The sequence below is a fragment of the Antechinus flavipes genome, chromosome 2 (genome assembly GCF_016432865.1).
Source record: "Antechinus flavipes isolate AdamAnt ecotype Samford, QLD, Australia chromosome 2, AdamAnt_v2, whole genome shotgun sequence".
NCBI classification, from domain to species: Eukaryota; Metazoa; Chordata; class Mammalia; order Dasyuromorphia; family Dasyuridae; genus Antechinus; species Antechinus flavipes.
Genome location: NC_067399.1, coordinates 536,103,054 through 536,164,001, shown reverse-complemented (window position 1 = coordinate 536,164,001; position 60,948 = coordinate 536,103,054). Strand labels below are relative to the sequence as shown.

The following is a 60,948-nucleotide window of genomic DNA, read 5'->3' as shown; positions in this document are numbered from 1 at the left end:
AGTGGCTAGGGGTTTTTTTAGGACTTTAGGGCGTGACTCCTGGGTTCGCTGTTTTCCTTCCTAGGAAAGTTTTCCCCCAGCTGTCAGTTTCTATAGAAACGAGTCTAATTTCCGGCCTCGAGGCGTCGCTCCCGCTCCTCTTAAGCCCCGCCTCCTCATAGCCCCAGAGCACGCGAAGGTTACCTTGGGCGCTGATTGGTCCGTTTGAAATGCGCCGGGGCGCGCACCCGCCTTGACCCTGTTCGCCTTGCCGGCTGGGGGAAGTGAGCAGCCGTTCGGATTGTGTGCTGGGAAGTTCTCGGGGACCCGAGCGCGGCGTCCACGGCCCCGCAGTGTTCCCGCCAGCTCGCCCCGAACTCTCCTTGCTGTCTGCCGCCGATAGAGCGCCCACTCTGTGGCCATGAAGCCAGCGTGAGTGTCCAGGTCGGGGTAGCGGGACTTGGGAGCTGGGCTGGGAATGGGGGAGGGGATGCTGAGGGGGAGGGCTGGTGCGGGACCCCTGGGCGAGGCGAGGCTAGCCACGCTGTCCCTTATTCTCGTCCCGGAACGGCGATCCCCACGAGCGCCACTGTCTAGGCTCCCGCCAGCATCACGACCTGGAAAGGGGCAGGGAAGCCTTCAAGTGCTTGGAGCAGTGGCTTCTCCTCTGCCCTCAGGGCTAAGAATAGGGAACGTTTCCCCTCCCCCATCATCTCCGGACCAGCCCTGGACCTCCTTGAGTCCGAAGCCTTTCTCCTTGGTTTGCCCCGCCTCTTCCCCCCATCCCAAACTTTGCGGCTAACATACCTGAGAGATGATAAAGACCCACGCCCTGCTCCCCCTCCACGGCCTGCACCGCGCCCTTATAAGAAGGCACCGACCGATTGCTTTCCCATTTAATATTCCATTTTTATTCACATCTTTTGTTTTTACCTTACTTTGGGTTTATGAACTTATCTCTCCCCTATGAGTCATGTATCCCTTTTTAAAAACGGGAAAGGGGGGGGGGGCAGTTCAACCAACCAACCTTTGATGATGGCATTTGCAATGCAGTGTTAAACTACTGAGGTTCGTGGAACACCCTGTTATTTCTCACTGGTGGTTCCCTCCACCTGATCCTTTCCACCCGTCCTCCAGGCAAAGAGGCTCCAGTACTTGTGTTGTTTGTAGCTCTTGTCTTTAAAGGATAATCCTGATATTGCTTTGAGATGTAGTTTGGTGCGATGTAGAAAGAATTGAACCTGGGTTTTAAGACCCGTTTTTGCCACATATTGTATAATGTATCCTCAGTACGCCTTCTTAAGTTTCCCCTTCTGAAAAACAGGTATTACTTTTACTGCTCCTCAGCAACACTCCTCAAAATGTTGCTTTGAGACAGGCCTTTAAAGTGCTAGATGTGAGTCGTTATTGAATACTGTTAAATGGTATATTGTCCATTTATTGTCTGAAAATGAGTATCCAAGTCCAGGGAAGCTCATTTATAGGGTGACTTTTTCTTTAACTGAGACAACTTTGAAAATTCTTTATTAAGAGGTAAAAGGTTTGTGAATCTTCATGCAATGGATGAACACCCACACCATTAAAATTACAGATCCTTGAAGTTAAAAAGGTCAAGCCCTACTGATGACACTTATGTGAGCAGAGTGACACTATGCTGAACACTTTGCAAATATTATCTATATTTTTCAACATATTATTCGTAACATTTCAAATATAGTCTCTATTTCTATATAGAGAAATAGCTATATGGGACTTTTTATAATTATATTTTATATAAGCTGCTCATGAAAGTGAATGGCCTTTTTCCACATTAGTAGATTTCTAATGATGAACTCACAGTTCCAGACCAAGTGATAGAAACTATAGACATAATTAAATACATTGGGATAGAAGTAAAAAAGAGCTAAGTCATTAAGTAAGAAGTGTATAATCTCAGATCATAGTTATTTGAATAAGAACCATATTTTTAACTATGTTTCTATTGGCTTCTCATGTTCATAATTCTTTCTCAAGGGTCTGTACTTGACTCCTTTGAATCAAAAAAAAATTATTAAAAGCCTACTATTTCCATACATTAGAGGTACTGGTACAAAAAATGAAATGATCCTTACTCACATGGTGCTTGTAATCTTAACATGAAACAAGTATAGATAGAATCAAGATGAAGAACACATACAATTTGTTCAGTATAAGTGTTTTGGAAAAGAAGATCAATTGGGATCAGGAAAGTAAAAGAATTCTGTGATGTGGAGATGAGGAGTGAGAACACTCCATGTGTGAGGGGCAGAATATAAAAGCATAAAGATAAAATATGAATTGTCATTTGAGGAACAAAAAGATGGCCAGTTCAGTTGGATTCTGAAGTGCAGGAAAGGAAGTAGTCTATTGAGACTGAAAAAAATAGCTTGAAAACAGTTTTCTATATAAAGACTTTAAAAGCTAAACAAGAGTTTATGTGTGATCCTAGAAGAAATTAATTGACGATTGATTGTCCTTCATATTCGAAGGGGATCAAAATGACAGCACTGTTTCAAAGTCAAGGTCAAAAACTCTGGCTGATCAGCCAGTTAGTTTCCTGGAAGAAATAGAGAGGTACTGCAGATGGAGTAAGAATCCTGGGTATCCTGGATTGGGGAGGGACTAAAGGCAGGAAAACCAAAAAGTGATCTTTAAGGTAATAGGCAAGAGGTGATAAAGGCCAGAACTAAGTAGCTGTGTGAGTAGAGAGAAGGAGTCAGATGCCAAGAGTTAAGGATTGAATATGAGGAGAGGGAAAGTAAGGAATCAATAATTCCTTCTACCCAGTTTCCTATATTTGGAATCTTATTTTTTAATTTTCTCCCTTACTTTTCATATGTAATCCTCTGTTCTACCTCTTATAATTCTCCCCCCCCCCCCCCCCCCCCCAATTAATAGAGACTCTTAACCTATCAGTTTGTCAGCTAGGTGTTCCTAGATTTAGATTCATCTTTCTGAGTTCAAATCTTACTAGCTATGTGGTCCTGAGCAAGTCATTTAACCTTGTTTGCCTTAGTTTCCTCATTTGTAAAATGATCTGAAGAGGGAAGTGGCAGACTACTCCAGGATCTTTGCCAAAAAAACTCCAAATAGGGTTATGAGGAGTTGGACATAACTGAAATTTGACTGAACAAAAAATCCTATCATTTACCCACACTATTGCAATAATAGCCTTCTTAAATGATTTTCTGACTTCACTTTCCTTCTTCCAACCAACCCATGGTATCATAACCAAAGTAATTTTTCCAATAACCTTTACTTGTTCTTTTTGCTCAGTAAATAAAGATGTTTCAAGGGCTGCCACAGCTCAGGGCCACCTTAGTTTTTCAGCCTTTTCTCATATTGCTTCTGTGTGCTTAGTTCTCTGATTCCTGGGTACTACCTACATTCTCCTGTTGTATTCATTCTGTTTCTTCAAGAATGACCTCCTACACCCTCTTTAACTGTGGGATTTCTACCCATCTTTTAAAAATACAACTCGGATCGCAATTCCTTCATGACCATCTTTGAAAACTCTTTTCTCTTTCTTTTAATAACAATTATTTTGGATCTCTCATAATACTTTGCTTCATAAGTCTTGTGTACTTGAGTATAACATTGTGTGTGATGATTTGCTGTTTTGATGTTTTATCCCTAAGACTATATGCTTCATGAGGGCAGGGACCTTGTTTTGTATGAACTGTGTATCTTAGTGATAACAAACAGATTTACATATAGGAGGAACTTAAATACTTGTTAAATTTTGTGAGCACCTTTGCACTATGGCATTGTGATAGTTATTTTGAGGGACATAAAGATGAATTAATTGAATTTTTTCCTTTCAAGGAAAGAAAATTTAGGAGAAACAGGATATATATTATTTCACATATATACACATATACACACACATACACAACTATGAAATATGCATAAAAGAGAAATAAAGATAGAATTTGGAGGAAGGAGACCTTGATTTTTCATTAAAGAAGTTGCCAGGAATGATTTCATGACAGGTTAACAAAGGTTTTGAAGGATGAATCTGATTTTAACAGACAATAATGAAAAAAATCATTTTTTTCCTTGAAATACTAAACAGCATTTCTTTAGTCAAAAACATTATCCTATTTCTTTGGGGATATTTTGTTTGAACATTGACTTGGATTGATAACATTGAACATATTTTCCTGTTATTTGAGGTTCTTTGCAGATGATAGTAAAGATGAAGGTAAAACCTTCAATTCTTACTTACAATGTATATTTTCAGTTTTGAGTATTCTCTGCAAATTTTATGTCTGCCTCAAGCAAGCTGATTTTAATATTAAGTTGTAAATTTTTAAAAACTTCTTTTGGACTGAGTAGTGATAATTAACATACATTCCGTTCATTAAGCATTTACTATGTACAAGACATTTTGTTAAGCATTAGGAACACAATTATTTAAGAAAAAGAAATACAGTCGCCATTCTCAAGGAATTTATGATTAAGAAAAACCACACAGACAAGGAAACTTAAAGGTATGTTCGGAAGTATTACATTTTTCCTTTTTAAAAATTTTTTATTCATTTTGAACTTAAATACAAAAAGACCAAAATGGAGAACATGTCTGTACACAGTACAACATACTGAGAAAATTCAACATAAAATGATAAATTTTCATTTTATACTGTTTAAAAAAAAAGCAACTTTGTAATAAATACTCAGAAGATATTATGTTTTATGGAGTTGAAACCCAGCAGAGCCACTGATGAAAAATGTTTACCTGGAAAATTCTGAGCCTTTGTTAAAAGTTCCAGTTCTCCAATCAAAGGGGTTAAGAAACTGAGGGAGTTAAAAAGATATTGAGTATCAAAAAGTGAGTCAGTATGTATGCAGTTGTAAGGTTTCTGGTGATCAGATTATCCTGAAAGAGGCAAGAGGTGCCATAGAATCGAAATCACATAGCTAATAACAGCTTCTTGACAGTCATAATATCTTATTTTCCATTATGTATGGATTGAAAAATGAAATTTATTATCGCTGCATATTTTCTTAAAAATTACTAATAAGAAAGAACTGCATAAAAATAGGAAAATTAAAAGGAAGAATTTGGTTTTGTACGTTAACTTTGCACTAAGATTTTAATTTCTTCTATGACCAGGAAAAGTAAAACACCTAGGAAGCCATTTCTAAAGAAAGGAACCCAAGCGAGCCTAAAAGATCCAGTTGGGGTAAGACTGCCCTGTTTAATTACTTTTAGCTTTGTTGTTTTATGCTGTATTTTATTACTTAAGGGATTATGGAAAAAAAAAATAAAAGTAATAAGAGCTTCTGTTGCCAAAGAATTCATCATTTTGTAGCCAAACCTGTTGGTAGTGAGATTTAACTAGACCAGCTCTTAAGATAGTAGGTACAGTTTGTTTCCAGGTTCTTGGAGCCCTTTAGTTTGGTAAATTATGCCAAAGCGTGTGTTCCATTGGTATGACCTGGTGTAACCTAGGTTATAACCAAGCCATGATCATGTAGTATAGTGAAAAGGACTTTATTTGGAGTCAGAAAAGATCTGGGTTTGAACACTCCTCAATAACTTAATAAAAGTGTAACATTGAAGAAATAATTTTATTTTTTCTATGACTCAAATTTCTCTATCTGTAAAATGAGACTATTGTTACTTGTAGAACCTACATCATAGAAGGTGATCATGATAAATGTAGTTCTCTAAATAAAGACATCAGATGGAAATCTTGTTCTATTTGTAGACAAGAAAAAGGAATGAATGGGAAAGGATATAAGAATTACCTGTAAAATCCTAATTAATTGAAGCATGGTTCCATTGCTATCTTCATTGTAAAATTTGCAAGGTGATGTTTTTCTATTCAAAGTAGTGCTTCATTGAAAAGATATTTTTTTTTTTTTTTTTTTAAATTACAGCTTTTTGTTGACAAAACATATGCATGGATAATTTTTCAACATTGACCCTTGCAAAAGCTTCTGTTCCAACTTTTCCCCTCCTTCACTCCATTCCCTCCCCTAGATGGCAGGTAGTCTCATATATGTTAAAATATGTTAAATACAATATATGTATACATATTTATACAGTTGTCTTGCTACACAAGAAAAATCAGATTTAGAAAAAAAGTAAAAATAACCTGGGAAGAAAAACAAAAATGCAAACAAACAATAACAGAAAGAGTGTAAATGCTATGTTGTGATCCACACTCATTTCCCAGTATTCTTTTGCTGGGTGTAGCTGGTTCTGTTCATTACTGATCAGTTGGAACTGATTTGGATCCTCTCATTGTTGAAGATAGGCACTTCCATTAGAATTGATCCTCATATAGTTTTGTTGTTGAAGTGTATAATGATCTTCTGGTTCTACTCATTTCACTTAGCATCAGTTCATGTGAGATTCTCCAAGCTTCTCTGTATTCATCCTGCTTGTCATTTCTAAAAGATATTCTTTATCTCAGGTTCATCATAAATCTAAACTATCAGAGAATAAGAGGAACCTCTTTGCATTTCAAAGTCAGTCCATCCCACTTTCTGAATATAGTACAATGATTAATTTAAAAGAAAAGTTTTGACTTTATGCTTATTAAAAAAAAAATACCAGAGTCTGTATCCAAAGGAAATTAGAAAGGAGGGAGAAAGAACCTACATGTGCAAAAATGTTGGTAGCAGCTCTTTTTGTGGTGGCAACGAATTGGAAAATCAGTAGATGCTCATCAATTGGGGAATGGCTGAATAAGTTATGGTATATGAAAGTAATGGAGTATTATTGTCCTATAAAAATGATGAACAAGATGATTTTAGAAAGACCTGGAAAATTTTACATTGACTGATGCTGAGTGAAACGAGCATAGTACACGTTAATGGCAAGATTATATGATGATCAACTAAGAAAGATTTGCTTCTTCTCAGTGTTTCAGTGATACAAGACAATTGCAATAAACTTTGTATAGAAAATGCCATCTGCATTCAGATAGAGAACTATGGAGACTGAAATCAACGCATGCTTTGTTCACTGTTTTTTTTCTTTTCTGTTTTTTTCTTTCATGTTTTTTCTTTTTGTTCTGATTTTTTTGTTCCCAACATGATTCATAAAGAAATGTATATTTAAAAAAATTTTAATGTACATGTACAACCAGAAAAAAATAAAACAATTTTTAAAAATACCAGAATTGGAAAATCTGAATGAGAAGAAACCTCAGAGACCATCTATTTCTATCACATTTGAAGACTAATAATAAGCTTTATCCTTCAGTAACCCATTCCGCTTTTGGATAATTAAAATTGTTAGAAGGTTTTTCTTGCTTGGTTTCTTAGTCTGCTTCTCTACAATTTCTTATTGCCTTCAGTTCTATTCCCTGGAGCCAAGAACAACTCTCACAGGCTTCAGTGCCTTCCATCTCATATTTACACTGCAGATCTGAGGTGTCAAACTACTTATAACACAACCCAATTAAAATGTAATTGGGAAATGTTTAACAAAATAAATAAAAGTACAGTAAAATAGAGGTAATTATATCTTAAATTATAAAACAATTATATTTTTTAAGTTGTCAGTATTTAGTCTACAGGGATCCTTATGCTTGGTTCAGTGGCCTCTGTTTTTGTTTGAATTTGACACAACTGTTGCATGTATCTTACGTGAGCATAGTTGTGTGTGTTTTGTTTTTGTTTTTGCATGTTCTACCCTCCAGTAGAATAAGAAATTCTTGAGATCAGAAACTTTGTTTTTGTCTTTCTTTATATCTCAGCACTTAGTGCAGTGTCTGACACATAATAAATGCTTAATATTTATTGACTGACAAAAAGTCTTAATTCTTAAATTCTAATTGAAATTCATCAGGGGATATATTTAGTGATTCCTTTCATAGCAGTACTTGCCTAAACCTCAAATGCTTTTCTAGTTACAAATATAAGCTTATGAGTTTAAAGTTGATTTCTGCATATAGTGATCAGTTGATGGAAGTTTATATCGTACAGGCTGTTGTACTTCAGAGTTATATTCATGAGTTGAAGGATGCTTTGAATAATAACTTTTACCAGTATTTGAAACTAAATATTAAGCCTTACTTTAATAATTATTGTTTGAAAATTTAATTGAAAAAGTACATTCCAGGTTTGATTACTATTTGTCATTTTGTTATTATTATTAGTATTATTATGTCACATTAAGCTTTTATTTTGTTTTGATTTAACTTTAGACATGTGAACGTTTGAAAAGTATTTTAAGTTGTTCTATTTTTGCCATTCTGAGTGATGATGTTTGCATTGTCATTTCACAATTTTAAAAATTAAAAAAATTGATGAGTCTAAAAGCGAAAAATTATCAGCTCATAAAAAATTAACACTTCATTCTTTAAGGTGCTTTTGATTAGTTTTGAATAAATAACAATTTGGGTATCCTTTTTTTTTTAATTTTCAGGTATACTGCAGGGTTCGTCCACTAAGTTTTACAGATCAGGAGTGTTGCATTGAAGTGATCAGTGACACTACAGTTCAACTTCATACTCCTGAAGGGTATAGAATAAATAGAAATGGAGACTATAAGGAGGTATGGGTTTGTATTTATGAAAAGGAAACCTGAAGGAACTTTTAGATAGTTGGCTTTTTCTTTAAAGTTTTATGAACTATTTTTGATTCCTCTCTACCCTATCCTCCTTTTTTGGTTACAGCCAGCAACCAATCCTTTCATCCTTGATATTATTATTAAAACTCACTTAGCCTTATGTGTAAGTTTATAGAAGTTTTTGGAATATATATATTATATATAAATACATAAATTATCGTGGAATCATATAGATACAGTGAGGTACAGTGGAATGGAAGAAGTACTTCATTTGAAGTCAGAGGAGATGGTTTTAAACTCTGGTTCTCCTAAATACTAATTGTATGATCATGGACATTTCATTCCAATCATAATATGAATGAAATGTCATTTAGGTGAATTTTAATTAAGATAAAACTCTATGTGTTTTGGAAATCATTTTAGGATTTGCCTAAAACTTGGATTGTAGTTGATTTAATAGATGTAGTTCTGCAAATTTTTCATAAAAAGAAAATTGTAGTGCCCTTATGTGTTTCTGTAATTCCCAAAATTAAGCTTAGGGGAATAGTTATTAGACTTTAGCTATGAGAGAGAAAAGGATTGTTAATAGATCTATAAAATTAGTAAAATATTGGTTTAGCTTTGCTTTATTAGTATAGCTGTTGTTTTGAAAAATTTCATTTTTATAAATATTTTTAATTGAGCCTACAAGTGAGTATAACTTGTTGAAAAGCACCATGAGAGAGAGAAACAAAAGACAGGATGTACCAAGCAACTCAAATTACTATCACTATATTGACGAATATGTCTCCTCAAATCTTTATGAAGAAAGCCTTGAATTCTGAACCCAGATGTGTTGGGAATTAAAAGTATTTCTCAAACTACCAGACTTGTTTCTAATAGCTTAGGCTTTCCATCATTGAAAGAAGAAATTATGGAGCAGGGGCCCAGCCCTTCTTTAGCATTATGTGCAACAATTGCTGACTACTTGCTGCCAAATAATAGGTTGATATGCACAGGAACTATTTGAGTCTGTATTTACTGGTTTTGCTTCCAGCCCAAGCCTCACAGTCATCTTCCAGGGAAACAATTTTTATGTAGAAGGCATTAGTTTTCTCCATTAGTTGCCAATCAATTGCCACTCACATGGTAGGCAAACCAGCCTACCTAAAAGCAATTGGAAGGATAGACCACTATCTCCTCCCACACCTTGATGGAAGTAACCTAGAACCCTGAACCCAAAAGTCTTTAGAATATGCTTCTAATCTAGTGTCCACAAATGTCCTTTTGGGAAGGAAACTCCTATGAAGATAGAGCCTGGTAACTACTTTTACAGATCCTGTGGGCACATCTTTTGAAGAGTTTTTGTCACCTAAGTCTTGGCATTGTCAAATAAGTCTACATCAGAAACTGGTATGATTTTATTGGTGGAAATAGCATTAAAGAAGCGATATATAACCATCTGTTTTGCTGCTATACTCAAAGAATCATGGAATCTTTGTTCTTGCTGCTAAAAACTTCAATATGTATTTTTTCTTCTGTAGAATGTCAACTCTTTGAGATCAGAATCTGTCTTGTTTTATTCATTCATTCATCCACGTCTCTGTCCTTGAAATGAATCAAAGCATTGGGGTTGTGTCATGTTATCATTAATGAGTTCTTTTGAGCTCTAAATAGAATGAAAGAAAAGCTGAAGACAACACATTAAAGGTTTCTTTTGTTGAAAACTATGCAAATCTGATTCTGTGAAATGTTTTATACTTTCTCATTTTATTATGAAAATATGAGCCTGTTTCCAGTAGAGATTTATTTTTATTAAAAATATTTTTCAGGTTTTTGTTACTTTGATGAAAATATTCACCTTTTATTATATTGTTATAGTGTGATTCTGCCTTTTATTTTAAGTGAATTAACAATTTTTTTTTCTAAAATTGAAGGATTTGAGTTTTTCTTTGGCTCTATAGAAGTTAAGTGAAAAAATGTTTCAGACTTTATTGAAATTTATTGGTCTACTCACGTGGTAACTTGGTTATTCTTAAGTATATGCAATTTTTTCTCTTTTATAGACACAGTATTCCTTTAAACAAGTCTTTGGCACTCTCACCACTCAGAAGGAACTCTTTGATGTTGTTGCTAACCCTTTGGTAGATGACCTCATTCATGGCAAAAATGGTATGGTATTTGGAATTTTCCCTGGTTAAATTTGCATGGAAACTTCAAATTCATTATGTTACATTATATATATTAGCTTTTGTTTTTTCAATTGAAGCTCGTTTTTCTTTTTGTTTCCCTCCTCCCTCCCCTTCTACCCCCCCAAAACCTATGGTTTTATTGATGTAGGAAATTCCAGTGTATAACTTATCCTGCTAGTGTAAACTGAGTATCTTTGCAGCTTCTAGTCTTAATGATTTTCATAGGAACACCAAGAGGTTAAGTTAATTGCTTAGAATCTTGGAGGTAGTATGTAGTAAACAGAATTTGAAACCAGATGTTGCTGACTTTCTTTTCTTATGCTGCTTCTTTGTTTTTATTATTTTCTATGAATTTATAAAACAATCAATTCTGCACAGGGAATTACATTTTACATGCTTAAGATTGTTCTATAATTGTTACTTTTCATATTATAGGACTCCTTTTCACGTATGGTGTTACAGGAAGTGGAAAAACCCACACGATGACTGGTTCTCCTGGTGATGGGGGTCTTCTTCCTCGTTGTTTGGACATGATATTTAATAGTATAGGATCATTTCAAGCCAAGCGATATGTAAGTGATTTTTTTTCCTTGTTGTGGCTATAACATATTTGAATCAATTGATAAAATGGTTGCAACATTATTCACACACAACACTTTGCACCCAGTAGACCCCTAATGGTTAGTTAATGGATGATTTATTTATAAAAGCTAAATTACTTGACCTTTTTTTTTTAAAACCTTAAGTTTTAAGTCTGCTTAGAGATGTGTGTCCTGTTGTTTAGCTCAAGTTTAACCCTAATGTGTCATTTTCAGGTTTTTAAGTCCAATGATAGGAATAGTATGGATATCCAGTGTGAAGTTGATGCCTTATTAGAACGGCAGAAAAGAGAAGCTCTGCCAGCTCCAAAGACTCCTTCTAGCAAGTAAGTAAATTTCTGCATAAAATTTGCAGTCAGATCAAATTCCTATCTCAGACATTAAACACAGCTTATTCCATCCTGGATGTGAAAATTAGTATGTGTTTGTTCTAGTGGGACTAAAGTAGAAAATTTCTTATTCATATATTTGGCCAAATGTGCCCTATCCTCTAATCCAGGAAAAACTTACCTGTTTCTGACTTAAAGATTTGGACTTATTGTGTTTTCTTTATTTTTATAGAAGACAGATTGATCCAGAATTTGCAGATATGATAAATGTTCAAGAATTTTGCAAAGCGGAAGAAATTGATGAAGACAGTGTCTATGGTGTCTTTGTCTCTTATATTGAAATTTATAATAACTACATATATGATTTATTAGAGGAGATACCATTTGATCCTATAAAGCCAAAGTAAGTAACTTTCTTAGTTTTATACCTAGATATGTAGTTGTGTAATTGTATTAGTGTATTTCATAGTATAATGTGCTAACAATATAGAGGTGGAATATTTCATTCAAGAAACACACAATTGTTAAACTATTTAACTTCAGTATTATTCTTGAAGAAACAGCATAGTGTTTCTAGAGAGCCATCTTTGAATCCAGGAAGACCTAGGCAAGATACTCAACTTATTGCTCTTGGAAACACTTAAAAGTTTCCTAGTTAGAGAGAAGATACTACCTTGTTCTATCAGGCCAAGTTTCTACACTTGAAAATTCCTTATATCAATGAAATCACAGTTCCAGTTCCCATCCGTATTACTCTTGAAAACACAAATTTGACTCCAGGCTATATTTCTCAGCAAACATTGTCTTGAACAATTTTCAGCAGAAGTTATACATGAACTCTGGCTATACTTTGGAAGAATCTGATCTTGTTATTATCATTTTTACAGCTGCTTGTATTTTTGTTCAACTTGGTTAAAATTTATTTTAAGGATCTCTACACTTATAATACCTCCAAGATATGTAGGTTTATGCTTAGTGTTTTCTTTTTGTCTTTACAACTACCCTGTGAGATATAAGCAGGATTAATATGTACTCACTTACAAAATGAGGGAACAGAAACTACTTAAAAAGTAGTCCACCTAGGAAGTAGAAGAGAATTAGTCCTAATCCATATTATTTTCAGGTAGTAAACTTAATAACATATACAAGACAGTTGGATTTGAGTAGTGCAATGCGAATATATTTCTATATACTTTATATGTATATGAAACAAATTGATCATTTGGGTACTTCAATTATAATACCAGCCTAATATCTACCAATTGGTAGTACTTAGTCGATAAATCAACTTATTGTTTTTCATTAACGGCTGTCTTCATTAGGACTACTTAGAATATTAAAAAATATAAATTATGCTTATATTTAATCTTTTCTCAGTTTTTAAAAAATTGATCTTTTTAAAAAATCCTTTTTGTTTTCAAATATATTTCTTAAAATGGGAAAGAAAGCATTTCAGCAAAACTACGCATCATATTATTTGAATCTGACTGTATGCAGCGTTTTATACTTTAAATCCCTCACCTTAAAAAAGAAGGAAAGAAGGTGAATTTTCTCACCTTTTCTGCCAAGGTCCAGTTTTGATTTTTTTTTCCCTAATTTTCCATTTGTATTGTTGTAGTCTTTATTATTTATTTTTAAATATCGTTTTGATACCAGAAAACCTTTATTGAGGGTACCAGTTACTAGTTGGATAAATCTGATAAATCATTAGGTTTAGAACAATAATATCACTATAATCCATTATGCTAAGTATTTCATCTTTTTATAATTAAGTGGTTTATAGAATTTAACTGTGACATATCCTTAGAAAACAAACTTTCTCTGTGCTTGCCACATATGTTTTAAAGCTTAAAATATGTTAGCTCATTTCTTTAAATATTAATAATATACCCAAATGTTTCCCTTTTGAGGGTTGGGAAATAATTGCTTTAAGGATATCTTTTTTCTTTTGCTCTTACTGTATTTGATTTTTAATATAGTTTTTCAGACAAGAATTCTTACATATGAATTTATTTTTTAATAGTTTTTTATTTTTCCAAATACATATAAAGACAGTTTTTAACATTCATTTTCATAAAACTTTGTTTTACCTCCCTCCTCCTCAAGATAGAAAGCAGTCTAATTTGATTAAATATGTGCTATCTTTTTAAACATATTTCCATATGTATCATGTTGTGCAAGAAAAATCAGACCAAAAGGGAAAAAAAAAACACCATGAGGAAAAAAAAAGCAAATAAACAAAAATGTGAAAATACTTTGCTTCAATCCACATTTAATCTCCATAGTTTTCTCTCTGGATGTGATTGGCATTTCTATTCTAACTTACATAATTTTGTTACTATGTACAATGTTCTGTGATTGTGCTCAATTCACTCTGAATTGTTTTCTGTCATGTCACTATTTTTCTTTGAATTGAGAAAAATAAGTACTTGTAAAGAAAAATAAGTGAAAGATTTAAAATGTTATAAAATCCAACTTTCTTTAGATGCCAAATATCCATCATTTTCCCAGTTCTACTTGTTTTAAGGAATACTTGAATACTAAACTTTTCTTTTGAGTTCTGTTTTTCAAGGTGAAATTCAGAAAAATCTTATTTGTGACTTTAGTTTTAAGTATAAGTTTTGAAACTTGTTTTTTTTTTTTTTTAGTAATAGCTTTTTATTTCCAAAATATATGCAAAAATAGTTTTCATCATTTACCCTTGCAAAACAAGTTTTGTTTTTTAATGAAAGTAGTTATGTTCAGCTTTTCTAGGTCTGGTGAAAAATTGCACGCGAATATTTTTATGATCCAAAATCTTTGTAAATGATGTCATAAATTTGCTTCAAAGAATTCAGTATCCCATCATACATATTAGAATGCTGAAAAATATTAGTGTGGGATGGCTTCTATAGAAACAGTAATTTATACCTTATTCCTTTGGTAGGTGGAACAGTTGCAACACTCCTGTGCGGAACACAGATTTTATGTACGTGACTGTGCCGTCCCTATTCTTAAGGAAATGGTGCAATTTATACTTTAGGGATCAATAATTTGCTGCATGTATGCCAAAGATGTAATACCTGGGCCAATTTTCATAAATATGAAGGCCAGTTGGTACTGTTTTCCCTTTTCTCTGCCATCTGATTGGGAGAGTGTCCTTATCTTTGTCACAATCTGGCCTTCCATACCTTTGGCATGCCTGTAAAGGAGTCTTATATTTGGATATTACTTTTGTAAGATTGCCTATTTCTGGTGTATTATATATAGATTCCTTTGCTGAATTTCTTTTGCTAGTGCTGCAAAGTTCAAAGCTTATCTCTAACTGCTTAGTGCTAATAAAATTAGAGAAATACTAGATAATGATGCTTAGCTTTTGCATGTGACATAGCTGTGTTTGCTTACTTACATATAAAATGTAGATTATGGGTTAGAACAAATTTTTTTTCTGTGATATTTCAGATATCATATCTAATGTAGTTAATTTTTTTTCTTATTCATGTTCTATATAAGAAATTTTTACCATTAGAGGTTTTGAAGTCTTATGAGTTAGTCTCATAACTTTCCTTATTGTAGACCTCCACAATCTAAAATGCTGCGTGAGGATAAGAATCACAACATGTATGTTGCAGGATGCACAGAAGTAGAAGTAAAATCAACTGAAGAAGCTTTTGAAGTTTTCTGGAGAGGTAATAATCATATTCAGAATTTAATGTAATATACCATACTAAAAGTGCTGTTAAGTTTTTAACATCAAATAATTCTTAATTTAGCAGAAATACTATGAAATGAAGACCTAAAGACCTCCATTACAGAATTAGTGATTGACTTTCCTGTTACAGGTCAGAAAAAGAGACGCATAGCCAATACTCAATTGAATCGTGAATCGAGTAGGTCGCATAGTGTGTTCATCATTAAACTAGCTCAAGCTCCATTGGATGCAGATGGAGATAATGTATTACAGGTGAAACTACTTTTTTGTTGTCACTGCTTATATGAGTCCAGGCCCTTGTTCTTTGGGGTCCACCAAATGTAGAATTTATAAGGTGGTGATTTTTTGAGAGTTGATTCATTTTAAATTTCAGCATTTTAACTTGGAAATTTTTTACAGATCTTTTAGTACATTTAATATTGGAAAAAGTTAGTGTTCATCATAGATATTTTGGAGTGCATCTAGCTATTCATATGATACAATGATGATAAGATATGAATACTCATACCTATGATCTAGTCAGTATAAACTATTTTGGGTCTATTATTAGATTAGGCATAGTATAATATGACAGTGTGATTCTCTCAGATGCCAACTTATAAATTAAGAAATGTTTTACATATTGATTGTAGGCTTTTAGCATGAATTTTCATACATTTTTAACCTTCTGCCTCTTATGCATTATATTAGTCACTAGGCTTTGTGGCTTGCTTATTGATCTGTTGTCTTTGTTTAAAACAGAGGTCATCATAAACCAATGATAAAATAATTTGATAAATTTGAATCCATACTTTTTTCTTTCAGGAAAAAGAACAAATCACTTTAAGCCAATTGTCATTAGTTGATCTTGCTGGAAGTGAAAGAACCAATAGGACAAAAGCAGAAGGGAATAGATTACGGGAAGCTGGTAAGCCAAGTTTACTTGCTCTGCCATTTTTGAGAAGTACATATTTAGAAAAGTCTCTGTTAAAATGTTTTTAACTTAAGTATAATTGTTTTCAAATTGCTCAAATCATATCAAGAAACTGAAAAATGAATATTGATAATACATTATTTCTTTGCCTCTATCCATTATAGAGACATTAATTTCTTTCAGAATCAGTTAATTTGAGTATAATAATATGTAATTTTTGGAACCCATACAGAATGAGGACTACCAAAAGTCTATTGTAGTATTTGTTGGGTTGGAAATTATTGGGCTTGAATTGTTTAAATTGTGATTATAATAAAAATAAGATAAGATGGGAGAGTTTTAATCATAATGGTTGTTTTAAATGGAAATATGCTTTTATAAATAATTTAATTTGTCATTACTTAAAAAATTTATGTAGGCTTTGTTTGAAAATTTATTTCATAAACTCAAAGAATTTGTAGTCAAAAAGGATCTTAATGATCATCTAAACTAACCTCTTATTCAGGAAGGAATATTTTCTGCATCATTCTTTACAGATGGTCTTGCACCAGCTAGGTAGTATAATAGAGGATTTATACTACAGTTGAATACCTCTTTTTATTAATCATTTCATTTTATTGAACAAAATCTGCTTTGTAACTTTCACTTAATGTTTTTATTTAAGTGAGTTAGAGGTCTTATATTGTTATAATATGCTTGAGCTATGAAATTTATGTATTCTCCTAGGTAACATTAATCAATCACTAATGACACTAAGAACATGCATGGAAGTCCTTCGAGAAAATCAAATGTATGGGACTAATAAGGTGAATAAAAGATTTTTTCAAGAAGTTGTGTAGTTTTACTTGTGTGATTTATTTTGATTTGTTAGATAAATCAGTTTGGCATTTAATGTATTTATAGATGGTTCCGTATCGAGACTCAAAGTTAACCCATCTATTCAAGAATTATTTTGATGGAGAAGGCAAAGTGCGTATGATCGTATGTGTGAATCCAAAGGCTGAAGATTATGAGGAAAGCTTGGTAATTTTAATTGATATATTCTTTTTTTTTTTTAATTGATATATTCTTAAGTTTCTGGATTTCTATAGAAAAACATAAATTAAAATTCTTATTTGATTAAAAAAATCTCATGTGAAATGCTACTTTATTGAATAATTTCTAAGGCAGCAAATATTTCATTTCTTATTTGTTTTATATCATAGCAAGTGATGCGATTTGCAGAAGTGACCCAGGAAGTGGAAGTAGCAAGACCAGTAGACAAGGCAATATGTGGTTTAACTCCAGGCCGACGTTATAGAAATCAGGCCTTTCGGGAAGAACTTACGCGCCGCCTTGAACTTCGAGGAGGTCCAATTGGTAACGGTATGATAAGTAATTACACCTCTTATCCTTATCTTTAAAATTTATACTAAATCCATGTAATACCATATCTTTCTAACTTAAAATAAAGAATAAGGAATTCAAATTAGATATCAGTCAAAATTTTGCTTAATTTAGTGATTAAGTAAACAAAAATTTGAACTAAAAATAAATTTAGTTGTTTCCCTTATCCTAGGAGCTCTTTACATTTTCTAGAAGATGTGTTTCCTTTGGAAATTAGCTGGTTGTATTCTAAAGCTTTGAAATGTGATTATGAAATTTGAATAAGTAGCTATCTTTTTTATATAACTTTTTGTGTTTTATTTAAATTGTTTCAGAACAATCAGTTACAGAGATACTTCTGCAGAGTTTCCCACCTTTACCATCATGTGAAATTCTAGATGTCAATGATGAACAGACACTTCCAAGGTTGATTGAAGTCTTAGAAAAACGCCATCATGTTCGACAAATGATGACAGAAGAATTTAATAAACAAGGTAATTTCAACTGAATTGTTTAATTGATATGAGATTAATAGTAGAATATAATCTTTAGCTGAAATGGATTTCATTATCCACTTTGTAATAGTCAAGGAATAGTATTTTTCCTAGGTGGTGTTCATCATTCACTTATTAATATTAGAAATATGTTCTGTCAAGAAAAAGGAAATTCAGTTTGATACAATATTTAATCACACTAATATTTTAATAGAACCCCCCAAGGAAACCATGTCCATATTCTTTACAGTATTGATTCTTTTCTTTATTCTGTTCCTCTTGTATCTTAAATATGGCTCTGAATGCTGTTCTAGAGCTATGGAATTACTCAAAATGAAGAAGGCTTAGAGAAATTAGCTCTAGAAATAATTTTTGTATTGAAAATCTATGATAATTTTAGGTATCATACTTTCCAAAGGTCCGTTTTTGAAGCATTTTAGAATTAAAAATTTCAAGCCTTCAGCATGAATTTCTGCCTGAAATTTTAATAATAGTATTTGTCAGCTATTGTTTGAGGTAATATTTGTGTAACAGCACTTATATTCACGGTTTTGATTGAACAAACTTTAAATATTTGGGCTTTGGTATAAAAATCACTCACAAAACTTTTCTGTTAACAGTGATTGCTTTTAGAGCTATGCTGCAAGACTTTGATAATGCTGTTTTAAATAAGGAAAACTATATTCAAGGAAAACTAAATGAGAAGGAAAAAGTGATCTCAGGGCAGAAAGCTGAAATAGATCGACTGGAAAAGAAAACTAAAACTTTGGAATATAAGGTTTGCTGTTGAATTACTTTATTGGTATAAGGTTTTGGGCAGGGGTGAGAGGGGCATGTGTGATAGAGCTGTTATTTTTTTCTTCGGTGTAGGAAATTTTGGTGAGGGATCTCAATCATTGCAACTTAGCAACTGTGCTGCAAGTTTTGTTTTATAGAGAATTTCTTGGAGGGTGCCAGCCCCCAATTACATAGCTATTATGTATGTGTTAGAGATAGGTCTTAATGATTCCCAGGCTAGGTCTGTAAGGTGGTGAAATTACAGACATATCAGAAACGGTGGTTAACATAGGGATGAAACTGATTCCTAAATAAGGAACTCTTTTCTAGTTCTAAATCCTATGATCCTATGGATATTATTTTCTCATATCTCTTTGTATAAAAAGGAAGGGAAATAGAGAAAACTTAAAATAAAGAAATAAATTGAAACAAGACCAGAAGCATCTTGATTGAAATGAAAAATCATTATTCTGGAATCCCAAGACCTGGGTTCAGCTAATAACTGGTACTTAGCAACAGTCTGAGGATGGATGAAGGTCTTCAGGCATTAGTTTCCTTATCTCTAAAATGAGGCTAATAAATACTTGTCTTAGGCCACGATTTTGAGCAAAACTCTTCAAACCTATGGGTTTCATAAATGAGCTGCTATTATTTTTTATATATTTTTGAATTATCAACAGGACTCCCATTAGCTGCTATATAATGCATCTTGTAAAACATACTATTCCTCTCATTCTATTGTTTATGCACCATTCTCAAAGGTGTGTTTTCTTCCTCAAGTCTTATGCAAGTTCATAGATCTACATCATGCCTCAGGGAGAAAAGCTCTATCTTACTAATGTACTTCTCTACCATTCCTAGAATAGCTTCCAGAGTTATCCCTGTAGTCTTTTGTCTTAGGGGAAGAGCAGTTCTCTCCTAAAAGCAAGCAGCTTGACCTAAGGAGAAGGATTTGATTGGTTTTCTCATTTCCAGATCTGGATAAATATAATGAGTATATTAAATGTTTTAAAGGAAAAGTAACTTTTCTTTAAGTTTTCCCTGGCGCACATTGGGGAAGAAGAATTTATCTCTCAGTTACATAAATTTTTTATATTCCAAACATATTGAAGAATAATAATTTGCCTTTACAGATTGAGATTTTAGAGAAAACTACTACAATCTATGAGGAAGACAAACGCAATTTACAGCAGGAACTTGAAAACCAGAGCCAAAAACTTCAGCGCCAGTTTTCTGACAAACGCAGATTGGAGGCTAGGTTGCAAGGCATGGTGACAGAGACTACCATGAAGTGGGAGAAAGAATGTGTACGTAATAGGCTACATTTTCAGAGTTTGATAAATTGAGTTTTGTGTTACATTTGGGTAGAGTAAGGTTCTGACTAGAGTTAAATAAGTCTTTTTCTTATTTTCCCACTACAACAAAACACAAAGTTAATTAAGAAATTGACAAGATGTCAGCTAGGTAAGTTTAATTGCATAGGGTGAACAGGGAAAAGTCACTTAGTAAATTGACTGAATAACAGTTTAATTTTTATTATTTTTGAATCTAAATATAAATTTGTATTGCCAATCTTTAGGAACGCCGTGTGGCTGCCAAACAACTAGAGATGCAGAATAAACTCTGGGTCAAAGATGAGAAACTGAAGCAACTCAAGGCTATTGTTACTGAACCAAAGAGTGATAAACCAGAAAGACCATCACGGGAACGAGATCGAGAAAAAGTTTTTCAAAGATCGGTTTCTCCATCTCCAATACCTGTAGGTTATGGGTAGTTTGATGGTAACAAATACTAAAGAATATAATATGTAATTCCATTGTTTGATCTAATTTTCTATTAGAACATTATCACTTATTTTTCTGCTTCCCTCTCTTAAGAAATGATCTAACTTTCTCAAATTATTTGCTTTTTTTTTTTTGGATCTCTTGACACTCTGGGGGAGCTCCCAGTGTGAAAAAAATTTCTATTTATATAGATTGATGATTTCTCTTTAACTTATGGGGACACTGGAATGTTTATTGACTTATTTGTGATCATGTTGCTAGTATGCATCAAAGCCAGTTGTACTCTATTCCAAGGCTGGATTTTAAAAAATGATAAGTAAATTAGTGCACTTATTTACTAAGAAATTAGTAAATTTAGAACATATATAGAATAATATTACATAATTGTTAGTTCATTGCATTTCTATCTATTGTGTTGTTCATTAATTTTTCTTCAATTTTTTTAGCTTTCTACTAACTATATTGCTCAGATTTCCAACGGCCAACAACTCATGAGCCAGCCACAGCTTCATAGGCGTTCTAATTCTTGCAGCAGTATTTCTGTAGCTTCCTGTGTTTCGGAATGGGAGCAGAAAATTCCTCCGTACAACACACCTCTCAATGTCACATCTCTCGCAAGGCGTAGGCAACAGGAGCCAGGACACAGTAAAAATTGTATCGTATCAGACAGAAGGCGAGGGATATACTGGCCTGGAGGCAGGGAGGTGGTTCCTTCATATAAAAATGAGATAGCAATAGAAGAGGAGCAGTGCTGCAGGGTTAGTGCCAATATATTAAAGTATTGTAGCTGTAGTTTTTTTTTTAAACTTGATTTAGAACAGGGGTTCTTAACCTTTTTTGTGTTTCATGGACCCCTTTGGAAGTCTGGTGAAGCCAATGGACAAGGGATCTCAGAATAATGTTTACAAATGCACAAAGTAAATTCCATAAGATTACAAAAGGAATAAATTATATTTAAATAAAAATGTAATTTTTTTCTCCCTCATCCAAGTTCATGGACTCTAGGTTAAGAACCCCTGATATAGAAGTTCATTGGTTAAGCATAGAATTTTAACAGTGTAAAAAAAGCCAAATTGCTGCTTTTAATTTCAATACCACTTAATTATATTACGTTAAAATTATGATATTCCATCAAATGTAAAATATATTTTCCTCACTTTGGATCTCCTAGGCACCAAGTATCTATAACCATCATTCATATTTTTGAACCAGACTTTTTTGAACTATCATGTTAAAGTATTTAAGGAGCACCACACAAACTATGACTATGAATGTTGAGAACAAAGTTGGAATTTTAGTTTTCATCTTCATGTACAGTGTTCTCTATTTGCTTCTTCAGTTTCTCCACTTCTCCCCCTCAAAGACAAAAACCATTTTTGCCAGAGATTACAGGATTGTATTGGTTGGCTTTATAATTTTGACTGCTAATTCAATATTTTATCATGTTTTGTCCAAAAAAATTTTCCAAAACATTGTGTGCATGAGAGTGGTGCAAGTTTTTTCATACTTTTTGCTCATAAGAAGGATTAAGGTAAATAATTTTCTTTTTAATTGAAATGAATTCTATATTTACTTGTTATTTATTTAAAATTAGTAAAATTTAGCTTATTCAGTAATTCTGAATTCCCCAGCATTAACAAAGGATAGACATTTTAGCTTTTTGTTCTTTTAAAAATAAATCTCATACATTTAAAATAATTGATTTCTTAGTGTTGAGACCATTTGCTTTTAAAAATTTTATCTTAATCCTTTTTTGTAGCAAAGTTTGGTGTATAGTCTCTTTCTAATCAACTGTTAAAATCCTAAAGCTATTTGCAAGGCCTTAATTATGGCTTTTCAATATTTATAAATAATTTATAATCTATTGAAATTCTACTTGACTGAGAGACATTTAAGAGGATGTGAAGAATTTTTATATTTTCCTTACTAAAACCAGAATTTTAAAGACTTAGAAGTGCAGCAGAATAGTTAAAAACAGTTAATAAAAAGTCGTTTTGTGGCTTGGGGCTTTTTAGACAGGTTTTACATGAATTTATATTTGAATTGTGAAGAGAAAGCACATTCATTTTGTAGCTACTTAATATAAATAAAGTAGATTGTAAAGGCTATTTAGGAATATATTCATTTGCTGAATTTCTGGATACTTTTTGCCTCTTTCCCAGATAATCAGAACATTCATTACATTACTACATAATACATCCTTTTATACTAAATATTGGGTGCTTGTCTCCCAGTAACTTTCCTCAAGCTCAGAGAAAGGGAAAGTGAAGCCAGAAGTTTTAGCTTGCCTGTCGATTATAGTTTACTCAGGACTTGATTTTTTTCTTTCTGTTATAGCTGGAAATATAAAGGGACAATTTTTAAAATTCTCCAGGTTAATTTGTTGAGAAGCATGTAACTTTTTAAAGTGGTTTCTGGTGACTCATCTAAGAAATAGACATTCAGAAACAAGTTTGTCTTTGTCACTCAGTAGATGATAAATCATTTTCTTGCTGCTAGAAATGACCTTTACCTTTAGGTTTAGCTTTTGTTGTGGCATTTTTCTGAATTTATAGAAGTAAAATCCTGCAAATATAACAAAACTTTTTTCTAATTTGGGAACCATGTTAAGGTGAATTATTGTTGTTCCAGTCATTTCTGATTCTTTTGAACCCCATTTAGTGTTTTCTTCACAAAGATATTGAAATGATTTGCCATTTTTTTCTTCAGCTCATCTTACAGAAGAAATTGAGACAAAAAGGGTTAAGTGATTTGCTAGGAAGTGTCTGAGGTCATATTTGAACTCAAAAAGAAGAGTCTTCCTGACTCCAGGCCTGACACTCTAATCAATGGCACCACCTACTGCCCATCAGAGTGAATTGTATTGAATTAGATGACATTAGGATGTATTATCTAGAAATTTTCAGATCTATATAATATTGTGGAGTGAATTGAACACAAGCGAACTTAAATGAAAACATTTAAACTCCTAAAACATAAATTACATTCTTTCTTTAAGGAATATACTTAAAAAGTCCTTGCTAGATAGAATAACTTCAGAGTTCAGAGATGAGATCATAGAAGTATGCAAGTTGAATATATGTGTGTGTGTGTGCGATCGCGCGTGTGTGTGCTATTTTCATATTTAGTTTGTGGAATAAATGGATCGTTGTACAAACAAAAGTTATTTAGTTTGTCTAGTCACAACATTTTATCTTATTTTTTTGTTTAGAAACGTGATTTTTGACTAAAACTATTCAAACTTGTTACATTCAGTTTGAGTAAAGGAGTTTTATTATATCAATTCTTTTTTTTACAATTCTTGAATTTTAAGGCTTTTGTATAATTTCTCTGCCCTTTTTGCTTTGAGGACAGTCTTTTATAAATTAGTGTCTTTTGTGTGTGATTGAAGTATGCTAGTATGTGGGATAAAAGCTAATATCAAAATAGAAAATAAGTCCTTTGAAATGAAGAAAACCCTAGTAATATTATTGAGAATTCTTTCTCTTGTCTGGTTGTGAAATTGAAGTTCACTGGTAGAAAAGGCTTATAATAATTTGTGTAGTTATTTTATTTAAATGCAAAGAAAACATTTAAAATTAGTTGAATATCACTTGTGGCTTTCAAATAATTTTGATTGAATTTTAATTTTCATATGTATCTTCAGTTACTATAACCTAGACTGCTGCACTTCTAATAATACCCTTAATGAAATTAATTCTGGGTTATGCTTGTTTCTTGATTCCTCTTTCAATCTGATCAGAATGTACCACCAATTCGTCTCCGACATAGACGATCACGCTCTGCAGGGGACAGATGGGTAGATCATAAGCCTGCCTCTAATGTGCTAACTGAAACAGTCATGCAGCCACATGTCCCCCATGCCATCACAGTAGCTGTTGCAAATGAAAAAGCACTAGCTAAGTGTGAGAAGTACATGCTGACCCACCAGGAACTAGCCTCCGATGGGGAGATTGAAACTAAACTAATTAAGGTAAAGAATGAATTTACACGGAAAAAATGATTAAAAAATGTCTGTAACACTCCTTCCCCCCCCCACACATACTTTTTTCCTACTGTTGCTTTGACACATATAAGACAGTGTAATCTAAACACAAGGTGTCAAACTAAAAATACTGATCTAGCTGTGTAGATTGCAAGTAAGGACTAAGGTCTGCTGTTTTCCATTAGGTTTTCCACTTAGTCAATCAAATCTTACTCAGATCTGGAATGTTGTTTTAATTTTTACTTTAATTGCTGCTTTTAGTTTCTACTTTTAAGGGGCGAAAAATCACAATAGAAAAAACTTGCCTGTTTCCTTCTATGCAAATTTAAGTTAAAAGACACAGTAAAAAATTTAAAATATTTGAGATTTCTTTTGGTTGCTGTTTTGGGTTTTTTTGAGTCTTAAGGTCCAAAATGTTTCTGTAATTTTGAAAGAGTTTTTCTTTCATTGTTGAAGAAAGATAAGTAATCAATGAAGAAAGAAAATAGGGTTAACTAGTAGGATGATTCATATTAGTTGCAACTGTAAACGTAGGTATGATATAATATAATATGGTGATCACATATAAAGAATAAAGTAAGCTGTATTTTAGATCTGAAACCCTAAAAAGTTTTGCTGATCCTTAGCACTGCTTAGTTGCTGAATTAATTGCAGGTTAAGCAAACTTCAGCATCAGAGTACAACAGGGTTTGAGGGGAAAATTGTGAGGAATAAGTTCAGCATCTTAGTTTGAAGTACCTTAAATAGTTTTTCAAATAGCTTCAAATCTTTGGATTCATGGGTACTCTGGATATGATTTTTGTTTTGTGAATATGAATTTGGACATGAAAAATAGGTGATTGGAAATGAGCAAATGTGAATTTTCCGATTCCATTGATCAGTTTGAGTAATAGTCATGTTTTTTTTCCTTTGTTTTAGGGTGATGTATTTAAAACAAGAGGTGGTGGGCAATCTGTACAGTTCACAGATATTGAGACTTTAAAGCAAGAATCACCAACTGGGTGAGTGAATGATCACCAGAGATGCTATTTAGAAGAAGTGTTCTTTTTGTAGCATTACTCTATAAAGATGGAGCACAGTGTCAAATAATTTATGAAATTTTGGTGACTTTTATACTCTATCATGTTATTTTGATATATTTACAGTGATTCTTGTGATACATTTTTATTCTACATTTTTCCTTTGCAGTCGGAAACGAAGATCTTCCACCAGTGTCCCAACACAAGAAGTTGCTACAGAGTCTGAGTGGACAGATGTGGAAACTCGGGTAAGCTTTAAGAAATAACCAATAATGAAATATTTTAATAATAATTTGGGCATTGTAAATAAAAAGAAAGCAGTAAAAAGTTACTTAATAAGAAAAGAACAAATAAATGTAATTAGAAACTTCTGATCTTTACTTTCTTGATGTTCTAATTATATGTAGACCTGCTCTCTGTTATATGTTGATATATGTTCTAATTAATTTGAAATGTGATAATCTCATGCCCTACCTGTGTAGTTTATGTGAAATAGATGTTATATTCAAACTTGAAAAGAATATTTTATATTGCCACCTTCTAATCTTGATGTGTTCCATCAGACCTTGTATAGATCTTGTATTCTATGCACAGGATGCTGGGATGAGCTTCCAGAATTGGGAATATAAAAAGGTCATTCTGAAATGAGGGGAATCTAAAGAGAAATGATAGTTTTCCCCAATATAACCCAAGAGGATTTGTAAATGAGCTTTTGGCAGCATGTGATAGAAGTGCTAGACCTTGTGGTGAGGAACCTATGTTTTAGTTCTACTTCTATTTGCCTTAGGCAAACTGTTTAACTTCTTTAGGTCTCAGGTTTTTTTTTTTTTTGGTAAAATGAGAATCTTGATCTTTAAGAATTGTTCTTTCCTCTTGTTAAATTTTATGACTTGTATCAGAAGTAAATTGCAAATATTTCTTTTGTGACTGCCTCTTGACTAAATGTCATATTATTGCTTGGAAGGGACCAAGAAGCAACATGCCTGATTCTGCTATTTACATAAAAGTATATTGCATACTTATTTGTGATATCTGTGACTAGTGGAAACTTTTGAGTTTTTTGAATGCTTATTTTTATTTTTCATATTAGTGTTCTGTAGCTGTGGAAATGAGAGCAGGGTCTCAACTTGGACCTGGATATCAGCATCATGCACAACCTAAGTAAGTTATTTTACAATTTAATTGACAAACTCCCTGACTTGATTATTTAGTTTTTCAAAAGCACAGTTTTAGGTAAAATTATGTTTTAGGGTTGTTTGGTTCTATAGGGAGGTTCTATACGTTGTATAGTAATTGGAGTGCCAGTCTTGGAGTCAGGAAAATTTATCTGAGTTCAAATCTGGCCTCAAATACCTACTAGCTGTATGGCCCCAGGCAAGTCACTTGACCCTGTTTGCCTCAGTTTCCTCTCTTGTCAAATATACTGGAAAAGGAAATGGCCAATCATTCCAGAGTGTCTTTGTCAAGAAAATGCCAAATGAGGTCACAAAGCTGAACAATATTGTAGCAAGATTTTACAATATTATAATGAGATTTTGTCCAAAAATGTTAATGTTATCTCTGTAATACTATGTTAGGGAAACTTAATAATTGTTAAAATGTAGGGTGTCCTATATAAATGAAATCACATGAAATAAATAATATACATATACATATTTTTTATTTCAGGATTTATTGAAAGAATAGAAATATTCAAGAATAAAAATGCTTTCGTTTATATGGGACACCCTGCATAGTATGTAATTGTGAGTGAAATAAGCTAAATATTGTTTAATGTAATGAAGGTTAAGACTATTATGATACTTATTTCTTTGGCTTAGAAGTGAATTTGTGAATGTTATGCTAAAATTCCCTCATAATTATGAGCTGGTGGAAAGAGTACTATGCTAGGAGTTTCAGGCTCTGAGTTCTAGTTTTGGATGTGGAACTGTGAACAGAGGTCACAAAAAAAGACCAGAAATAATGATTTCTGGTGTAATGATAATAATTGAAGTTACTGGAACGAATTTGGTCATGAAGAGAGAATTGAAAAAGAGGGAAGGACAAAATGTTCTTTAGTGATGCTCATGTGAAGAGGGCCCCAAGAGCATGAAATGTCAAAAAGAGTCTGAGTAATGGCAGGGAAGTCAGCAGAGAATTGAATATGGTGTCAGGAAAGCTCAGAAGAGTATATATCAAGGAAGGATGATATAGGAATGATCAATGTTGAATTTGGCAAGTAATTTTCACAATAATCTGTCAGCTAGATGAATTAGGAATCATTATTCCTATTTTACCTTGAAGGAAACAGACTCAAATTAAGTGACATGGCTAAAGTCAGTAGTCATTTCTTTGGATTAGAAGCTAGGTTTCTTCAACATTTCTAGTTCAGTGGTCTTTCCACTTCATCGGCTTCCACTATATAATTTAATTGCAGCATTAAAAATTTTATCCTAATAAGCTTTAATCCTAAGATTTGGACTTAATATTTTAGTATGCCAAAATTTAGTATTATTTGTGGATGGATATATGATGTGTATTTATATACATTTCTCCTTTATCTAGATTGAGATAAGGCTATATAGTTATATCTAAATTGAGACTGTATATTTTTATATATTGAATGCTCTCTTCTCTTTCCTCTCCCTTCTCTCTTTTCATCTGTTTCATTCTTTTTGTCCATCTGTGTCTGTCCCTCTCTCTGTCTCTGTCTCTTTCTCTGTCTGTCTCTCTTCTGAAATAGTAACTTTCCCCTACATGCGATGCTAATGCAATGATAGCATATTATTTAGGCCATATTAGACAAAAAAAGTTATAATTGCTTTTTCTTTTTTTTTTCCCCTGTCTTCTAATTCTTGATATAGATAAGTACTTTGTTACAGTGTTTCTCAACCAACATGTTGAGAAATAGCAGTGCTCAAAATATATATTAGTAATGTGTTACAAGTTGGAGTTGGCCAGTTATTCAAATACACAGAGAGTGCTCTGTCCTAAGTATATTCCTCTCCAGGTATTTTTACCCTTATTAACTCATGAAATTTCAGATATTATACATCTAATCTGAGATTCTCCTCCTACTAGAGTTTCCTTTTTATGCTTCTTTTTCTATTATTGTAATTGAACAATACTTAAAAATTTCATCTTCAATTCCCTTCCTTCTCTGACAGTCTGTTGTGGCCAGTTTTGAAACTTTTAAGTACCTTAGAATAAACATTGGGGAAGCATTTCTTCCTTAGTACAGTAATGGAGTTGGCATATTTATAAATGTCATGTACTTCAACATGTTTAAAAGTTCTGGTATGATATGATAGAGATATTAAAATTCCCTTTTATCTAAATATATTGATATGAGTATATCAGTGAATTTTTTTTTTATTTTACAAAAAACTTAATCATGCATATTGTATAATTACATTCAAACTAATGTTGCTCTTATTTTTCAGGCGCAGAAAGCCATGAATTGAGCTTCTCTTGTGATAAAGGATTTTTTTTTTTTTTTGGTTATTGATTTCTTTTGAATCAAATGGCAGTGCTATTTTGTAAAAACAAAAAACAAAAACTTGCTTTATTTAACATTGCATACCTCATAGCATTAGCTATGCTATACACTGGCAAAAAGAACAGCACTTCCCCCCCTTATCTCCAAAGACATCTATTCAAATTCTCCATAAATCTTGCTATACTTATTATGAATTTCAGAAAGAGAACTCTTTCCTTATTTGTATATTAACTTTTGATTATGCTATTTTGTGTATATTTTGTGTATACTCATAGATAATCATGCAAGGCTTTGCCTTGGGGAAAGAGGGTGGCGTGTTTGGCTCATGTGTTCACTTAGAGGGTAACTTTTTCCACCTTAAGTCTCATGATTTTTAGGTTGAAAATAAAACACATGCTGCTATTTATTTAGCTACAAAAATGCACTTTAGACACATTCTGCTGACAATACAAACTTTCCTAACACGGTGAATTCAGCCATTGTCTTAATCAGAATTCATGTTGGAAAGTGAATTGTGTATGTTGAATTTCATGTTCTATATATGTATCAATTTTCTGGCATCTTGACTATGACAAATGACCTAGAATAAAAAGCACTAAAAATATGAAGTGTATAATATGAAAACACATTTTTTTTGTTTTATATTGCAACTGTATTTTGCAAATTAGAAAAAATTGTAGGGAATTTTATTAAGTGGAACTACCGGTTAATAAACATATATAGATATATATGATGTATCTTTGTGAACAATTTAAAAAATATAACTAGCAAACATTTGTAGTATATTTGTATCACTTTGTCTTTCCAAATCTACAACAATAGACCCTATTTACTTTCCATAAATTTAATTTCTTTTAAAAATGATTTTTAGCATATATATATATATATATAAGTACATGGGAATACATTTCTTGGTCTCAAGTGAGATAATATTTGCAGTGTTTTTAGTACAGTGCATGGCACGTAGGAAGCTATGTAAATATAAAACCATATAAAATCTTATTTATTTCCCCCCAACCTCAGAATTGAGTTTATAATTTTACCTAATTTTGTCTGCATATTAGAACTGGAATTCCTTCTACAATCTTTGAGTGGTCATGTAACCCCTCTTTGTAAAAAAAAAAAAAAAAAAAAAAAAAAATTAATATTTTCTTCCATTTACATTCAAAACAAATTTTTTTAACATTTGTTTTTAAGATTTTTGAGTTGTAGGTTCTCCCTTAACCTCAGTTATGCAGAATATTTCTATGAAAGAAAACATAAGATCTCCCACCCTAATAAAAATAAAAACCCTCAAGAAAAATTAAGTCGAGAAGAAAGAGAATGCTTCACTCTGTGTTCAGACACAATCAGTTCCTTTTCTGGTTATGGATAGAATTTTTCATCTTAAGTCCTTCAGAGTAGTCCTGGATGATTGTACTACCAAGAATAGCAAAATCATTTACAGCTTGATCTCTCTTGAAGACTTTGTCACAGGGAATTTATTGCCCTATGAAGTAGCCCATTTTATTTTTGGATAGTCCTCAATGTGAAGAAATTTTTTGTTATATTGACCTGAAGATTAAATGAAATCATGCTTTGATAAATGTGTTATAAAAGAATTTTGTCCTTTTGAATTGTGTTTGGGCTTTGATAACTTTTGTTATGCAGATTCTCAATGGTGTTATTTATTATAACAAAGACAGGCCTTGGGCTCAGAAGACTAACTCATGCTTACAATTTATGATTATGGATAGATCGCTTAGCTTATTAGAAAATTTTTTTTTTAGAAATTACTAGAAATTGTTTAATTCTGAGCCTCATTTTCATCTATAAAATGGAGATTCTTTTATTGCTGTTTCTGCTTATTTTATTACTTTAGGTAAATTCATTTTCCTTATTTGTAAAATGCAGAATTTGGTCTAGTTTTCTAATGTATATATCTAAAATAGTAGCATCTTATGAAACGATTTGCTTTTTAGTGTTTTTGTGTAGGAAATGCTTTTTAAACCACGGAAGTATAAATTATCAATAGGATTTTACCCTCCTAACATTGAAGAATAAACAATGAGTGATCTGGTTATCAGAAGGGATGAGTAACTTTTATACCACAGTAATTCTTTCAATTTGCATTGCCCTTCACAAAATACTTTTATGAATTTTTGGAAGAATCCTCTAGGTTCCTTTGCAGCTGCTGCTTTCCTCATTTTTACAGATGAATTTAAAGTTTAGAAAAGATTGACTTTAATGCTATAGCAAATTAGACCTGATACTAGATTCTGGATCTAATTGCTTATCTAATTTATTTGATTATGCCTCTTGAATTATATACCAAGAGTAGCCTTTTTGTGTCTGTGTAAAAGGCTCAGGAAGAGCAGACCCTTATTTCTCTTATGGGTAAGAAGCCAGGGGAGTACTGCTGGGATGATAATCCTCCAAGGCAACAAAGGATTTAACATAATGTGTTCTTTTTTTGTGTGGGAAAGTAAAAAAGTCATTATTCATCTGTGAAGAGTAATGTTTTTGGTTTTTCTTTGTCAGGTATGTCAGTTAAAATATTAAAGCAGTAGTGCAAGTTTTGCCATTTTCTAAACAAAGCTGAAACTTGGAATTGTAATTGGCAGTTGAATGTCCTAATCATGAATTATGTTTTAGTTGATATCATTTGACAAATATTAGAACCAGCTCTTAGAATTAATGATATTATCGGAGGAGAGCTGTGGAATTCATAATCCAGAAGTCTTATTTCTGCCTTTTTCTTGTTTGTTCCAGGCTGATGATAAAAGAATGCAAATAAGTTTTAAATTAAACCTGGTTAGAAGACAGGAAAATGACTAGAACTATGAAATAAGTGGCTATTACATTAGTAATGGTTTTGACGTGGATAATCCAAGCACTTGTAATACACTGTGCATAATAATTTCTTGAATCAAATAAACTAGCTTTCTCAGAAAATGAGGGCATTTATTGAAAGTAATACAGCAAAGGGAAGCAAAAGAAAATTTGGTGGGATAGGGTTAAACTGCCTCAGTTTTGCATCCTGAATTAAGATTTTCTCCCCTTACCCCTTAACTATTGGTCTTTGAGCTTTGCATTTTAATTAGTTAAACTAAAAATTGCTTTTGAAAGTTTTAAAGTTTGTCTCTCTTTGACAGCACCATATAATGGAAGGCCAGTCACTTAATCTTTTGGTGTTCATAGCAGCTTTATGACTTGCAGAACGATTAAATGATCTGCATTTTAGAGTAAGTTTGCTCAGGGGACGATCCTGTGGGTAAAATCTCATATCTCCTTTAAAATTGTCAAACAGGGTGCCTCCGGTCCCAGGGGTAGAGTCTTTATCCTTGAGGATCATGCAGTTTTTGAGAGGCATATGGCGAGATTGTAGCAGCGTTCTCTGCTAGGGGACACGAGATCTAATCTAAACATAGTTATAACTAAGAAAACAAGCTCCCTAGTTGACTGATTTGTCCATGGTCACATAGAACTAGAATTTAACTCGTTAGACTCCTGCGTTTTTTCCATTCACCTTTATGTGAAAACTGCCCTTAAGGAGTTTTATATTCTAACGAGGGAAACAGCGTTCTGTGTCTGTATAGGCACACAAATCAAAGATTCAACGAGGCAGGGAACAGGACGCATACTGCAGGAGGGACGGGCAGTGGCTGAGATGGGGCGGGGCGGGGATGGATGCAAGAGAGATTCCTCCATTCTTGATGCGGGCATCTTGGACTAGGCTTTGTGGGAAGGGGCCATTCCGATGCGGCATGGGACGAGGGGAGGACTCTTAGACTCCTGGGAGAACAAAACGATTTGATACTGCAACTCGAGTGACTGCACTGGCCGGCGAGGGATATTTCCAAGCAGCCCATCCTATTCGTTGCTCTATTGCTGCGTTGACACGCCTCCTTGCGTAAAAGTTTCCCGTGCGCGCCCGACTGGTAACTTAAACTACTTTTCCCAAAGTTCTAATAAAGTCCCTAGCGAACAGTGAATTTAGTCATGCGCAGAGCACGAACCGGAAGTGAAACGCCCTACCATGAGGCATTTCTAATGCTGTCAAAGCCCCGTCCATCTGCTTCCGCTCGGCGTATACGCGGATTGGCTAAGAGGCGCACATATAAAGCGCCGCGCGGGCCCTGGGATCTTTCTCTTCAGTTGTCTGTAAGGTGCTCGGTTCTTCTTCGGAAGCTAAGGCCGCGTTGGGGTGAACCCTCACTTCAGCCGGCAGCTAGCACCACTACAAACAAGTTTCTCCTCAATTATCTCCTGAAAAATGGCCGTCTCCGAGCTTGCTTGCATCTACTCTGCCCTCATTCTTCACGACGATGAGGTTACAGTCACGGTGAGTGTTGGGCGTGTTCGGTAGTAACCTTTAAGGGGTAGCGTTGTCTGCTCAGCTGTACGCCGCCCAAGCACATGGTAGGACCAGGCCACGTTTTCGGTAGTCTCTCGATCTAGAGTGACTCGGCCTGAAAGGCAGCTTCTTGCCATTCGGCCTGACGCACAGGTCCAACCGGGGCTGGAGCACGCGGGACGCCTCAGTTTCCGGCCTCCTGGCACGGGGGGAGGAGAGCTTCCACCACGTGGCAGCCGTCGGTCCTTCGCTCGCCCGCCAACTGGGGATTCTGCCCGTGTTTCGGAACTTGGAGCGTCGGTTGGATTGCCAACAGGTTTATGGGTTACATGGCCGGCATTTCTTTCTAGACCGGCCTACCGAGGTGCATTTCCTTCCCACTTTAAAAGAAGTGGTACCAAAAGATAAGATGCAAAATACGAATTATTCTATTTAATGTACTTTACATTGGATTGCCTAGCAGTAATAGCCAAACGAAGAGAACGGGAGAGGTGGAAGTAGTAAAATTTGGAAATGAGGTTTTTATAGCCAAAGTGAAGAGTTGGGGACAAATTGAGAGATTACAGAAATTGGGAAGATGATAAGGTTAGGTGGAAATACTTGTTTTATTCATGTTGAATTGTCTCTTAAGACATTGCGTTTAAAATCGAGAAATTAAGGAGTGCTTTAAAAACGAAAGAAATTTAAATGCAACAAGTTTACATTTTTAAAGCTAATTAAAATTTTGAAATACTTGTAATAGTGGATTGTAGATCATTGTGACCTACGATCTACTTTTAGGCTTACTCAAAACTTGAATCAGCTTTTGCTTACCGACTAAAAGGATCGCATTTGTATAGATCATTCAGGGAACTAATTTTGATGCTAAATTTGTCTAGCCCCCTATTAGAAGAGTAATTGAGGTAGATATAAGTGGGCTACTGTTCTGTGTACAGTATAGCCTGTGTACAGGCCATTACATCTTGTTAAAATAAAAGTTGTTATAAAGAAAGTGATAAAAACAAATTTAATCATTGAGCTTTCAAAGATACTTAATAAAAAACATTAGGACTGAACTTCTGAAAAATCCCAAATAGGACTGGCAGGATCTGTTCATTGAGATAATTAAACCCTTAGGGCTAAAGGAAAGGGCGTTTTTACCATCTAATGGGAAACTACAATAGGAGGATAGGGGTGGGAGGTTGAGAAGATGAGGTCATTCAACCAGTTAAGTGAGAAATGGGATCTTTCTTAATTGAGCTCCTTAAATAGAGGGTTGGAAATTTGACTCCATCTTTAAATCAAAGGGACTGAGTTATGAAAGGTGGAGTGCCCAGGTTGATGGGATTTGCTGAATAAGTTTTCCTGTTAACGAAGTCAGAAGTTCCAAAAGTCCACAAATTAATCAGATGTGTGAAATCCCAGAAGAGAATATTCTCATGAAAACCTGAATGAGATTATCAGGGATAGTGGACAACCCTATTAAATTGTCATATTGAAGGTGTGTTTAGCTTAACAGCAAAGGGGTATTACCAAACAATAAATATTTGGAGAAGGGTGGTGGATCTGGGTAGATAGAAGAGTTCAGGCTCTGATGTAATCTATTCTGGATATAGGCTCCAATTCATAATGGTCAGTTGAAATTTTTTAAATCCTTTGTAGATTTATTTCCCCTTACTGAAAATTTGAGAGGGCAGCAGTTAATATTTGAAATCAAATCCATTGGTATCAGAATAAGAATGAAAATAGTATATGTATAAAACTAGTCCTATTCAGCAATGGCTTCTGGGCAGTCTATGTGAAATTTATGTGTATCTTCATTGTAAGATGATATCAACATTTTATTTCTTTTTCAGGAGGATAAAATTAATGCCCTCATTAAAGCAGCAGGTGTAAATGTTGAACCATTCTGGCCTGGATTATTTGCAAAGGTAAGAAAACTAGGCATGTGTCTAATGAACATTGAAAACTTGTGCACAGAAGCAGTATCTGAAGGAGTACATATTTAGGCCTGACAAGACTTGAGTCTGAACACTGTCGGCTGTACTACTTGTGTGATCATGAGCGAGTCATTGGATCTCTGGATAATATGTAGGGTGGTTAAAACATCAGGAGGCTTAGACTACATGGACTTTAAATACCTTCCAGTCCCAAATAGTGAAAGGAATCTTAAATCTTAAACTTTCTGATTTCTCAGGATTCAAGACTGGGTTTCAATATGACATTTACCCTCTCTCTACATGGGATGTTGTTTCTGTCTTGAATGTTTTGGATTAGAGTGAAAATTTAACTGATTTAGCATTTGATGATCGGTTTCAGGCCCTGAATAATGTAAACATTGGAAGTCTCATCTGCAATGTAGGAGTTGGTGGACCTGCCCCAGCAGCTGGTGGTGCTGCCCCTGCTGGTGGTGCTGCTCCTGCTAGCACAGCTGCCCCAGGTAAGTATTCTTTCATGTTTGAAAAAAATGGGTTAGGTCATATATTTGGTCCACTTATGATAGACTTGGTCATGGAATCTATTCAACAAGCTGTTCCTTTCATTATCTCAAAGGAAATATTTCTGTTAACCTTTGTGGAATATTTTGCCCTAAGATCTAGTCTACTTCAGGATTATTATGGCATACTTTGGTAAATGGGCAAAACCATTGCTCATATACATCAAGAGCAAAATAGAAATAATTTGTAATTGAGCATCACTATAATAGACTTGTTCTTTAAGGCTCGGTTTTTTGTGTTTAGAAATCTTTTAGTTTTTTTTTTCCCCTATTTGAAGTCATTTGAGTTTTCAAGCATATAATTTTGACTCTTGTTCTGTTTTAGCTGAAGAGAAGAAGAAAGAGGAAGCAAAAAAAGAAGAATCCGAGGAGTCCGATGATGACATGGGCTTTGGTCTGTTTGACTAAATATTTTTTGTAACATTAAATAAAAAGTTTGTCAACTAAAAATGCAGTTATTTTGCTAATTTTTAAGTGGCCTTAGCAATGAGCACACAAATGCTTTTGAAAAGTAGACGGCACTGAGTGAAAAAGCATTTATTTAAGTATATACATTTCTATTGGTTAAAAAATATTTAGTTCTGTTTGAACCTTTGAAAATGGCTTTGCTAAGAACTTGTTTTTCTGGGCCTTTAGCAGCTGCTTTTCTTTGGGCACAGAGTGTCCTGGACTTAGCATCAGTTATCTAAGGGGAGACGATTTCAGTATTGTACCTTAGCTGATATGTGGTTCTTATACTTGAGAATTCTTTGCTTTCCCCAGGATAGCTTGCTTTTCTGGACAGTGATTGGGGAGTGGGACTGGGCTGGAGATTTTCCTTGTGGCATTGGAGTAGTTATAGATAAAGCTGAACTTGAGTGTCAGGAAGATTTGTGTTCAAAACTCCTCAGATAATTATTTACTGGTTCTGACCTTTCCTGAGGAGTCATTACAGTAAAGTTAATTGAACTTAACAGATTGTTATGTGAAGATCAATTGAGTCAATATAAAAAATGCTTTTCAAAATTCAAAAACCCCTATTGTGTAAATGATGTTATCTTTGTCTATATATGATTGTGACTTTTGATTTTGCCTCTGGTGAACTATTCAAAGGATTGGCTTGCTTGTTACACTTAAATATGATAACTGTGTCTTCTTTATTCCTTTATCCTGGAAAGACTGTAGCTAGAAAGGGAAAGGAAACTGAATCAACTTGGAAGGCTTTCTCAGAGGTAAATAAGTGAAAAACTAGAATTTCAGCTGCTGCTGCAATAAGTGTATAATGATCATTTTCAGTTACCACCAAAAGCTGTTGCTGCTCAGTTACATTCTAGGCTTTGGTGGGTGTTGGGTAATGAAATTTTATTAGGATACTGGAGTATGCAAGCACTAGCCTCCTGTTGCTTAGGAGCAAAGGAATTTTATCTGCTTTCACTGTGTACATAATTTTATACTTAATGGATCCGCAATGTACAATGTATAATTTATTGTACATAAAAAACAACATTAAAACCTTTCTGGGCTAACCACCTAACTTACCCCCAAAAAAGGCCAACTAAAACATTTGTTCTTGTGGAATGTTCTGGACATGATCCCTTTTATGTAATCCAAATAAGTGAGCTTTAAATATACAAGTATTTTTAGTTATATAGTTGAATTCAGAAAGTTGCTATATTTTATCCATTTGTTTACTTGGATCTTCCTCTTACTATCACTTATAAGCCTTTCAGAAGTCGTTTATACTTGTCTTTTATTTTCTCCGTATCCAACTTTTTTGGGGGGGTTGATTTTTGATTAGTTGCTTTCTTAGCAAAGATAAGCAGTCTGCTTGTGTGCTTGATTTTTGTCTTTCAAGATTTGTTTCATTGGTAATTTCTCAATCTTATGCCTAGTTACTTATCTGAATATAGGTTTACAAACATCCATTTTCTGCTCAAACAAATTTTACACTATCATTCCCTCAAGGTGTCTTATATCTTCCCCATTTGATGTTAAATTTAAATAATTTCCCCTTTTAAATCCAACTTTCTGTTGGATATTGCTTTTATATTGCTGGATATTACTGAGTCAACTGCTTGAGTGACTGTTAAGATCTCAAAATACTTGTGAAAATGATTGCTTTCTCCACTCAACTCCCATTATCTTTGTTCAGAACTTTTATCCCTTTTACTGGATTACTGTAATAATTTAACTGCTTCTGTTTCCAGTCTCTTGTTGGTTCCCACCCCACCCAAGGTACAGATTTGTTTGAATGAGTGCTTTTAAGTGTTTAGTGAATAGAAATGAAGTCAGGAAAAAAAACTTAGTTGGACATTTGTTCATTTGCTTTTTGTGCCTTATTTTACTTCTGCATCTGTATGTGCTATACTTAAAGGTCTTTAAGAAGTTAAGTAGTCATATAAAGGTGATTTTTTAAAAAACTTTTGTGCTAGGGAATTGGTCACAAAATAATACATAAATGTATATAGGAAAAAATAAGCAGAGAACCTGGGTTTAGGAGTGATAGAATATGACATTGCTTAATTTATTCTTACTACTTGTAATGAGAAAACTCATGACTTAGCTTAGGATAAATTTGAACTCTTCTGATACATGCTTGCAATAAAAGAATCCCTTCTACCTGCTCTTGCTTGCCATCAAGATAGCTGAGAATTGGGAATGACACTGCTGTAAAAGGAGAAACCTTGGTCCCTAATAGCATTAGGAAAAAGTAGAAAATATCCTTTGGACACCAACTTTCGACCCATTAGCAGTTTTAAGGAAGTTTAGCAGCAGTTTAAAATGAAATACTAGTGAGGACCTAATGAACAAGACTTAGGACAGTTATGAAACATCCAGCAAGTAAGTCAGTTGATAACTGAGGGAATTGATATTGCAGGGATGAGTACCAGGAGATGATCTTAACACATGAAAAAAAATTATATGTGTGTATATAATATATATGCTCCCTTCTACATCACAGATGTGTATCCACTGGCATAAACTAACATTCTCTTCCAGGATTTAAATAAGGAATAAGAGTTTTGAGGAAACATTTGGAAAACATCAGGATTGTGGACCAGGTAACCTGCCTGTAGAGGAAAAGATAAGCATAAATTCCCTAGTGCAAGGAAAAAGAAGTAGCTTTCAGTTTTGCTTAAACATCACTGTTGAGGTCCCCTACATTTATATATTTATGATCCAAAAGGAAGGAGAATAACCCAATGTATGTTTGCTTTTGTTTGACTTTGACTCCAAATTAAAAATTCAGGATGCCCATTTGTAGTCCGGAGATAATTTGTAATTTAAGTCACCCTTCTCAAGGAGCTCTTATTGATCACAGCCGCAGTGGTGAGGGTACATTTGGGTTTAAGGAAGAAATCAGTAAGGCCAGGAGGACGAGGAAAGGCAGGTGGCATCTGTTGTATTATCCTGAAGGAAGTCTGGGATTTCTAAGGGGTTGGAGGAAGAGGGAAAAGGCATTACAGGCATGAGCAGACGTGGAGAGCCATGGAATGCCCACACCAGAAAATAGCATTTTATTACTGCTTTCCTTCACAATCCAACTAGAGACCTGTGTGCTATTTTTTTCCCCTTTACTTTCTAAAATCTTCATTGGTTCCCTATTGGTTTTTAGGGTAAGAAAAAACCTGTTAGGTGTTTTAATCCTGGCTACCAGTTGTGTGAGCCACTTAATCTCTGCCCTCAGGCAACCCCAAAAGAGAACAATACAGATATTTATGGAACTGGCCTGTGGAGTTGAACATTGAACATACTCTAATCACTAACTGGGAGTTAGTTAATTGGTAAAGTTAGGCTTTTAAAAAATTCATGGGGCAGCTAGAGGTGAGTAGATATGGAGTATTGGCACTGGTCAGGAGGACCTGAATTCAAACCTAGCCTCACTTAATACTTCCCTGGCTATGTAACTCTAGACAAGTCACTTAACCTCAATAAAAAATTTCATTCCTTCCAGCAAGTTTCTTTTGCCTTAACAGAATTTTTTTTTGAATAACTGAAATTAGGATTTTAAACTGACTTCACTATACTGCTTTTCTGTTTCATTGTAAGATTATCTGATCTTTCTGTAACACAGGCTAACATTAGTGTGAGGAAAAAATAAAGCTTCTGAGTTCATTGAAAGCTGGAGTCTAAAGTCACAAATATGTCGAGGAAGAAATAGGCTTGTGAGCCTTGCTACCTTTCTTGCAAGTCCTGGAAAGACTTAATATTAAGAGCTATCAGAGATCAACCATGTCAGAGTTCAACTATTTATTTGCTGTATTACAAGAGATAATTAGTCAAAGAGACCAAAGCCCATGTCATCATCTGATTCCTCAGATTCTTCTTTCTTAACTTCCTCTTTCTTCTCTTCAGCTGGAAAGGAACAAGATGATATGTGTATGAATATTTGAATTGAATTAAATTTGGCAATCTTTCTTAAATCGTATTTCAAATATTTTAAAATCTCCAGATATTCATTTTGGCACACAGTGAAAGTAGTATCTTTTTGCTTGCTTATGCCTTATTCTATCCTACACTAATAAAGTAGTATCACTTAGGATGAGGTATAACATAGATAATCCACTCAATTTCAGGAGTGATCTGTACATTCTTCTGATCCTCAACAAAGCAATCAACTACATTATAGTTTAGTTGAGAAATTAAAGAAAGGATGCTTACCAGGAGCAGCACCAGCAGCAGGAGCAGCACCCCCTGTAGGAGCAGCACCAGCTGGCGGGGCGGCTCCCCCAACTCCTATGTTGCAGATGAGACTTCCGATGTCAATGTTGGCCAGGGCCTATAACCACACAACCAGCATTTAAATATTGGCTCTTCAGCTAATCTTGAATTATTTATTTTATGGGCTGTTTAGGTCAGCTCTCTTCATTTTGGAGGACAAAACAGTTCAAAAGATTTCTGAGTTCTAGAAACAGGGTAAAGAGAAGATGGATGAAATAACTGTGTTGAGTGTGAGAGCTTCCTTAGAAAGGAGAATAATTTCAAACATTGCCTACTTGCTTGTTTTTACTTATGCAGAACATTCTGAGAGCAATATAAAATTTTCTTTTCAATATACAGTACTGGAATTGTACTATGTAGTATTGTAGTATGAGGTGGTATTTTTATTTGTTACATAATCTATCAGACTAAGGCTCTTACCTTTGCAAATAGGCCAGGCCAGAAAGGTTCAACATTTACACCTGCTGCTTTAATGAGGGCATTGATTTTATCCTCCTGTAACAAAGCAATAGAATGCTTTTTAAAAGTTACTTTCCTGTTAACATGACATGTAAGCTTTTTAGAACACATCCACTATACTACAGTACTATAAAAATTTCACTGGGTCTAAAGATGCTGTTAAACAATAACATATTCAAAAAAGTATTTCACAGCTAACAAGTACTCTGCAATGCGAGTATTAATCATTGATAACATTGATAACAACTGCTAGGTGCTGGGGGGAACTCCAAAATAAAACTAATATGTATCCTTACCCCCAACACATGCTGTAGTAGAAATACCAGGAATCAAAGGATCTGATGATAGCTAGTGTTTATATAGTGTCAACAAACAACTGCAAAAACTCATTGGATCTTCACAACTGTGTGAAATGGGTGCTATTTCATTACCCATGGTGACTTTGCCTTAAGATTACTTTTCTAGTAAAAACAAAAGCTGGACTTTTTTTTTTTTTTTTTTTTGAGTTGCATTCTCTTTACACTTCAACTAGCAAGCTGCCTGTAGTAACTTTGTAATCTGGAATAAGGAAATCAAGTCTGGCCACACAGTGACAGTGGGATTCCAAATTTTCCTGATTCCAAGTGTCCATCCCCATTCCACTTTGACACAGAGTTTTATTTGTTAATTGAGGGAGTTGGAGTGAAGGATGGACAGAGGCTTTATTATAGTTCACTTCTTTCCTTCTCACTCGATCTACGACCCACGACATGCTTGGGCTATTAGGTGACGCCATGGATAGATTTGAGTTCAAATCCAGCCTCACTTGGGAGCTCCATGACTCCGGGCAAGTCACCTCATTATTTCTAGCCTTAGTTTCCTCATCTGTAAAATGGGAACGATGAGGATGCCGATGACGCCTCCCTCCCAGAATTAAATGAGGTGACTCTGGTAAAACCTTGGCTCCTACTAGGTGCCATATAAATAAATGCTAGCGCTGCTGTATTACTTGTTACACCACCATTAGCAGAAAAAAGCCGCGCTTGAGACCACGGAAACATTTGCTCCGGAAACCTGAGCCAGCAGGCAAATCCCCTAGGGAGCAGGCGGTTCCCCCACCCTTTTTGCCCGCTGTCCCGGCACTCTTCCGTGCTGCGTCACCCCAAACGAAAGACAGATCCTGAGATTTGGAGGTCACCGGGCCCCATCCCACCAGTACAGCGAAGGAAACACGCCCAGGCAGGTGACCTATCCTGGGTCACGTTGGGCTGGAGGGGATCGGTCAGAATTTGAATTCGAATCTTCGGATCTCAAGCGCTGCATCCTGCTCCTACAGCGACCTTGTCGGCAGAGGGCAAGAAGAGCGTCCCACACCCCGAGGATGGTCAGGGCCGAACCCGACCCTTCGGCTCACCGTGACCGTGACCTCATCGTCGTGCAGGATGAGGGCCGAATAGATGCAGGCGAGCTCGGAGACGGAGGCCATTTCCTGGGCTGCCTGGCCTGGTGCTAGCCGCCGGCTGAAGTGAGTCTAAGTCACCCCAACGCAGCCTTGGCTTCCTGGGAAGGACCGAGCACCTTACAGGCAAACGGCGAGGCGGGGCCAAGCGGCGGGGCGCCTGCGCAGAGGCTCCGCCGAGAGGGGAGCGTCGCTGGCCCCGCGGCCAATCAGCGCCCAGATCCGGGCGGAAAGGGAGGTACCAGTGCCGCCCGAGGGCTCTAAGTGCTCAAAGGCCGGGAAAGCCGCGGTCTTAGCGGCAGACCTTCGTCTTGCACTGCGCATGTGTAGCCGCTAGGAGGCCGTATTCCCCACCGTTTCCTGCTCTGCACGGTTCCCTCTTCTTTAGACTTATCTTCCAAACCTTTGTGGTCCTTGGAAAAAAATTATTCATCTGCCTGTCTGTATACATGTCAGAAAGACATACAACCTATTTGTCCGGCTATCTGTCTGGCCTACCCATTTGTCCGTCCATCCTTCTGTCCGTCTGTCCATCTGTGTGTTTTCTTTGGTGTAATGTTACAGAAATCATAACTAGAATTGGTGGCTATATCGAAGCTTTTAGGGACTCTCACGGGCCAGAATTCTATTTTCCGCCAGGGGGTGTAGAAATGTCCTGTCCAGTTCCTCAGAGCCCACCTCTGGAGCAGTGCTGTTGTTCTCTTTCCTGTTGCTCCCTAACTCACTCTTACTCTTTTGCCATCATTTTTTCAGTCAGCGCCCCAAGTCTCTAGGTTTTGGAGTGTAATGTCTGTGGGTATCAAGAGGAAATTAAAGCAGAAGCAAAAGAAGAGAAGGAGGAAAGACTAATCATATGCATACAAAAAAGGGCAATACTGCATAGTGTAGGTTAGCTCTGGAATCAGAGTCTTCAAACATTACTCTTGGCAATTATTGCCCAAGTGAACTCGGGCAATTCACTTAATCTCATTCAAGACGCTTCCCCTCCCTTCCCCACTCTCATTTTCTTTTTTCTTTGTAAAATGAAGGATTTGTACTAGATGGGCTCTGAAGATCTATGATCCTATGAGTGGACTAGCAAGCAGCACAATTGTAAGGGTTGGAGTGGGATGGTGGGTATATGCAAAAGGAAAATACATAGGCATTCTCAGTATTGAGGCTTTGAGAAACCACCTGAGGCACCACATGGCCTGGGTAATGTCACACAACCAGGCTCTATGCTAATCATTTTCTGAGAAGTTATTTTGCTCTTATAATGATTGTTTCTTTGTGGAGGTAAATCTAAATAGAAAGAGCCTGGTATGTTTGAACCAGAGACACCTAGATTCAAGTCCTGCCTCTGATATTTCCTCACTAACAATTAATTCCTAACACTGGGCAAGCCACTTGGAGCTCTCTAAGTGCCCTAGATAAGTCTCAAAGATTATAAATGTTAAGAAGACCATCTCCAATCATCCCGATCTAGATCTTGCCATTGGACCAGATGGTTCTGGAGGAGAAAGTGAGGAGGGTGACCTTGCCCAGCTCTCCCTCCCAAATCGCATGCCATGGCATCACCTTCCTGAAGTCATGATCCTCTTCAAGAACAAAAGATAACAACAAATTGCAGAGAAAGTGCGGACCAGCACTGGTGGAAGGAGTTTCCTCATCAAGGGAGTTCCTTTTGTCAATTATACCATAGGTTTAGTCCCGACTTCATTTCTTATATAAGTATATACATACATACATACACACACACACACACACATATATGTATGTATGTATGTACTTATATATAGAACTCAAAGAATCCTAAAAATGAGGAATCCTAGGAGAATAGCTAAGAAGTCTACAGATTCTTCTTTTAAGACCACAGACTGTAGACCATCCCCACAGGAAAATGTTGGGTCCTAATTATAAATGTGAACGAGATGAATTTGTCTATAAAATGGAATGGGATAGCAGAATGGATTAGAAAATAGAATCCAACAATATGGTGTTTATGAGAAACATACTTGAAACGTGATTCCCAAAATTAAAATAATGGGCTGGGTTAGAAGTTATTCTTCAGGTGAACTCAAATAGAGGTAGTAATCATCTTGATGAGGTTTAGATTTGGGGAACGCAAATGAAATTAGGGTTTCTGGTGGTCAGGGAGTTAAATGAAACCTAGTGACAGGTTCGGGGTTCAGAGAATCAAATGGAGTTTGGCTCCCCTGCAACACCTTAGGATTTGGCACAAGGGTAAGGAGTTCTGGGGAACTTACAGACCAGAAAACCTAGATTGATAAAAGATTCTGAGGATTGGAAGTAAGGTTAAAGTCTGGTTAGGGAAATAGGTGAGGGTAAAGAGAGGATAGCACTGGACAGTGGACAGAAGCTCGTTGGGATGCCAAGCATGGTATAGCTAGTTTGGAACCTCTGCAAAGGGAGAATTTTAGTTTAGCTCTTTTTATAATGAGAGATTTAGCTAAAGGGGGCCCGTGGGTGGCGTCCCAAGTTGGCTCCTCTCTGGGTTTCAGCTAGCGCTAGAATTTGAATTGAATTCAACGAGTTTCAGGACTGAGCCGACCTCACCCAGATAACAAAGATGAAATTGTTTGTCTTTCGGGGTGGGATCCCTCACTGAGGCAGAGTTAAAGGAAATTTTCTCCTTTAAGGATTTTCAGAGTTTTGGGGTCCCCTCTTCAATCTCAGAGAAAGTAACAATAAAAATAAACATGTTCTGAAGAGATAATCAGAGAAACTACATTGTTAGCAAAGATGGAATATTGTGTCACCACAAATAATTATCAACTCATATGTAACAAATGACATAAAATCTAAATACTTAAATGAAAATCAATTAGGAAGAAAGTAAAACTACAGGATAAAGACTTTGATGTACTGCTTTAATACTTATATAAAGCAACAGACAAGAAAAAAGGTAAGGACATGAAAAGAATTTTGGAAAAGTTGGATAGAATAGCAGTTATTAGCAATTACTCAAGAGGAATAGAATAGAATACATACATAAATACATACATACATACACATGTAGATATATAGATTGACCATATTTTAGGTCATAAAATATTTTAAATTATAGTAGCAGAAATATTTAATACATCCTTTATCAATGAGAACAAAATAATTATATACAGTAAAGGACTTTGAAAAAAAGGACTAACATTAATTAGAAACTAATATTAAATATCTGATGGATCAAACAGATCAAAGAAAATTACAACAAATATTTTTGGATGCAATCAATACAGTCTTCATGGAAAAATTTATATCAACATCTTTTTCAACAAAAGAAAGAACAGATCAATGAACTGAGTATGCAACTGAAAAAAAAAAAAGGCCTAGAAAAGCAACATTAAGACCTTCAAGTGACTGATAAAATAAAAATCTTGAAAATTCAGAGATTGAAAAGTTAAAAGCAAAAAACCATATTAATTTATAAATACAACCAGGAATTTTAAAATACAAACTAAAAAATTAAATAAATGGCTTATTTGATTTTTTGAAAGAGAAAAACCAAGCTGCCACTATAAAACATCCAAATAGAAGAATTCATAACATGAATACAGATGAAAAATATTAATATTAACAATGAGGCCATAACAACTTAAAACATATATTATAACCTTGTTAAATTTATATCAGAAATGAAGGGTTGACTCAATATAAGAAAAACATTAAACTATAAACATTAAAATAGAAGGTAAACATTAAACCATACATATTGAGATAAAAAAAATAAAATTACTTGATACAGAGGAAAGTGAGAAGAATCATGACAACTATTTATAAAATACATTATTGTAAGGAGAAATAACTTTGACAGACTTACAAATTTGATCAATAAAATGTTTGATCATGAAAGATGTTTATTGATAAAAAATTGATGATCTCCAGGTGCAGAATGAGATAGTATGTGTATTTCTTGATTGCATATTTATTACATGAGCTGGTTTTTGTGTGTATGCCAGTTTATCACTTTGTAGGAAGAGCTGGGAAAAGCTTAACTATAATTATTAAAAAAGATTTAAAATGAACTGAAATAAATAGAAGGAAGTTCAGAGAGAAATACACATAAGCATGGTAGGTTTGAAAGTAACATTTTGAATTTATTATATATTGAGAAGAAAAAAATCAAGCTATACATATTTGAAATTCATGGTTTTATCTTCATTGTTCTATTTTATATATGGAAATGCTTATTTTATTTAATGTTTGTTAAATTCAGAATTAAAAAAAAATCGTCTAACTTAAAATCCTAAAGCCCAATGAAGTTAGCCTTTGAATTCCATCTTGGAAGCTCTTTGGTAAGAAAATTTTAAAAACCTTAAGACTTGTCTAACACAAACCATGCAGTTTTCTTATGGTTCCCTTCAAACTGTATGATATACTAAAAGCTTTTTAAAATTATCAAATGAAAGAAAATCTTTATGATGAATTTTCAGAGGACCTAGACCAGCAATAAAAAATTTCTATCAGGGAAAAGAATTTATTTTTTCAAATTAAAATATTTAGAATGGGAATTTCATAATGGGAATTTCTAAGCCAATTTATATGTTGAGAAATTCATTAAAACTGCTTGCTGCTGGGAGACAGAATTAGGAGAAAGGGGACAGGGGGAATCTCTGAGAGGTAAGTTTAAACTACATGCAGGGAAAACTTCCTAACAAAAATATTCTTAACCTGAGGTCTTATGAACTTTTTATAAGTATTTTGACAACTGTATTTCAATATAATTTGTTTCCTTCATGATTATATGTATTTTATTTTATGCCTTTAAAAATATTAGTCTGAGAAGGGCCATAGACTTTACCAGACTGCCAAAGGGGTCCATGGTACAAGAGCAATAAAGAATCTCTGGATAATAGCCATATCTTTGGAGGTACTGTGCTCTCCTTCTTTGAAGGTGCAGTAGATATAGATTTATCAGAGATCATTTATCTAGAGCTGGAATGAAGCTAAAATACCATTTCATTCATCCATCTTCTCCCAATTTTATGGATAATGAAACTGTCATCCAGAAAGGTTAAGGTCTTTGCATAATGTAAGAAGTGAAGTTTGAATTCAGGTCTTCTGAATCCATTGCAGCCAGGGAGCTTTCTGCAGTTCCTCACTGGATGCCATAGGTGTTCTTGGTCAGGTATGCCTTGGGCCCACTGGTCTTAAAAGTCCCTGCCAAATCTGAGACTGTGAATATCACAGAAAGGGCTTCTTTATGCCCTTCATCACTCAATTGAATTGAGAAAACTAAATCTCTTTGGTAAAAAATGTTTTAAATCAAAACATTCCTTTGCTTCTGGGGGATGCCGGCTTCGTGCTGCCCTCCTGTGGCAAGTCTTTGGAATGATAAGTTAGGTTGCGGGTCCTCTTTAGTGATTCAAGATCTTATAGTTAGGACAAATTTAATAAAGGAATCAGTGCAGTCTCTAGGGCCTAAAGAGATGGGTCAGGTGAACGAAAGATGAATGAAGGACATATCCTAGGCACACATGTATGAGGAGGAGACTGAATCTCTGAATTGACAAGGAAAAAGAGGAAGTATTGCTTAAGAATTGACAAGATATGGAGGGTAGGTACTGAGAGTGAAACAATAAAAGCTTAAAGAGGGATCAGAACTGTCTCCAAATGGAATGGGATGCTTTGGGATACAGTGAGTTCCCTTTCACTGGAGGTCTTCAAGTGAAGACTGGCGATAGGAGGGGCGGTGATCTGCTGGCAAGGGTGCAGCAGGGATTCACGTTGAATCAGACTAGCCGACCTCAGAGGTTCCTTCCATTTCTAGGATTCTGTTGTGTAAAACCCTCTAGAGCCCAATGACTTTCATACTGCACCTAAGTGAAAACAGAGCCTGACAATCTGTGCCGAAATTGTGCCTATCAACGGTACTCATGAAGACCCACTATGTGTAGGGGCTTTATAAATGGGAGCACTTGTGCCCACAGAGGTCATCTCTCTTCTCTGCCTTAAGAGATAGTCTTGGAAAGTTACTGTGGCTGGAAAAATAAATTACCTGGTGGAGTCAAAGGAACTGAATTCAAATCCTGACTGTCAGTTACTATATGCATTATCTTGGGCAAATCACTTAACCTCCCTGGGCCTCAGTTTGTTCATCTGTAAAATGAGGGATTGGACTAGACAGTCTCCCAGGTCTACTTTATATGGAAGAATTTATCTAGTTTGGCAGGTATCGTCAGAGCATGCATTCTATGGCATAGATTGGGATTATTGCAAAGATTACTGCCATCAATGTTGATGATTACCTACATTTTCTTAAGTGTTTACTATTTGCGGACACTGGGGATACAAATACAAGCAAGCAGTTGCAAAATACACAGAGAATCTAGAAAGGAGAAATAGGAAGTGGCAAAGAGGATGGCACTAACATGACTTAGAAATAGCCAGGAAGTGACACAGCTCCTAGTAAGGTAAGGTGACAGCTTGCCTAGGAGAGCACAGGCTCAGAGTTCAGGGTTCTAAGGAGAAGAGAATAAGAACAACAAAGAGGTAGAAATATAGATGCTTGTCAGTGGTTTTCCTACTCAAGGGCTCGGGACTCCAGAGGTCCAAGACTCAATGTTGGGGAAATTGGGGGCAATGAAACAGTGACACTGCATCAAACATTTGTGCCCTAGTGACAAGGCTGATGGCAGTTCCTCGCAAGTTGAAGAGTTTTCAGCCCTCCCCAGTGCTGAAGTCATTCATTGCATGGAGTCATTGAGATTGAGAGAGTTGCCACTTTGGGTGGGGGCTTCTTTTCCAGTGACCAAGGCAGCCCAGCCCAGGGAGAATGTCCCCATGCCTCCCAAAGGAAGAGCCTAATCTAGGATATTCCCTGGGAATGGGACAGAAGTGATAAAAACCTGGACAATTCAGAGAGAGATCACCTGTGCCCTAGGGAGGAAGATCCAGGAGGCCTGAGGTGGGATCCAACTTTCATACACGTTGCAAGGCACTGAAGATAATAAAGATCATTTTGTTTTGTTTTAGTGAAAACAAACAAACAAACAAACCCAACAACAAACAGACCGTGGTTCAGAAAAGACTGGGAAGTGTCCAAATGTTTTAAATATGTTGAGGATAATAAAAGCAAAAAAAGCATCATTTGTGTAATGTTTTCAAGTTTGCTGACTAGTTTATATACCTCATCTCACTTTTGTCTCACAACGACATGAGAGTAGATCTTCAGATTCAGAATAGTTAGCCATTTTTGCCCACCTAGATCAAAACCCCAAACTTTCTGATTCCATGTTCAGCACTTCTTGCACCAGGCTAGATATCTTGTTTGCAACTGGGGAGTTGGGCCCAATCTTCTGAGCTGTATAATATCTCTGGGTGGGACTTTGAGCTAACTATGGAGAAAGACACAACTTCCCCACAAAGTAACTGGTGCTCTTCATGCCACTGGTGTCCTGGCACAAGGGTTAGGGTAGTACCATTCACTAATCCAGGAGCAGATTTAAGGAGAAAGACATGTTTGCACCCACAGCTCCCACAATCAAGTGGGAAAAAAGTTTGACTTGCTCTCAGCTCCCATGTAATATAGTTTGCACAACTGACTTTTTAGATCTTCAAATATATATTATGTTAAAAAAATTAAGTAGTATATGAAAGAATTTTTCCTTCTTTTTAAGTACTCAGAGTTTATTTACAATCACAAAGGTGAACCTGAATTTCTTTGTTAGATAAGAGGTTTAAAGCTAGCACAATTGGTATACACAGTTTTTCTGGCCAAAATGTTGAAACTCATTGGGTTTTTCTACAGGGACTAGTCCTAACCTTTTTGGATGAGAGACAGCACTTGACTTGAAGCTAAGAAGTACTGGATGTAAATCCAGCCTCAGGTACTTACTAGTTGGATAATGGGTGTGGCCCTAGGCAAGACACATAACTTCTCAGCCTCAGTTTCTTTTTCTGCAAAATGGGAATGATAGCTTTTAATTCATAGAACTAGTGGGAGGATCAAGTGAGGTAGCATATATTAAGCTTAAAATGCCATATAAATACTAACTTGTATTTTTAATAAGGCCATAGAGAAATAAATTTTTGGAGGTGTTAAGCATGAAAAGAGCAAAGGAGCTTGGTTTGTTGGTTTCATCATCCACTAGCAACAAGGATGATATCGGACATGTCCATCTTAGACATAGATTCAACAATAACATTCATCCAACAAGCAATTATTAGTCACCTTCTTTGTGCCACTCAATGTGATGAGCACTAGAGATACAAAGACAAAAATAAGACAGTCCTTAAGCTCAAAAAACATATTCTTTTGAATGTAAAATATAGGAAAAGTAAATGATGTATACGTAGGCTAAGAGGCTGCCTATGCAGTTATGAGAGGGGCTATGGAAAGGCTCCCTGCCCTAAACCTATCTCCCATTGACTCCTAAAAGTCTGCTACTCATCATTCATTCCTTTGGATTAAAGATAATTTTCTTCCTGTAGTATTTTTTTTTTAATGCATATATTCCTAAGAGAGAGAATACTTACAGAATCTATGTAAACGTAGAACACTGAGATCTTAGTTCATAGGGAACAGGTTCAATTTTGAGACTTTATACAATCATTCTTTTATTCATACCCTCCACCCACGAACTCTTTTGGATGTTGTCTTTTTTATCCTTCACTTATGTCTGACTTTGTGACCCCATTTGGGATTTTCTTGACAAAGATAGTAGAATGGTTTGCCATTTCCCTCTTCAACTCATTTTACAGATGAAGCAAACAAGATTAAATGACTTATCCAAGATCACATAGCTAGTAAATATCTGTGGCCAGATTTGAACTCAGATTCTACTGACTCCAGGTTTGCCACTCTATGCACTTCACCACCTAAAGCTGTCCCTGTTCCTGCGAGAACATCAGAATTTTGCTTCTGTCTAGGTCTCTACAGTTGTACAAAAAAAAGGCCCTTGGCTCCTTTGAACTGAAACACTCAAGCGAAACATATTTATCTACATATATGTATATGTATACATACATATAAACAGACATGTATACACATGTCTATATAGATAACAGGATAGCCTTTATTTCATCCCACAGGAAGAATACAAAAGCCACAAAGAACTTGCAGGTGCCATTAATAGACTGGACAACTTTGCTTCCTTATCTGTAAGCCCCATTTTCCCTCCAAGGACCTATGTTAATAAAAACTTAAACTTGAAAGAGAACTGACCTCTCATCTTTTGGTGAGTTCATTCCTAATACTGAAATATAAATGAGATCTTCACATTTCTTTCTTTGGGTAAAATCGGGTTTTGCCAGTCTATCAAAATAAATGACTGTTAAGGAGGGATGAAGGAGCAGAATGTAGGGAAAAGAAAACTGAAGTAGGTATTTGGAATTCGGTGTTTTATTTCCACTAATTTGCTATGTGATTTTCAGCAGGTCCCTTCTCCTCTTTAAGCTAAGTTATCTCATTTGTAAAAGTAGGGGTTAGACTGATTAACTTCTAAGATCCCTTCCAGCTGTGACATTCTCTGACTCTAGAAACAGCATCAGTCTTCCTCCTCCACTTTCAGGAAAACAGACTCCTTATTCTCTGCCAAATGGAGCTACATTCTAGCTGAAGTCTCTGTCCTAGTGACTTTTCTCTCTATTTACTTTCAAGTGCAGCCTCTGTTCTGTTTACTTGGCAAAGATTCTTTTAAGACAGGGCTAAGCACATGGTTTACTTTGCTAACAAGACTTGACATTTATTGCGAAGATCTAGGTTGACTTATTCTTTATTCTCCATTGATATTCAGTGAGAATGTTAATATAAAAAAGAAGAGACAGTTTGAGCTGGGTCAGGCTGGCACTTAGCTGGGAAAAGTACCCTGAGAACAACCCTTGTACTAAACATTAGTTAGAATTTTCTTGGCATTTTTGTTTTAAATGTTGGTGTTTCATTTAAAAGGACTTCTTCACTGTCAGTTTATCTTCTGAAATATATGCAAAGGGAACACAGTATTCCTTCCTTCCTTCCTTCCTTCCTTCCTTCCTTCCTTCCTTCCTTCCTTCCTTCCTTCCTTCCTTCCTTCCTTCCTTCCTTCCTTCCTTCCTTCCTTCCTTCCTTCCTTCCTTCCTTCCTTCCTTCCTTCCTTCCTTTCTCTTTCTTTTTTACTTATCAAGTGCCCAATCATAGGGGAGAACTGTTCTTGGAGTCAGAAGCTCTGAGTTCATGTCATAAGATCTGGAGCTAGAAGGATGTTTAGAGATCATTTATCTACCTCCATAAGATTATTGATGAGGTTCATTTTCTATGAATGGAAGTAGAAAAAAAAAAAAGAAAGATTGAGTGACTTATCCAAGGTCACACAGTTAATTAAGTATCTGAGAGTGGATTCTAACTCAGGTCTTCCTAACACTGAAGAGCAGCTCTCTGTCCATTGTATCATCTAGCTGTTTGCTAAAATAGTAGCGTTGAGGTTTGCAAAATATTTTACGGGACTGATTTTATTTGATCCTCACACAACAATCCTGTGAGGTTGGTGCTATTATCCTCCCAATTTAACAGATGAGAAAACTGAGACAGACTGACTTGATTAGGGTTACACATCTAGTGAGTGTCTGAGGCTGGATTTGAACTCAAGTTTTTCTGCCTCTAAACCCAAACCACCTCTGACATTTATGAGCTATGGGATATTGGACAAGGCACAAATTCATCAAGCCTCAGTTTCTTCATCTGTGTAGTGAGGAGGTTAGAAGACAACTTCTGAAATCCTTTCCAATTGTTGGGAAATTCGACCCAAGTCTCCTCACTCTAAGTTCAATCCTCATTTCATTCCATTCCATAATTCACACTGAAATAAATGATAATCTTTTTTTATTTTTTAATAATTTTTTATTGATAGAACGCATGCCAGGGTAATTTTTTACAGCATTATCCCTTGCATTCACTTCTGTTCCGATTTTTCCCCTCCCTCCCTCCACCCCTTCCCCCAGATGGCAAGAATCCTTTACATGTTGAATGGGTTACAGTATATCCTAGATACAATATATGTTTGCAGAACCGAACAGTTCTCTTGTTGCACAGGGAGAATTGAATTCAGAAGGTATAAATAACCCGGGAAGAAAAACATAAATGCAAGCAGTTTATATTCATTTCCAGTGTTCTTTCTCTGGGTGTAGCTGCTTCTGTCCATCTTTGATCAATTAAAGCTCTCTTTATCGAAGAGATCCACTTCCATCAGAATACATCCTCAAACAGTATCGTTGTTGAGGTATATAATGATCTCCTGGTTCTGCTCATTTCACTCAGCATCAGTTCATGTAAGTCTCTCCAGTCCTCTCTGTATTCATCCTGCTGGTCGTTCCTTACAGAACAATAATATTCCATAACGTTCATATACCACAATTTACTCAACCATTCTCCAATTGATGGACATCCTTTCATTTTCCAGCTTCTAGCCACTACAAACAGGGCTGCCACAAACATTTTGGCACATACAGGTCCCTTTCCTTTCTTTAGTAAATGATAATCTTTTATACCATTATAACATCCTACAGCCTTTATAGTGATTTCATGGACAGAGGTGACAAAGTGGAACAGGGAATAAAGCACTGGGTCAGAAAAATCTGAGTTCATATCTAACCTCAAACATTTCATAGCTTTGTGACCCTAACTAAGCAAGTCACTTAAGTTCTGTCTGCCTCAGGTTCCTCAATTTTATGATAAGGATAATGAATTGTGAGAAAAAAATAAGGTCATGTTTGTAAATTTCTGCCTGGAGAGAGGTTTGTTTTTTTTTTTTGTTTTTTTTTTTTTGTATAGGATATGTATATATTTGGGATTGGTATGAAAATTTAAACTCTTTTGTACCTATTTTGAATGATGTTGTACAATAAACACAGATACCTAAAAGACTCCATTTTCATTCCCATGTGATCTTTATCTATAATAATGATCTTTGTATATTTGTTTCTGTAGACTTCATCTGTAACAAACTTTGTAGATTCTATGAAATGTTCTTTTTAACAAATCACTTGAGTCTTTAATAAGAAACCATCAATATTCACTAAAGTCAGTCTTTTATGAATTTCTGTGACTTGGATGGAAGCTTTTAATACTAACGAACTGGCGATAACTTTTCCTAGGGAGCATTATTGTATTATGACATAAGTTGATGTTGCTGCATTGACTTTGAGATATACAACAATTTGGGGAATTTTGTTGTTTGATCTACGTTTTGTTGCATAATGTAAAATATGTAAAGTTTGATTAAAGCATATATAGATAGCTTACTGTTGACTTATGTATTTAGAATTTCCTGTAATTTTTAATCTTCTTCCTTAATTGAATGTGTGTGATGGTGGAACATACAATTTTTGTGCATTATATTTACTGAGATATTGCCATTTTAATTTTACAAATACTTTGGAATTCAGTTGCTTTTTTGCTTGTCTGAGGATAAGTTTGGAAAGATTTTTAATGAAATTCCACTGATTATAGATTTTGTTTGAGACTGACTTCAGTAAGTTGCTCTAGATATTCCATGCTAAAGAAAAAAAGAAAAACTCAACAACAAAAAACTGCTGGCACATGATAGGGCTTAATAAATGCTTATTTCTTTCTCCTTTCCTACTATAAAGTATTTGCTCCTACTTAACTCATCCCTTCCCCCTACTGCTTTGTTTACAAAGGAAATATCTTTCAGGGTGAGGTGACTGTATATTTGGTTTGCCTTTGTTGCTTGGAAACTGTTGACATCCTGAGGCATTCTGTTTCCTGCAGAGGGTCATGAAAAATTGGTGACTTTTTTCTTCTGTCAACAAACCAAATGGGTCTGGTTAACCTTGACTCGGAGTGGGTGAGAAGTGATTGCTCTCTGTCCAAAGGCCATTTGTACCCTTTAAAGGCTTGACTTGTCTGTATTTGTGTATGCACATGCACAGCTAAAATATATGCCATACGTATGCTTCACTGGCCAAGTTTGGGTCCCCCAATCACCTCTACCTTGCAGTCCAGCTGGCTTCATTACTACTCTCCAGGCTAGGTCTTTGCCATTTATGTCTTTCCACGGAGGTGGAATGCCCTCTGTTTCCATCTCCTTCTCTCAAATTTTACCCATCTTTTAGGATTCAGTTCAGACTTCTAGCAGAAAAGACACTGGATGCAAAATAAAAGAAATTCAAACTTTTCTACTTAGTACCTTTGTTTAGGCAAGTTATTTCCTCTTCCAGGCAAGTTTCTTCTATAAAAAAGGGAGCAGATTCTACCAGATAGATGAGACCTTTCTCTTTCCAGTTTAAAATCCCATGTTTATTCTTCTTTATCCTTCAAGATTTCTCTTCTCATTGCTTCTCTCTGTCTCTCTGTCTCTGTCTCTCTCTGCCCCCCCTCTCTTTCTCTCTCTGTCTCTCTCTCTCTGTGTGTCTCTCTGTATCTCTCTCTCTGTGTCTCTCTGTCTCTGTGTGTCTCTGTCTTTATCTCTATTTTTCTGTCTGTCTGTCTCTCTGTCTCTCCTTCTCTCTCTCTCTCTCTGTTTCTCTCTCTCTCTCTGTCTCTCTGTCTCTGTGTGTCTCTGTCTTTGTCTCTCTCTCTCTCTATCTCTCTGTCTCTCTCTGTCTCTCCTTCTCTCTCTCTTTCTCTCTCTGTTTCTCTCTCTCTCTCTCTCTGTCTCTCTGTCTCTGTATCTCTCTCTGTTTCTGTCTCTGTGTGTCTCTGTCTTTGTCTCTATTTCTCTCTCTGTCTCTCCATCTCTCTCTCTCTCTCTCTCTCTCTCTCTCTCTCTCTCTCTCTCTCTCTTTCTCCTCTCTCTCTCTCTCTTTGGCTTCTAAATCTCTTTTCATTAGCATTGTATGATATCTAGAAGCAAAGAGTCAGGGTGGGAAAGAGGAGGTATTGAAAGCCAATTTCACAGTTTTGCTGGGGCTCTGGCCTGGAATCTGCTCTTTTCCCTTCTCCTCTAGTTCTGGATTTTGACCAGTTTCATTCCCAAGTGACCTCAGAGTTCAGGAAGCCAAAATTTTTAGTCCTACTATGTCATGCCCCAAATCAGGCTAAAGTGGGCAAGGTGTCAGTCTGATTACTTGAACTTTGCTCTCTCCTATCTGAAGGAGAGAGTAGAACTATTAGGCAGCATGATCCTGGGGAGATGTTCTTAACTTCTGTGTGTCATGGATCTCTATAATAGTCTTAAATGCCTGTAGAAACCTTTTCATAAGAATGTTTTTAAATGAAAGAAAATAAATGACTAAAATTCCTATAATTATAATTCTACACACACACACACATACAATTACAAAGGAAACCAATAATAATAAAAAAGTTTAAAAAATAAAGCAAGCAGACCCTATTTTATTTTATTTTATTTTTATTTTTATTTTATTTACAAATATATGCATAGGTAATTTTTCAGCATTGACAGTTGTAAATCCTTTTGTTCCAACTTTTTCACCCTTTCCTCCAGATGGCAGGTTGACCAATACATATTAAATATGTTAAAGTATAAGTTAAATACAATGTATGTATATATGTCCAAACAGTTATTTTGCTGTACAAAAAGAATCGGACTTTTAAATAATGTACAATTAGCCTGTGAAGGAAATAAAGAATGCAGGCAGACAAAAATAGAGGGATTGGGAATTTAATGTAATGGTTCTTAGTCATCTCCCAGAGTTCTTTCCCTGGGTGTAGCTGGTTCAGTTCATTACTGCTCTATTGGAATCGATTGGGTTCATCTCATTGTTGAAGAGGGCCATGTCCGTCAGAATTGATCATCATATGGTATTATTGTTAAAGTATATAATGATCTCCTGGTCCTGCTCATTTCACTCAGCATCAGTTCATTAAGTCTCTCCAGGACTTTCTGAAATCATGCTGTTGGGCAGACACCATTTTAAGATCTCCTGAAAGTCAAAGAACCTTGGATTGGCTTGAGAATACTTTGTATCCAGCCCTACCTCCTACAATTCACTTTCTGTGAGACCTTGAGAAAGCTGTTTAGCCTTTTCAGAACTCAGTTTCCTCAATTTATGAAGGATGATGGTAACTAAACACTTGAACAAACATTTATTAAGTACCTATTATGTGGTAGACCTACTATGAAGATCTATTGAAGTATGGAGGTGACTCTGGGTTCTTGAATATACTATTATTGGAGTATAAGCACTGTTAGGTGCTAACAAGCTGAGAATAAGAATAACTAACGTGTTGTTTTTTGTTGTTGTTGTTTTTTTAGTATATACTGCTTTTCTTAGCTTACCTCATTTAATCCCCATAATAACAATGGGAGCTAAATGCTATTATTCCCATTTTCCAGATGAGAAAACTGAGATTCAGAAAGATTGTCAGCCAACCAGCATTTATTAAACACTTACTACATGTCAGGAACAGTGCTAAAGGATGAGAGAAGTACAAAAGACCTGTAGAGATTCAGGAGTGCAGCCTGGAGAAGAATAAAGGTATTGTTGGTCTAGACCTCCTCCTTAATATAGGGGTTCACAGAGGAACCCAGAAAGAGAGGCCACAGGGAAAAGAGTTTTTCAATTTGAGAGCTAGATTAAGTGACTTGGCTAGGATCACCCACTTTGTATCTACCTGAGGCAGAATTTAAACTCAAGCTCTCCTGATACCAAATCCAACACTCTATCCACTATGCCATTAGTTGCTGCCAGCTATAGCTTGAATATGGGATCAGTGATGGATGATATTGTTCAAGGAACAGTCTAAGTTAGATCACTTGTGGGATCATAGGTTTTGGCTTAAAAATTCTTGAAAATAACCTTTGTAGTTTCAGATGGGATAGGATGTGTGTTGGTGTAAGAAAGACCAAGTCTGACAAAATGAATAATTAGCCTACAAAGCATTATTCTGGGCACTGGGAGTGTATCAGTGTATTGAAGGATCCATGGTCTCATACTAGCACACTTTCACTAGCCCAGATCTTAATCCATCCACGCCTTTTCATTTTATGCAATTTTTGTCTAGATTTTCCCATACACACTTCATAGAGGACCCAGACAATATACACAATGCACTTTGAGGCCTTTGTATTGTTGACTATATCACATATACTTGTGAAATAGGAGGGATGCTTATTCAATCCAAGGATGGCTTGTCTCCTTTTCTAAATAATCAGTCCATACTTATTAATCACCTATGGTGTTCCAGGCACTATGCTAAACACTGAGGATACCAAAAAAGGTAAAAGACAGTTCTTGCTCTCAAGGAGCTCACAATTGAATATTCTCCATGGTGTCTTTGATTCTGCTTCTCATATGTGAGCTGTTATTAAGAAAAACAGGAAACCATAGTAGCTACTCAATTAAACTTGGTGGGACTGAATTGCCTTAAATGAAAGCCACAAAGTCCCCGTTCTTAAAGAATTTCCACTCTGTCTCACTTTTCTCATAGAGTTACGGTGAGGGTGAAAATTTAATGGATGTAACATATAGTGAGGAGAATGACATGGTGGAAAGAGTACTAGGTTTGAAGACAAAAGACTTGAGTTCAAATTTCATCTCTGCCCCTGACTATTTATATCACTTAATCTCCCTGGATGCCTGTTTTCTTTATCTATAAAGTGAGAGCATTAGGCTAGAGAACCTCCAAGGTCTTTTCTAGCACTCAGTCTATGATTCTTTAACCAAGAAAGGTTGAAAACTCCTCTTAAATACAAAATGTGATTGTTATGTGAAATAAAATTGTGTCTTCCTCTCACAGTGAGGTTATAAAAGCCAGGTGTTTGCAATTTAGCTTTCTGGAAAGCCCCCAAAGTGCTTCTGAATACAACGGCATCATATTTGCAGAGTTTCTTAAATGTGTGGGCTCTCAGAGCTTTTCTAAGGATTGTTTGTTGTTGTTATCTTATTTTTGACACAGGAAAGGGCTTCTACTTTTCCACTGGCTCATAGCCCAGAGATCAGAGAGCTGAGGCTCTTGTTGAAAAGGCAGTATGGCAATGGTTTGAGTTCTCCATCTTGAGTGAGACATGGAATCTGGGGCCTTAGTTTTCCCTTCTAAAAAATGGGGATAGCACCTAAATCCTAGTATCTTTGTGAGGAACAATAAGATGACATTTGTAAAATATTTAAAAAACCTTAAAGTGCTATGTAAGTATATTAGCAATCGTTGTTATTATAAGAACCTTTAAAAAGTCCAGGCCTTACCTCTGGTAAGTTATTGTGAGGATAAAATGTAATTTGTATGTAAAGCTCTTTGTAATCTTTAAAGGGTTGTACCCACATCAGCTGTTATCACTCTCCACTGGGGCCTTGACTTAGACTACCACAGCCTTTGCGCCTCTGTCTCTAATAGCTGGAGAGTGAAAGCTGACCAGCCAATCCAGGATGTACACACTAGGGTGCGTTGGGTCGTCACATGGCTCAAGTCTTGAGCTCCCTTCTTCCCACCCCACTGTGCCTGCCAATAGAGCCTCCTGCCCTAGCTGGGCTGACCTCCCCCCTCCCACCCTGGACTGAGAAATGATTCTTTAGGTAACGAGTCTATGAGACTTTCTGTACATCAGCTATCTCTAAATGGGATGGAGCCATTGTGGTAAAATGGACAGTGTTGGATTTGAAGTTAGAAGACCAGGATTTGTGTAATCTTGGACAAGTGGCTTGATCTCTCTTGTAAAATAAAAGGGGATGCACTAGATGGCCTTTGGGCATTTTTCTGACTCTAAATCTCTCATCTCTTTCTGCTTCTGTGTCTTAATATAGGTTGATTGAAGCTGGGGATTGTAGGGACTGAGGGGAGCACCACAAGACCAACAAACACATGGCCAGAGGGAACCGGCAGTAAGAAAATAAATCAAGCAAGCTTTCCTGAGGGGAAATGCTCACATTGTGAGGGGCAGTCACCATGGAAGGAGATCAGGTCCACTGGGATGCCCAATGGAAGGTCACACAGCATTCTGGTAAGACCTGAACTTTTCCAGGGTTCTTATAACGACAATGATCGCTAATAGGTTTATAGAGCACTTTAAAAACATTTTACAAATACTATCTCATTTGTTCTTCACAAAGACCCTAAGGGGTAAGTGCTATTATTATTACAGATTAGAAAACTGAGGCAGAGAGAAGTTATATGACTCACCATCACACAACTAGTAAGTATCTGAGACCAGATTTAAACTCAGATCTTCCTGAGGCCCAGAGCTTTGGATTCCTCATCTTGTATCTGTTGTGTAGCGAGTCATAGATTTTGGAACTGGTGCCCTTCATACTGGGAGAAACACTTGGAGAAATTATAAATTGATCCACTGGATGGGGATAGACTGCCCTATCTCCCATCAAGCTGCTAAATGTCTATAAATACATGGCCCCTCTGGTTCTTTTGTTTCTAGTGTTTCTTATGATCAGGAAATAGAATTGATCAGGTATGATCTTGTGAGCTTCCAAAGATCCAAAGAAGGTTTATCAGGGGGTCCTTCAGCAATAAGTCAGTAGCAGAGACCACTAAGTGAATCTAAGTGCAGCTGATTCTGGT

The 60,948-nt window shown here is 35.5% G+C and overlaps 3 protein-coding genes across 5 annotated transcripts; 2 read left to right on the top strand and 1 right to left on the bottom strand.

Moving 5' to 3' along the window:
* The first annotated feature begins 239 nt into the window (after window positions 1-239).
* Window positions 240-29,736, top strand: KIF23 (kinesin family member 23). Of its 3 annotated transcripts, XM_051980768.1 has the most exons (24): window positions 240-411; window positions 5,114-5,183; window positions 8,384-8,512; window positions 10,573-10,678; window positions 11,134-11,270; window positions 11,514-11,623; window positions 11,859-12,029; window positions 14,553-14,594; window positions 15,182-15,294; window positions 15,448-15,569; window positions 16,122-16,224; window positions 16,957-17,036; window positions 17,134-17,253; window positions 17,436-17,595; window positions 17,931-18,089; window positions 18,710-18,867; window positions 20,000-20,173; window positions 20,446-20,625; window positions 21,097-21,408; window positions 24,393-24,623; window positions 25,554-25,636; window positions 25,824-25,902; window positions 26,745-26,815; window positions 29,077-29,736. In XM_051980768.1, the coding sequence occupies exons 1-24, from the start codon at window positions 401-403 to the stop codon at window positions 29,090-29,092; spliced, it is 2,937 nt and encodes a 978-aa protein (XP_051836728.1). In that variant the 5' UTR covers window positions 240-400; the 3' UTR covers window positions 29,093-29,736. The 3 variants fall into 3 exon arrangements, with proteins under 3 accessions (XP_051836728.1, XP_051836729.1, XP_051836730.1); XM_051980769.1 differs by lacking the exon at window positions 14,553-14,594; XM_051980770.1 differs by lacking the exon at window positions 21,097-21,408 and having other exon boundaries at window positions 241-411.
* Window positions 29,737-33,266: 3,530 nt separating this feature from the next.
* On the top strand, window positions 33,267-36,394 carry LOC127551216 (60S acidic ribosomal protein P1-like). The gene is made up of 4 exons (XM_051980772.1): window positions 33,267-33,456; window positions 35,304-35,378; window positions 35,767-35,887; window positions 36,270-36,394. The coding sequence occupies exons 1-4, from the start codon at window positions 33,388-33,390 to the stop codon at window positions 36,350-36,352; spliced, it is 348 nt and encodes a 115-aa protein (XP_051836732.1). The 5' UTR covers window positions 33,267-33,387; the 3' UTR covers window positions 36,353-36,394.
* Window positions 36,395-40,159: 3,765 nt separating this feature from the next.
* On the bottom strand, window positions 40,160-42,698 carry LOC127551217 (60S acidic ribosomal protein P1). The gene is made up of 4 exons (XM_051980773.1): window positions 42,498-42,698; window positions 41,066-41,140; window positions 40,586-40,703; window positions 40,160-40,279 (listed from the first exon to the last, which is right to left on the bottom strand). The coding sequence occupies exons 1-4, from the start codon at window positions 42,567-42,569 to the stop codon at window positions 40,200-40,202; spliced, it is 345 nt and encodes a 114-aa protein (XP_051836733.1). The 5' UTR covers window positions 42,570-42,698; the 3' UTR covers window positions 40,160-40,199.
* Between the last annotated feature and the right edge of the window lie 18,250 nt (window positions 42,699-60,948).

What these genes read in the sequence shown, in the direction of transcription:
- LOC127551216 (XM_051980772.1), top strand. Translation starts at nt 33,388, where the DNA reads ATGGCCGTCTCCGAGCTTGCTTGCATCTACTCTGCCCTCATTCTTCAC. An exon ending in ACGATGAGGTTACAGTCACG is followed by an intron (nt 33,457 to 35,303) that starts GTGAGTGTTGGG and finishes TTTCTTTTTCAG; the next exon opens with GAGGATAAAATTAATGCCCT. An exon ending in GGCCTGGATTATTTGCAAAG is followed by an intron (nt 35,379 to 35,766) that starts GTAAGAAAACTA and finishes GATCGGTTTCAG; the next exon opens with GCCCTGAATAATGTAAACAT.
- KIF23 (XM_051980768.1), top strand. An exon ending in GTGCGGAACACAGATTTTAT is followed by an intron (nt 14,595 to 15,181) that starts GTACGTGACTGT and finishes TCCTTATTGTAG; the next exon opens with ACCTCCACAATCTAAAATGC. An exon ending in ATGGAGATAATGTATTACAG is followed by an intron (nt 15,570 to 16,121) that starts GTGAAACTACTT and finishes TTTTTCTTTCAG; the next exon opens with GAAAAAGAACAAATCACTTT.
- LOC127551217 (XM_051980773.1), bottom strand. Translation starts at nt 42,569, where the DNA reads ATGGCCTCCGTCTCCGAGCTCGCCTGCATCTATTCGGCCCTCATCCTG. An exon ending in ACGATGAGGTCACGGTCACG is followed by an intron (nt 41,141 to 42,497) that starts GTGAGCCGAAGG and finishes GCTTTGTTACAG; the next exon opens with GAGGATAAAATCAATGCCCT. An exon ending in GGCCTGGCCTATTTGCAAAG is followed by an intron (nt 40,704 to 41,065) that starts GTAAGAGCCTTA and finishes GTGTGGTTATAG; the next exon opens with GCCCTGGCCAACATTGACAT.